General features: G+C 43.9%; 1 protein-coding gene and 2 non-coding genes across 3 annotated transcripts; all 3 read left to right on the top strand.

Annotated features, from left to right (window-relative positions):
* Window positions 1–28,205: 28,205 nt before the first annotated feature.
* LOC113461096 lies at window positions 28,206–28,310 on the top strand. The gene has a single exon (XR_003383125.2). It is a non-coding gene; the product is annotated as a U6 spliceosomal RNA (small nuclear RNA).
* A 20,731-nt stretch (window positions 28,311–49,041) lies between these two features.
* Window positions 49,042–49,142, top strand: LOC113461095. The gene has a single exon (XR_005508008.1). It is a non-coding gene; the product is annotated as a U6 spliceosomal RNA (small nuclear RNA).
* A 3,510-nt stretch (window positions 49,143–52,652) lies between these two features.
* LOC120105661 (ent-copalyl diphosphate synthase 1, chloroplastic-like) lies at window positions 52,653–57,955 on the top strand. The gene is made up of 13 exons (XM_039118343.1): window positions 52,653–52,709; window positions 53,156–53,444; window positions 53,540–53,723; window positions 53,827–54,041; window positions 54,131–54,251; window positions 54,334–54,446; window positions 54,569–54,798; window positions 55,050–55,165; window positions 55,251–55,349; window positions 55,440–55,688; window positions 56,440–56,578; window positions 56,714–56,923; window positions 57,582–57,955. The coding sequence occupies exons 2-13, from the start codon at window positions 53,159–53,161 to the stop codon at window positions 57,813–57,815; spliced, it is 2,196 nt and encodes a 731-aa protein (XP_038974271.1). The 5' UTR covers window positions 52,653–52,709; window positions 53,156–53,158; the 3' UTR covers window positions 57,816–57,955.
* Window positions 57,956–72,089: the final 14,134 nt, after the last annotated feature.

The raw sequence follows: 72,089 nt of genomic DNA on the forward strand, positions 1-72,089 counted from the left end.
AATCACTTACATCCAGATTATGTGTATAAATTGCATAAAGCATTGTATGGACTTAAGCAAGCTCCTAGGGCATGGTATGAAAGGTTAAGTAATTTCCTAATTGAAAACAAATTTAAGAGAGGAAATGTAGACAAAACCCTCTTTATCAAAAGAAAAGGAAATGACTTATTGCTTGTGCAAATTTATGTGGATGATATAATTTTTGGTGCTACTAATGATAATCTTTGTCAAGAGTTTGCCAAGCTTATGCAGGGAGAATTTGAAATGAGCATGATGGGTGAGCTCAACTTCTTCCTTGGGCTACAAATAAAACAATCAGAGGAAGGCATCTTCATCAGTCAATCCAAATACATCAAGGAAATGTTGGAAAAATTCAAGATGAAGGATGCAAAGGAAATCAGCACACCCATGGGCTCAAGTTGCAAGCTTGACAAAGATGAAAAAGGTAAAAGTATAGACTGCAAATTGTACAGAGGTATGATAGGCTCTTTACTTTACCTTACTGCTAGTAGACCAGATATATTATTCAGTGTTTGTATGTGTGCTAGATACCAAGCATGTCCTAAGGAATCACACTTGCAAGCTGTTAAGAGAATTTTTAGATATCTAGTAGGGACATCTAATGTAGGCTTATGGTATTCTAAACAATCTGACATAAATTTAATTGCTTATTCCGATGCTGATTTTGCCGGGTGCAAACTCGACAGAAAAAGCACAAGTGGCACATGTCAATTCTTGGGTGCTAATTTGGTTTCTTGGTTTAGCAAGAAACAAAATTCAGTTGCCTTGTCCACAGCTGAGGCTGAGTACATAGCAGCTGGAAGCTGTTGTGCCCAAGTTCTTTGGATTAAGCAACAACTTGAAGACTTCGGTATCAAAATGGATAATATACCAATTAAGTGTGATAATACAAGTGCAATTAATTTAACAAAAAATCCTGTTCAACACTCTAAGTCAAAGCATATAGAGATTAGGCATCATTTTATTAGGGATCATGTGCTGAAAAATAATGTGATGATTGAATATGTATGCACTGAAAATCAATTGGCCGATATCTTTACAAAGCCCCTTTGTAAAGATAGATTCAACTTCTTAAGGAATGCTTTGAGCTTGTATGATCCTAGTAAATGAATTGAACTTGTATTGCATTGCTTTGCTACTCAAACTAGTAATCCACCTCAAAGTAAACATAAGTGAAAACATGAATTCATCTAAGCTAAATGACGAACTGTTTGACTTTCCGGAGGATGGTTACCCTCCCTTGGACTCTTCATGGAGATATTTTCAGAGCCTATTTCATAGGTATTCGAAATTTGGTCAAACATTCCTCATTTCAATATTAATAATTCAAAAATCATTATCAAATTATTATAGGATGTATTATTAAGGGGGAGGATCACAAACAAATTCACTCTGAGTTTATCAAAAGAGATCATGTTGATTAGGGTGATTAAACAAAAATTGGGAAAAGATAGAGTTCAGTCTGAAATTTTTTCAGTGCCGGAGATGTCTCTGGCAAATCGCAGAGACGTCCCCCCAGGCGAGACGTCTCGCCTTAGTCGCGGAGACGTCTCGGGGACCGAACTAGGGTTTTGAAAATAAGTGAAACAGCTCGAGCCGACCCGAGCTATCTTCTCTCATTCCCGACCAAAACCAAAAACCCTAGCCTCCGCTTGTTCTCCATCACAAACCCTAGCCTCCTTCTCCACATTTCCTTAGGATTTCCACTCAATGGCACCCAAAAGAGCTAGGACGACCCGTGGAAGGCGACCTAGGGCAGCGGCCGACGGTGAGGAACGGAGGGAAGAACCTTCCGCGCCGTCTCCTCCGGTTGCTCCGCCAACCACAACCATCTCCTGTGCAAATCGCACAGTCACGACCGGTAGGTATATAGATTTTTCATTTTTAGATAATGAGGGGTTCTCTATTGGAGAGAGACTCCGAGCCCAAGGGTGGGAGCACCTTTGTACCCTTAATACCTCGACCTACCCTGGCCTAGTTAGAGAACTTTTTAGCAATATGGCCTTAGGGGACCTAGGGTACACTGCATATGTCCGGGGGACATTAGTAGAAGTCAATGAAGATGTCCTATCCACTGTCTTGCAAATCCCTAAGGACGGTGAGGCTCCAACCTCACATCCCCAAAGGGAGTCAGCCCTAAATTTACTTTTAGGACGAGAGGACTGCGGCCCTCTTGATGTTGTCAACTCCCAAGACCTAAATGCCGAAATGAGATTACTTTTAAGTATTGTCAACCGGGTCTTGTTTCCCAAAACCGGTCGCTTCGATTTTGTTTCGGAGCGAGATTTAGTTATAATGCACCATATCCTACTAGGGATTCCTCTAAACCTCCCTAGACTCATGCTAAACCACATTGCCCTATGTCATAGGTATTCTAGGTTTAGTTTACCCTATGGCATGATCTTTACTTTAGTTTTCAAACACTTTAATGTTCACATTCTCGAAAATGAACCTGCAAAGCCCTTGAGAAACACCGACTACTATAATGAGGGCACAATGAGAAGAATGGAGTTTCATAAGATAGATGGATCTTGGGTCAAGGTTCCAAAAAGAAAAGCACAAACCCTAGAGCCTGAGATCCCACATCACGAGTCTGACCATCACTCTCCTCCACCTAGCCACATGGATATCCCTGATATACCCTCCAGCTCAGCTGGACCTTCCACATCCATGCCACCACCTCCTCCAGTCAGTGGGCCTTCCTTCCTATCAGAGGATCAGATGCGCACCTTAGCATCTGTCATTTGCCAGCAGATGAGGGAGGAGATGAGATCCATGATCTCCACTGAGTTGGCCCCCATCAGAGCTTCACATGAAGGGCTTCTACAAGAGCTGAAGGAAGTTAGAGCTCAAATTGAAGCTACAACGCAAGAAATGATTGGTGTGGGTGCCACCCAAACCTGCAGGTCAATTGAGCTCAAGGACAGCTTGAAGACCATTTCCAAGAGTCTCAAAGAGTTGACAAGCTCAGGAGGCAATGTGGGCACTCTAGTTGCCCAACTTAGAGGGAGGATTGAAATGGCAACTGAAGAATTTGAAGCACTTGTGGCAGCCTTCCACAAGTCACAGGGAGATCAATTTAAGACCCTAATGGATTCAATCAATGCTTTTATAGATGCAGCTTGTAGGGTTTATGAGCAACGTCGCCAATAAGGGACGTTTTGTAAACATCTAGGGATCTTCTTTTTGTAAACCCTAGGCTATTTTGAAACACTTTTTGTATTAGAAATCAATACTTGTAATGATTTCTTCTTTTGACTATGTACTGACTTCAAAGGTTTACAATGACATATGAATGACATACAATTTCTTTTGAAACCCTGTGTACATTTCTAACTCTGTGTATGTGATTGTGTATGTGATTTTGTGATGTGCCATAAAAATCTTATCACATACCTTGAGTGTTCAAATTTGATACAAAAAAACAATGCATATAAAACAGAGGGAGCACATCTTGTGATAACTATACTAAACAAAAAGATGAGTCTGAAATGAATTCCAAAACAAAGGGGGAGTGATATGAATGACTGAATTCATTAATAGAAATGACTTGGACAGGAGGAGCACAACTTGAATATTCTTAAGTGGTTCATGGAAATATGCTGAATCTTACTAGGAAGTATGCTTTAAGCACCTACAGATAATTTGTCCCCTTCATTGTTGATGACAAAAAGGGGGAGTAGAACCCATAGAACCAATATGGATAAGGGGAGTAGAACCAATATGGATACATTGGAATGCAAAATACAAAATTCATGCTTAAAAGTTGAATTAGAAGAGATAAAATTGAAGAATATTGGCTTTAAGATAATTGCCCTTCTGGAAAAGAAAGGGAGAGTCAAAAAGAACTTAGCTTTCAATTATCTTTAGCATCAATATTTCATTTCACATTGTATCTAGTTCTAATCAAAACATTATACCTGTACATCTGAGCAAATACTGTGTATATGTTTAAATTTCGAATTTTGCATATACTCAGTGTTTTGTCATCATCAAAAAGGGGGAGATTGTTGACCCCCTAATGGATTTTGATGAATACAAAACACTAGAGTATAATTCCATTTATCTTAACAATTTAATTGAGAAATTCATGTGTTTTATTAAGAATATTGTTAAGAAATGTCTAGGCAAGTTTTCATAATTTTTATGAATTTATTGAAGAATTTTTTGAGATGAAAGAAAAAGTTCAGGGACAGCCGAGACGTCTCCTGATAGTCTCAGAGACGTCTCTGACACAAACAGGAAGAACTGGCATGTCTGGAGACGTCCCCGGCACCTGCCGAGTCGTCCCCGCGATAGCGGAGTCGACTCTCTCAGTAGCGGAGTCGACTCTCTCAGTGGCGGCAGAAAGGCAGTTTTCAAGAGACATGCGCGAGACGTCCCCACCATACGCGGAGTCGTCCCCGCAAGTAAAAAGCAGATCTCCGGAGTCGTCCCCTAGATAGCGGAGACGGCTCTCTCAGGGTTTTCCAGAGAATGATTTTTTCGGTGATAAGGCAGCGGAGACGTCCCCTGAAAGAGCGGAGTCGACTCTCTCAGGGAATTCCAGAAGACATGTTTTTCTGAGATAAAGAAGCGGAGTCGTCCCCGAGGGAGCGGAGTCGACTCTCTCAGGGAATTCCAGAAGACATGTTTTTCTGAGATAAAGAAGCGGAGTCGTCCCCGAGGGAGCGGAGTCGTCCCCATTCAAAAAGTGCAAACAAGCCGAGACATTCCCGTAAAGTGCAGAGACGACCCTCTCAGCAAATCAGAAAGGCAAGGATTCAAACGGTACAATTCCAGAGTCGTCCCCGTAAAGAGCCGAGTCGTCCCCAAACAACATAAAAAGTAAAATCTTGTAGCCGAGACGTCTCTCGTTGAAGCGGAGACGTCCCCGGAACGCCTGGGACGCGACTGACAACTTTTCAGGTTTGGTTTGAATTTCAAATCTCCTTCACTTTATCTCTAACGGCTATATTTGCTTTTTGGGCTATAAAAGGGACCTCTTAAGTGCTTCTAAACAACTCTTCACCAACCCAAAGCAAAATCATTCAAGAGAGAAGAAAGAAAAAGAGGTTCAAGGGAGTTAGTGCATTCAAGTGAAGAAATCAAGTGCTTTCAAGCTTCCCAAGTGATTTCAAGCTCAACTACTCTCTTCCGCTCGTGCATTCAAAGCTCACACTCAAACCTACGCGATCCACATCGGAAGAATCACCATTTCCCACGCTTCCAACGGCAAAAGGATTCTTCCGGGTTCTATTGTTTATCATTGTCATATTTGCTTATTTAGAGCTTTCCAATTGTTTGTAAAACTCTTTTAACATTGTGCTTGTTCCAGTCAAGGGACTTGGAACAAGGGAAAGGCGTCCCAAGCCTAGGTTAAATTGGGGGTTTTAGGGTTTGTTGTGAGCCCGGTGTAAAACAACGAGTTGGGTAGTGAACTCGCAAAACTACCGTACTGTAATCGTGGATTATAGTGGAAATTCCCAAAGGTGCTTTGGAGAGTGGATGTAGGAGCAGTGGAGGCTCCGAACCACTATAAAAGCCTGTGTTTGCGATTGGTTGTCTTCATTGCTTTATTCTTGCTTTAGCTCTTATATTTGTGTGTTTTACTTTTAGATAGTCAAAAAGTTTTTAAAACACCCAATTCACCCCCCTCTTGGGTGACCATCTCTGGGCAACAGTACCAGCTCGTCCCAGCTCAACTCGCTCCAAATTCATGGAGGAGCATCATCGGGTTCCTATCCCTTTGCCTTGCGCAAGGGATACCGACCTTGGTGAACGTTTTCCACCGGTGCTTCATGTTGAAGTCTAACCCGGCGGATGGAGAGTGGCTCTACCTCGCCTATCCAGACGGTATGCCGCTCTTCCGAGGTGCCCCTTCCTCTATTCATGAGTAGAAGGAAAAATTTTTCTTTTTTTCCTCCGAGCTCGCGTGGGGATTTGACCCGATGTGGGGGCATCTCCGGCTGAAGGCCCTTAATAAGCTCCCCCAACTTTCGGCGGACGAGCAGAGAGTTCTCGACGCTCTGCATGGCCTCGGGGGGGATATCCTTCTGGCCGACCTCCTGAGTGAGGAAGCCCGGGTGAACGTCGGCCTGAGCTCGGCGCGTCCCGAGGGTAAGAGCAGTCGCACTGCTCCTTCTTCATTTTGCTGCCTTTCTTATTTGTTTCTTTTCTTCTTTTCTTAGTGCTGATCTAACACTTAGAATTTTTTCTTCTTTTCAGACGTTCCCAACATAGTGACCAGCAACAACCATTTTTCGCTTGATTAAAAAAGGCGAGCAGCCGAGGCCGGTGGGCCTCATCCTGAGCCCAAGAAGAAGGCCAAATTGGCTTCGACTTCCGCTCCTACCGAGGCGAGGAGTTCTAGGGCCGGAACTTCCGGATCCGTCCGGGTAGAGGCCCCGGCTACCGAGCAGGCAAGCTCGGGTTCTAGGGGGTGACGGGTTCGGCGCCCCCGGCCTGCCTCGTCCCCATTTCTCAACCGCCAGGTCGGCCAGTCGTCCGTCTGCGGTGCTCGGGCCCCCAACCGAGCAAGGGACCTGAAGTTCCAAGCTCAGGCAGGCCGAGTTCGTCAGGGATTGGAGATCGCTCTAGGAGGGGGTCTGGCGATCTGAAGTTCCCGATCCATGAGGGCAGTTCGGCCCTCCGCGATAGCAATGTCGCGTGCGAAGTATTTCGCCGTGTGTTGCTCCCAGCCGACCGGGCCGAGTTCGAAGCTGTCGATCTCGGCGATCTCGTCGATCAGACTTATTGTAATGCTGCTCGGATAAGTCATCTCCTTGTTTTTGCTTTGGTTATCGGCATTTCTTTCATTTTTACTTATCGTTGCTTTTCCAACAGCATCTTCATGAGATCGATACACTGGTATTCATAGCCTCGGAATGCCAGAATGAGGCTCGGAGGGGCCAAAGGCAGCTGGAGGCGGCCGAGAAGAAACTCGCTGACTTGGAGGCCATGCGACTGGAGGCTGTCGTGCGGATGGAGGCTGCCGAGGCAGAGCGGCGATCGGCAGTTGACGAGCTCGAGGAGGAAAAAGCCGCGCACACTCTAGCGAGGTCGGAGTTGCGCGCCTCCGAGGCACGTCTAGCCGAGGCCTGCTCCGAGCGAGCGACGCAGGAGACTCCCTCTGGGAAAGTCGCCGGAGGGGCTCCCGAGGCCACTGGCGAAGCCCCGTCTAAGGCCGCCGCGGAAGGTCCCGAGCCAATTTCTGCCGAGGACCCCCAAGTAATTATTGTAGACGACCTCGAGGTCGGTGCTGGAGCGGCTGCTGCCCCTTAGGATTTAGCCTCCTCTTTTCTTTCTTTTCTTTGCATTCTTTTGTAAGTGAGGTCGGTCTTCGAAATCATTGTATGGCCGAATCTTAATTTTGTACTTAGCCTCCGAACCTTTATTAATGAGAAATGTTCTTTTTCTAAATTTGTGCTCGCTTAATAAATTTTCATTTTGGCTGCTCAAGTTGAATTCCTCTTTGGCGAATTTCTTCAAGTCTCCAAGCTCAGGTAGATTTTTAGACCTAGATTCCAGTAGAATTCGCTAAGTCATTAGGCTTAGCTTTAAGAGGGATCACGTTAAAGCTCTAGGCTTAGACTTTAGGAAAACTCGCTAAGTCTTCGAGTTCGGGCTCCGAAGAAGTCTCACTGGGCCTTTAGGTTTATCCTCTGAAAAAATTTTGTCAAGTCCTTGGGCTCGGCTTCCAGAATAAGCTTGTCAGAGCTTTAAGCTCGGACTCCAAGAGATCTCGCTAGGCGTTTAGGTTTATCCTCTAGAAAAATTTTGCCAATTCCTTGGGCTCGGCTTCCAGAATAAGCTTGTCGAAGCTTTAAGCTCGGACTCCGAAGAGATCCCGCTAGGCGTTTAGGTTTATCCTCTAGAAAAATTTTGTCAAGTCTTTGGGCTCGGCTTCCAGAATAAGCTTGACTATCAATTTTTGGCGCCGTTGCCGAGGAACGAACCCGGGTCACCCGCGTGACAGGCGGGAATACTCAACTTTAAAGACCACGCAATAACACGTATCTGGTAGAATAGTGATTACGAGTATCGATCCACAGGGATTGGGGTACAGTTGTTTTCTTAAAAATAAAAATATTTAAACAGAAGAGTTTGTGAAGAAAATTAAACTAAGAAATTTGATAAAAAAATGCAATTAAAATGATATCAGTTTGAGGGAACCTAGGGCAAGAAATTCACCACTAACATCGGAACAAGGGTTAATTGTATTTTACTTCATTCTTGGATTAACATGCAAATTGGCTACAAGCCTAATAAGCATACGAATAAAATTTCACAAAAGTAATTTAGGCATAATCCATCTTTAGTTAGCATGAAATGTCTACCCTAATCTAATGTGGCAGGACACTGATCTTCCCTAAGCATGGATTATCTTATATTTACTTAGTGATTATGAAGAACAGTTGTATAAACGTCATACTTAAAATCACAGAAATTAAATATGAGATGAAATAAAATATTCATTAAGAACAAAATAAAGTTTATACAACTCCAGGAATAGGAAATTAAAATATAAAACCCTTGGCCCTTTGTTAGGGCTGCATCCAGCCCTAGTGCAGAGATCAGCCCTGCATGGAGAATTGAACAGCCGCAGCAGTAGAGAAGGCTTTCATCGTGACCTGCTCTTCTTTCTTTCTTCCTCTGGCGACTTCCATTGAAGAAACTTCCTCTTAGCACTTCATTTTTTTATATAGGGGAAATCATTCTCGAAATGCCCCAAAGTCTTCTCTCTCTCTCCTTCTATTATTTTTTTCTTTTGTGTGGAACTCCCCTCCTCCGAAGAGATCCTGGAACTGTGTGGAGTATTGTACAGCATCTGGGCAGAAGATCAATTACCAAAAGTCATCCATTCACTTCAGTCCGAGCACGGAGCGGAGAGTCAGACACGAGATCAGGATTGTTGACCCCCTAATGGATTTTGATGAATACAAAACACTAGAGTATAATTCCCTGTGTATTAACAATTTATTTGAGGATTTCAGGTGTTTATCTAAAAATATTGGTAAGAAATGTCTAGGCATGTTTCCATATTTTTCAAGGATTTATTGAAGAATTTTTGAGATGAAGAAAACAGATCAGGGACAGCCGAGACGTCTCCGGTTTGTCCCAGAGACGTCTCTGGCATGAACAGGAAGAATTGGCATGTCTGGAGACGTCCCCGGCACCTGGCGAGGCGTCTCGCAGGGTCGGAGTCGACTCCTAACTCTGCGGAGTCGACTCTCTCAGAGGCGGCAGAAAGGCCGATTTCAAGGGATGCGCGCGAGTCGTCTCCGAAGGACGCGGAGTCGTCCCCACGAGTAAAAAGCGGACTTTCCGAGACGTCCCCAGAGAGCGCGGAGTCGACTCTCTCAGGGGATTCCAGAGGACGTATTTTTCGGTGATACAACTACGGAGTCGTCCCCGACGTCGCGGAGTCGTCCCCATGCAAAAAGCGCAAACATCCCGAGACGTCCCCGTAAAGTACCGAGCCGACTCTCTCAAAAAAACAGAAGAACAAGCATTCAAGTCGTTCTTCTTCAGAGTCGTCCCTATAAAAGTGCCGAGTCGACTCCAAACACCGTCAAGAGAAATTTTATACAGCCAAGACGTCTCGCGTCGAAGCGAAGACGTCTCCGGAGCGCCTGGAACGCGACTGACACACTTTTGCAGGTAAATTTGAATTTCAAACGGTCATATTTTTGTGTCTAACGGATCTATTGCTTTTTGGGCTATAAAAGGGAGCTTTTAAGTGCCTTCCAACAACTTCTCACCAACCCAACACAAGATCATTCAAGAGAGAAGAAAGAAAAAGAGGTTCAAGGGAGTTAGAGCTTTCAAGAGGAGAAATCAAGTGCATTCAAGCTTTCCCATCTGATTTCGTGCTTAACTACTCACTCCCACTCGGCATTCAAAGCTCACATTCAAGCCAACGCGATCCACATCGGAAGAACCACCATTATCCACGCTTCCAACGGCTAAAAGGGTTCTTCCGGATTTTATTATTTCTCATTGTTATATTCGCTTCATTAAGAGCTTTTAAATCTTTGTAAAACCTTTGTTTATTGTGCTTGTTCCAGTCAAGGGACTTGGAACAAGGGATAGGCATCCCAAGCCTAGGTTAAATTGGGGGATTGTAGGGTTCGTTGTTAGCTCGGGGTAAAACAACGAGTTGGGTAGTGAACTCGCAAAACTACCGTACTGTAATCGCTGATTATAGTGGAAATTTCCAAAGGTGTTTGGAGAGTGGATGTAGGAGCAGTGGAAGCTCCGAACCACTATAAATCTTTGTGTGTTTGCGTTTGACTGTGATTGCTACTTTAGTTTTACCTTTGCACATACACTTGTGTGTTTTGTTTTAATTAGTCAAAAAATTTTAAAACACCCAATTCACCCCCCTCTTGGGTGACCATCTCTGGGCAACAAGTGGTATCAGAGCGGGTGCTCTGTGTATTTCTTGAAGACCTAACCGTCTTAGCCAAAGATCTAGATGGCAACACCCTTCAACAATGTTCCTGCTGAGGGGCAGGCAACCAATAGACCTCCACTCTTCAATGGGATAAATTATTCCTATTGGAAGACTAGAATGAGGATTTTTATTCAAGCACAAGATTATGCCTTGTGGAGGGTTATAATCAAGGGACCACACGAACCATCTCACATGGTTAATGGCATTCAAGTTTCCAAACCTGAGGAGGATTGGGATGAGAATGATAATAGGATGGTTCAACTCAACGCTAGAGCCATGAACTCATTATTTTGTGCTCTAGATGTGAATGAGTTTAATAGAGTCTCCACATGTAGTTCCGCCAAGGAAATATGGGATAGGCTTGAAGTTACCCATGAGGGTACCAATCAAGTCAAAGAATCTAAAGTGAACATTCTGGTACACAAATATGAATTATTTAAGATGGAACCCAACGAAACCATTTCATGCATGTTCACACGTTTCACTGATATAATAAATGGTCTAAAGAATTTGGATAAATCTTACACTAACCCAGAACTTGTGAGTAAAATTCTCAGGTCCTTGCCAAAAACATGGGAAGCGAAGGTCACGGCGATCGTAGAAGCTAAAGACCTCAACACATTGGGACTTGAACAACTATTGGGCTCATTGATGACGCATGAGCTCACAATGAAGCAACATGAAGAAGATTTGCCAAAGAAGAAGACAATCGCACTCAAGGCTACTTCGAGTGTTTGTGAAGAAGAAAGTAGTGAGAGTGAAGAAGAAAGCGAAGATGAGGACTTGGGCTTAATAGTAAGGAAGTTCAAGAAATTCATGAGAAGAAAGAAACCCTTCCCAAGAAAGAAGTTTGGAGGGAGAAATGATTGGGAAAAGGAAAAAGAAAAAGAAAGAGACCCAATCATATGTTATGATTGCAAGAGACCGGGACACATCCGTTCCGAATGCCCTCAACAGAAGAAGCACTTTGGAAAGAAGAAGAAGAAGGCATTGAAAGCAACTTGGGATGATAGTGACACATCATCCTTCGAGGAAGAGAAGGAAGAGACCGCCAACTTGTGCTTCATGGCATTCGAAGACGATGAGGTATGTCAAAGCTCAACCACAAATTTTACTTTAGAAGAATTATATGAAGCTTTCCAAGAGCTCATGAGTGATTGTAGTATGTTAGGAGCAAAGAATAAAGAATTAAAGGCCTCCAATCAAAAACTAAAGGATGACATTAAAAACCTATTGATTGAGAAGGAGAGCGTTGAAAATGTTAACACCATTGACCTAGAAAATAAAAATTCAAAGCTTAGCATTGAAAACGAAACGGCAAAAACACTAATTAAGGAATTAAATCTAAAAGTTAAATCCCTACTCAATAGTAATACCTCACTTACGCAAAATGTCGAATCCCTTAAAAATGATAAGGAAGAATTGGCTAAAGAAAATTTGGTTCTTAAAAATGAGGTACATAAGTACAAACCAATTGTGAAGAAATTTACACTTAGTTCTGAAAAATTAAATCTTATTCTATCCAATCAAAGAGCTGTTTTTAATAAAGCCGGATTAGGATACAAAACTAGCAAACAACAAAAATATCTAAAGAACTTTTTTGTGAAAGCAAAAGATACCAAAACTGAAAAACCTACATGCTTTCATTGTGGAAAAAGTGGACATAAAGCCTATTCTTGCATTCAAAGAAAGATTCAATCTAACAAGAATACATTTGTAAAAGGTAAAAACACAACTAAAGTGTGGGTGCCTAAGGGGACCAACTACACTAACCAAGAAGGACCCAAGAAAACTTGGGTACCTAAGAGCTTCACATGATTATTTTGCAGGTATGCCTTGCAGCCGGGAGTAAAAAGAGAATGTGGTATCTTGATAGTGGTTGCTCAAGGCATATGACCGGTGACAAGAGCCTTTTCGTCACCTTGAAATCGAAAGAAGGAGGAGTAGTCACATTTGGAGACAATGCTAAAGGTCAAATCATTGGCGTTGGTAAAATCTCCATATCACCCTCCTCATTTATTGACAATGTATTGTTAGTTAATGGATTAAAACATAATTTATTAAGTATAAGTCAATTTTGTGACAAAGGCTTTAAAGTGTCTTTTGAATCTTCACTATGCATAATTAGTAGTCCAATTGACAATGAAATCATACATACGGGACATAGGCGTGGAAATATTTACATGGTAGATCTTGATGATCTCACCATGAAGGATGGCCAATGTCTTGTAGCCATGGATGCCAAAGTCAATGAGACTAGCTGGTTATGGCATCGTAGGTTAGGGCATGCTAGCATGGATTTAATTTCTAAATTGATTACAAAAGATCTAGTCAAAGGATTACCAAAAATAGACTTTGAAAAGAACAAAATCTGTGCTGCATGTCAACTAGAAAAACAAACAAGAAGTTCCTTTAAGTCTAAGAACATAGTCTCGACATTAAAACCCTTAGAACTAATTCACATGGATTTATTTGGACCTACTAGAACTGCTAGTCTAGGGGGTAAGAAATTTGGTCTTGTGATTGTTGATGATTTTTCACGTTTTACATGGGTTTCATTTCTTGCACATAAAGATGAGTCCTTTCCCGCTTTTATCAAGTTTCATAATAGAATTTCGAATGAACTTAATCTTAAACTAAAAGCAATTAGGAGTGATCATGGTACCGAGTTTGAAAATCAGCACTTTGAAAAATTTTGTGAAGAAAACGGTATAAATCACAATTTCTCGGCCCCTAGGACACCCCAACAAAATGGGGTGGTAGAAAGGAAGAATCGCACACTAGCAGATATGGCTCGTACCATGTTGTGCGAATCGGATCTACCAAAATATTTTTGGGCTGAAGCAATAAATACTGCATGTCATATTTTAAACCATGCATTAGTCAGATCTATGTTAAAGAAAACACCTTATGAGTTGCTGAAAAATAAGAAGCCAAATATATGTTATTATCATGTTTTCGGTTGTCGTTGCTTTATTTTAAACAATGGAAAGGACAATCTAAGTAAATTTAGTGCTAAATCAGATGAGGGGATCTTCTTAGGTTATTCCTCATCTAGTAGAGCATACAGGGTCTTCAACAAGAGAACTCTCATTGTTGAAGAATCCATTCATGTTGTTTTTGATGAAGCTAATGGAGATTCTTCTAGAAAAGTAGAAGATAGTGATGCAGGTATACTTGAAGACAGAATGAAGGAGTTCTCCATACAAGACAAACAACTTGAGGATGAAGTCAAGGAAGATACAATTCAGCAAGATGAAGAAGATCAACCCCAAGCAAGAAATCAAGATCTTCCGAGGGAATGGAGGTATGCACATGGTCATCCAAGGGATCTAATCCTTGGTGATCCTTCACAAGGGGTAAGGACAAGATCCTCTCTAAGAAATACTTGTAATTATCTTGCATTCGTTTCACAAATAGAGCCCAAATCACTAGAGAAAGCCGAAAAGGATGAAAATTGGATAAATACTATGCAAGAGGAATTAAATCAATTTGAAAGAAATCAAGTTTGGACTCTAATGATAAGACCCCCTAATGTTTCAATTATAGGCACCAAGTGGGTATATAGAAATAAACTAGATGAAGATGGAATAGTAATAAGAAACAAAGCTAGACTAGTTGCCAAAGGCTATAATCAGGTGGAAGGAATAGATTTTGATGAAACTTTTGCTCCTGTTGCTAGGTTAGAGGCTATTAGACTATTTTTGGCATACGCATGCTTCATGGATTTCAAACTCTATCAAATGGATGTAAAAAGTGCCTTTTTAAATGGTTATATAATGGAGGAAGTTTATGTAGGACAACCTCCAGGTTTTGAAAATCACTTACATTCAGATTATGTTTATAAATTGCATAAAGCATTGTATGGACTTAAGCAAGCCCCTAGGGCATGGTATGAAAGATTAAGTAATTTTCTAATTGAAAATAAATTTAAAAGAGGAAATGTAGACAAAACCCTCTTCATTAAAAGAAAAGGGAATGACTTATTGCTTGTGCAAATTTATGTGGATGATATAATTTTTGGTGCTACTAATGATAGTCTTTGTCAAGAGTTTGCCAAGCTTATGCAGGGAGAATTTGAAATGAGCATGATGGGTGAGCTCAACTTCTTCCTTGGGCTACAAATAAAACAATCAGAGGAAGGCATCTTCATCAGTCAGTCCAAATATATCAAGGAAATGTTGGAAAAATTCAAGATGAAGGATGCAAAGGAAATCAGCATACCCATGGGCTCAAGTTGCAAGCTTGACAAAGATGAAAAAGGTAAAAGTATAGACTGCAAATTGTACAGAGGTATGATAGGCTCTTTACTTTATCTTATTGCTAGTAGACCAGACATATTATTCAGTGTTTGCATGTGTGCTAGATACCAAGCATGTCCTAAGGAATCACACTTGCAAGCTGTTAAAAGAATTTTCAGATATCTAGTAGGGACATCTAATGTAGGCTTATGGTATTCTAAACAATCTGACATAAATTTAATTGCTTATTCCGATGCTGATTTTGCCGGGTGCAAACTCGACAGAAAAAGCACAAGTGGCACATGTCAATTCTTGGGTGCTAATTTGGTTTCTTGGTTTAGCAAGAAACAGAATTCAGTTGCCTTATCCACAGCTGAGGCTGAGTACATTGCAGCTGGAAGCTGTTGTGCCCAAGTTCTTTGGATTAAGCAACAACTTGAAGACTTCGGTATCAAAATGGACAACATACCAATTAGATGTGATAATACAAGTGCAATTAATTTAACAAAAAATCCTGTCCAACACTCTAAATCAAAACATATAGAGATTAGGCATCACTTTATAAGGAATCATGTGCTGAAAAATGATGTGATGATTGAGTATGTATGTACTGAAATTCAATTGGCCGATATCTTTACAAAGCCCCTTAATAAAGATAGGTTCAACTTTTTAAGGAATGCTTTGTGCTTGTATGATCCTAGCAAATAAATTGAACTTGTAATGCAATGCCTTGCTACTCAAACTAATAATCCACTTCAAGGTGACAAATAGCAAACCTAGTATCTAATAAGTGAAAACATGAATCTATCAAAGTTAGATGATGAATTGTTTGACTTTCCGGAGGATGGTTACCCTCCCTTGGACTCTTCATGGAGATATTTTCAGAGCCTATTTCATAGGCATTCGAAACTTGGTCAAACATTCCTCATTTCAATATTGATGAATTCAAAAATCATTATAAAAACTTTTGTAGGATGTATTATTGAAGGGAAGGATCACAAGCAAACTCACTCTATATTCACCAAAAGAAATCACGTTGATTATTGTGGTTGAATAAAATAAATTGGGAAAAGATAAAAATCAGTCTGAAATTTTTCAGTGCCGGAGACGTCTCTGGCAAATCACAGAGACGTCCCCCCGGCGAGACGTCTCGCATTAGTCGCGGAGACGTCTCGGGGACCGAATGAAAGTTTTTAAATTAGGTCGAAACAGCTCGAGCCGACCCGAGCTATCCTCTTTCGTCCCCAACAAAAACACAAAACCCTTGCCTCCATTTTCTCTCCACCACAAATCGAACCAAAATCTTCCCATTTCCCTAAGATTTCCAATCCATGGCACCTAAGAGAGCTAGGCGAACGGGTGGGAGGCATCCTAGAGTAGCAAACGACGACGAGGAACGGAGGGAAGAGCCCTCCGCGCCGTCTCCTCTGGTTGCTCCGCCAACCGTGACCCTTTCCTGTGCAAATCGCACAGTAACCACGGGTAGGTTCATAGATTTCCAGTTTCTAGCGAGTGAGGGGTTCTCTATTGGAGAGAGACTCCGTGCCCAAGGTTGGAAATACCTATGTACCCTAAACACATCAACCTATCCCGGCCTAGTGAGAGAAATGTTTAGCAATATGGCCTTAGGGGACTCGGGGTACACCGGACATGTCCGAGGAACATTGATAGAAATCAATGAGGATATTCTATCTAGCGTATTGCAAATCCCTAAATACGGTGAGGCTCCGACCTCACATCCCCAAAGGGAGATTGCCCTAAACCTACTTCTAGGTAGAGAGGACTGCGGCCCTCTTGACGTAGTTAACTCCCAAGACCTCAATGTCGAGATGAGATTGCTTTTGAGCATTGTTAACCGGGTCTTGTTTCCAAAAATCGGTCGCTTCGATTTCGTTTCGGAGCGAGATTTAGCCATCATGCACCACATCTTGCTAGGGATTCCCCTAAACCTCCCTAGACTTTTTGAATTTTTCGGTGTTTGGGAATGGATCCTTGTTTTCATCACCGGATTCTTTATTTGTTGTTCTTTCTTCCTCAAGTCGACTCGGGTTTACTTGGAGTCGACTCGACTGACTTGTGAACCGACTCGAGATCTTCGGAAGACGTCTCGTTCTCAGAGGCCTAAAAAATGATTCTCTGTCTTTTGAACTGATCTGCCTCGGAGTCGACTCGGGCCTTGTTGGAGTCGACTTGGTTAACTTAGGGGTCGACTCTGAAATACTTGGAGTCGACTCATTCACAGAATCTCCAAAACTGAGTCTCTGTCTTTTAGACTATTTTCCTCTAGGAGTCGACTCGGACAAATTGGGAGTCGACTCGGCTGATGTGGGAGATTCAACATCTTTTTCTGCAGTCTCACTATTAGTATGTAATTGAAGCACATGTGAGCTAATCTGAGATTTATCATAAATATTTTTAAAAGTATCCCAGATTTTTTTAGTAGATAAGCATGCAGAAATCTTATTAAATATAGTTTCATGGATAGCACAATATAGTATGTTCATAGCATTAGCATTCAATTGTGCTAAGTCTTTTTCATTAATAGTTTGAGAGAGTGTTTGAAGGTCATTTATTATGATATTCCATAAATCATAGTTTTGTGATTGAATAAAAATGCACATGCGTGCTTTCCAATATGTGTAGTTTATGCCATTAAATAGTGGAGGTCTATCAATTAATTATCCCTCTACTAGAAAACTATATATTTGAGTTATCATGATCTTTGGCTCTTGATCGTGAGATCAACAATTAACCTTAGAGCACCTGCTCTGATACCACTTGTTGCCCAAGGTGACAACCCAAGAGGGGGGGGATAAATTAGGTTTTCCAAAAATTATGTTTCCTTTTGAATTGAATGTAACGGAATGATAAGATGTTATTTTAAGCTCTAGGCAATTACAAGTAAAGCAGTGGAAACTTAAGCTAGAGCAATTATATTATGGCTTTAGGGTGCAATTGATCTAAAATCAACTTATAGTTGTATGATCAATTTTAATCTATGTGAATGGTAAGAATGGAGTGGAAGCTAAGCAAGTTCTTAAAAATTACTTATAAATCAATTGGAAATAAAGCTAGAGATATTACACAATCAAGTATGAATGTAAGGCATGGAACATAAGAGATAAGGCATTACAAACACAAAGATGTATAGTGGTTCGGTGCACCCCAGCACCTACATCCACTCCCCAAGACCTTTTAGAAATTTCACTATAATCCCTCAGATTACAGCCGGTTGTTTTACAAGCTCCCAACCTAACTTGTTGTTTTCACGAGATCACAACGAACTCGGTCAGTTTTCACAGGCTCACCGACTAGAACCAATTGATTGTTTTTCGGATTCACAATCAACCCAGTTGGTTTTTCCAAAGGCTCACCAACCACAACCTTATAACGATTGTTTTCCAGGTTCACAATCAACCCAGTTGGTTTTTTCAAAGGCTCACCAACCACAACCTTACAACGTTGGTTTTATACTTGGCTTACCAACAAACCTTAACCCCTTGATTCAATTCCTTGATTGAATCAAGTTATAAGATATTATTAGAACAAGAGTTTAAAAAAAATACAAGCTTCGTAAACAAGCAGATATAACAATGTAAACAAATAGAGTAAAGAGAAGAAGCCCTCAAACAAGTTTTGTAGATAAAGAAACTCGGCTTCTTCTTTACTTGACCCTCTTCTGATTTCACACAAGCTAGAGGATCACTGAGGCAGCACACAGTTGGAGAGGAAGCTTTGGAATTCACTCGGATGCTCTTCTTCTTTCACTTTTGCTTTGAATGGCCCTTTTGTGCTTTTGGAAGGTTTCTCTTGAAATCTTCTTGAAATCTCTTTCCTATGTGTTCTCTCCCACTTCCTTTTTTTTTCCCTAGCTCTTTCCTTAATTTTATAGCTTTGGATAGCGTGGGAACAAAAATCTAGCCGTTAGAGACAAAAATAGAGCCGTTGGAGTTGAGAAAAAATTAGCTGTTATGCCTCTCAGCATGCTCGAGTTGACTCAGCTGAAACAGGAGTCGACTCGTGAATAGTAGTCTGCCAGCACTGTAGCTGGGAGTCGACTCGAGCACTGTAGCGCTGAAGTAGGAGTCGACTCGAGCACTGTAGCGCTGAAAATCAACTCTATGTCTTTTTGTCTGTTCTCAGTCGGAGTCGACTCGCAGAGTCCCGAAGTCGACTCGAGCACTGTTCCTTGAAACTCCAGAGTGCCAAAGTCGACTCTGAACTTTCAGGAGTCGACTCGAGGACAGTTCTTTAGAGTTTTTCTTTAGAATTGTCCCTCTAACTTGAATCCTTTGAACTTGAACCTTGGGCCAATGAAGTGTAGCTTTCTTCCAACTTTTCTTGAGAGCTTTTGAGATCTTTTTGTATTTTTCCAACTTGCTATGTTCCTTACAAAACAAATTATCTTTCTTCTTCCAACACAAACATTAGTAATTATACTTCAAGATTTTGTGATCATCAAAATCAATCTTTAAATCAATCTTTGGGTCATCATAAGTATTAATGATACACCGAATCATTAGCGAGAAGGATACATCAAAGCAAGGTGAGGAAGAAAAGGAAGATGACTATAGTTCACCACAACATCAGGATCTACCTAAAGAATGGAGGTATGCACATGGTCACCCCAAAGACTTAATAATAGGTGATCCATCCCAAGGGGTAAGAACTCGATCCTATCTAAGGAATATTAATAACTACCTTGCTTTTGTATCTCAAATAGAGCCTAAAACTTATGAAAAAACCGAACATAATGTAAATTGGATCAATGCCATGCAAGATGAATTGAATCAATTTAAAAGAAATGATGTCTGGACATTAATTGAAAGACCTAGAAACAAATCAATTATTGGAACCAAATGGGTATTTAGAAACAAACTTGATGAAAATGGAATAATAACTAGGAACAAGGCTAGACTAGTAGCTAAGGACTATAATCAGGAAGAAAGGATTGATTTTGAGGAAACTTTTGCCCCAGTTGCTAGATTAGAAACCAATATTACAACTTGCATTTGCTTGTTATATGAATTTTAAATTATATCAAATGGATGTAAAGAGTGCCTTTCTAAATGGTTACATAACAGAAGAAGTATATGTAGAACAACCTTCTGGCTTTGAAGATCATGAATTTTTCGATTATGTATTTAAATTGCATAAGGCACTGTATGGTTTGAGACAACCTCCTAAAGCTTGGTATGATAAACTTAGTAATTTTTGCTAGATAATAAGTTCAGTAAAGAAAATATAGATAAAATACTATTCATTAAGAGAAAAAATAAAAATCTCCTTGTAGTGCAAATATATGTAGATGATATAATATTTGGTGCTACTAACAATTCTTTGTACAAAGAGTTTGCTGAGCTAATGTAGGATGAGTTCGAGATGAGCATGATGGGAGAACTCAATTTCTTCCTCAGACTCCAGATCAAGCAAACTAAGAAGGGGATCTTCATTCACCAAACAAAATACACAAAAAAATTCCTCAAGAAGTTTGGGAAAGAAGACCCCAAGAAAATGGGAACTCCGATGAACTCTACTAGTAAGTTGGATAAAGATGAAAAAGGTAAGAGTGTAGACACTAAACTTTATAGAGGTAGGATTGGTTCTTTGCTTTATCTTACTGCTAGTAGGCTTGATATTATATTTAGTGTTGGAATGTGTGCTAGATATCAGTCTGAACCTAAAGAATTGCATTTATCTGCTGTTAAAAGAATTCTTAGGTATTTAAGAAGTACATCTAGTATAGGACTATTTGTTCGGCTAAAGCCACTGTTACGGGCTAACTTCTCCTTCTGATCACGAGGTACTCTAGAGATTCTTGTTTTGAACTCAATGCATACTCAGATGCTGATTTTGCGTGGTGCAAATTAGATAAAAAAAAGTACTAGTAGGATATGTCAATTTTTAGGTGCCAACTTAATCTCATGGTTTAGCAAAAAGCAGAATTCAGTTGCACTATCTACGGTTGAGGTCGATTACATTGCAGTATAAAGCTGTTGTGCTCAAATATTATGGCTTAAGCAACAATTAGAGGACTACGGAATTAAGCTTGACAAGATTTCCATAAAATGGGATAACACTAGTGCAGTTAATTTGACTAAGAACCCAATTCAACACTCTAAGTCAAAAGCATATTGAAATTAGGTATCACTTCATTAGAGATCATGTGCAAAATAGAAATATAAATATTGAACACGTGTGCACAGAAAGGCAATTAGCTGATATATTTACAAAACCTCTTAGTAAAGATAGATTTTGCATGCTTAGAAGAGAATTAGGAATATGGGACCCTTTTGTTTAGAAAAGAAGATCAAATAATTAATTTAGAGCTTCCTCACATGTGTATCAGTGTCCCATAAAAGTTTGATAATGATCAGAGAACCAAAAAAATCAAAAAAAAAAATTCATGGAGGCCTGAATTGGGGCCAACCCGAGGCCAAAGCGGGGGCGACCCCCTTGAGTTGACCCAAGCAAAAGCTGGGGTCGACACGACGACGGGATCCCCAATTTTAAGGGGGAGCCGTGAGCTAGGTTAGGGCATTTTTCTCCCCTATATCCTCCAAGAAACCCTATTTTCTCCTCTCCACTCCCTTCCAATCACTTTCAAACAGTGGTAGATCCCTCTCCCAAGCCGTTAGATCAAGTTGTAAGGAAGGGTTAGGTCAAAATGAGACCCAAACGAGCCGTGGCCAAGAGATCTAGTAGAGTGACACGCCGTGGAAGAGCAAACAAGTGAACCATCTACAGTACCTCCACGAGCCGAGCCACAAGTAGAGCCTCCCCAACCTCCTTCCCCTTTGGTTTTGCTCGCTAGGTATGAAGGGAGACCGGTTACAAAGGGGAGGCGCCTAAACTTCGACTTTTGGGATCAAGAAGGATTTAGGCTAAGTGGATGGATCAAGCATCAAGGATGGGAGTACCTCTGCTCCCTAGATCTACCGACCTACCTGGGCTTGATCTGTGAGTTTTATGCTACCCTACGGGTCAGTAGTAGAGGGCTCGTGTTCGAGGTCCGAGGAGTTGAGATTCATGTCTTTGAGGACAGTTTAAGATAGTTGCTCCATCTTTCTTGTGAGGGTGCCATATCGGATAGGCCAGAGGATAGGATCTGAGCTCTACAGTTGATCATTGAGAAAGATGAGATCGACTATTCTGATGATCTAGTAGCCAGTGCCTTCTCTGTTGAGATGAGATTGCTTCATAACTTCATCGGTCGGATACTATTTCCGAAGAGTGGGAAATTCGACCATGTATCCGAGAAAAATTTGGCTATTATGGAGCATGTTATCAGGGCATTCCCCTGAATCTCCCAGCTATGATGATCAGATAGATGCGTGAGGCCATGAGTAGGGCGAGGGTCTCTCTACCCTATGGTATGGTACTCACTCTGATCTTCAAACAATATGAGATTTCTTTAGGAACTGAGATCTCCAGAGACCTACGGCACACCGACACCTACACAGCATAGATACTTATTTGTATGGGCTACGACAAGTTGAATGGCCACTAGGTGCGCATAGGTGTAGGGGCACAGGCACCAGAGCATGATGTACCGGAGCTCGGAGACTCGATTCCTGAGCCCGAGATTCCTACTAAGCATCCGACGTCACATGCAGAGGCAGGGTCGTCATCATCTGCACCTACTAGCCTCATGAAGGAGGACTGGAGTAGGTTGACTGATATCATGGTAGCTCAGGTGATGGGTCTCTCTGACCGGATGATGAGTAGATTGGATAACATTACAGCTGAGGTCAGAGGAGTATTTGCCCAAATGACGAGTCTCACAGACTGATTGACCACTTTAGAGAGAGATTATCATGGTCACCCTGGAACTCGAGCAGCTGAGTTAGAGGTCTCGGCATAGAACTAGCCAGTTCATAGGGCTCACAGACCATCACAATCATATCATACCAGACCTCCACTCACCACTTACACCAGAAGATCTAAAGCTAGATCATAGCCTTTGGATGCTACTAGGCCTGCAGATAGCACTATAGGAGCTCACTTAGAGTAGTGCCTTGAGTCATTCTAGATCTCTATGTGTTTTTGCCTTTTGTTGATTGTATCATTTATAGCATTTTGAACATATGGAAGTAATTTTGGCATCTATGAAATACAATGTCTTCCTTTGATTTATAATCTTTGTCATTGGCATGCAATTCACCTTGGTATTACATATTTTTTTTGATGATGACAAAAAGGGGAAGAAATATATAAGAAAAAGGGAAAACATATAAGAGAAAAATATAAGAAGAGAAATCAATATTTAAGGGGGAGAACATTGAATACATGCAAATCTGAATTTTCATTAATATACATCTTATTTTTATAATTTCGATCCATGAAACTGTATAATACATAAGCTTTTGGCACATAACTAAAGAAAGTTTCATAGCCTCGATACATAACTTGAAACTCTCAATTTGGCACAAATCCTTGAAAATTTTTACTCAATGAGACATAAGAGAAAACGAGAGTAAAGTTAAAAGAGATTTGACATCAATCTGATGATGATAGGGAGAGCTATTGGTTCCTTGATACATACTCCAAAAATAAGACTATCTTGAACCAAAAGCACCTTATGATGTTAAATTAAACTTTGCATATGAATGGCAAATCAACGATATGTAGTATTTTGTAATCATCAAAAAAAGGGAGATTAAGAATCAGAATGCTATTTTGATGTTTACAAAACCATGAAGGTCATAGGAAAGTACCAATGCAATTAACAAAATTAATCAAATAAATAGATAATCAAGTGAGAGAGTAGTGATATACTCTCGATACATCCAACAAACTTGATACACTCATGGTACACTTATCTACAATACTTAATATGATCCTCAAGAACTCATCCAAGGATAATTCTACTAAAAGAACTTGAGATAAAATCTAATTTCCAGTTTGATCAAACTAAGAGGGAAGTTTCTCTTGATAAGGGACATTTCTGTAATTCTGTTTATTAAAGAAGTGAAACTTGAATGTGCCATACTTCATCAATTTTATTGAAAAATTTTTTTATTACTTCATTGTGCTAAACTAATATTCAATGCAAAAAAACATGGTTAGAGTCGACCCCAAGTAGTTTGGAGTCGATCCTGATACATTTGGCACGACCTGGCACGATGTGGCACAACCTTGGAACACTTGGCACAGAGTTGGAGTCGATCCCAGAAGTAATAGAGTCGATCTTGGCACTTTTTGGTACACTCTGGCACAAGATGGCACAAATGGCACAGACCTTGGATCGACCCCAGGAAACCTTGAGCCGATCCCAAGTTGAGTCAACCCCAAGACATGATGAGCTGATCCCAATGAAAAGAGCCAGAAAAGCAACTCTCTGGAGTTTCTGAGAGGGTCGACCCCAGATAATCTTGAGTCAACTCCACTAAAGCTTGAGTCGACCCCAAGAGAACATGAGTCGACCCCAGCCTGAAGAATCAGAAAATTGGGTCTCTGCAATCCCTAAAAGGATCGACCCCAGGAAAGCTCGAGTCGACCCCACTGTAGCTCGAGTTGACCCCAAGAGAAGATGAGTCGACCCCAGCCCAGAATGATAGAAAGATAAGTCTCTAAAAATCCTGAGAGGGTCGACCCAAAAAAAGTTTGAGTCGACCCCACTGTAGCAGAAGCCGACCCCAAAAATACATGAGTCGACCCTAGTCTGTGGAACAGTAACTTGAGTCGACCCCAAATTTGCTTGGGTCAACCCCAGCACGACTGACAACATAACGGCTAGTTCTGCATAAGTACTTTTTGAGTCTCCAATGGCTAGAAATGGCTAATTTCTCCATTCCAACGGCAAGAGAGTTACTATTAGAATTGGGAAAGTATTTAAGGAGAACTATTCATCAGTGGAAAGAATCCTTTTTTAAGAAGAGCATTCAAATGAAAAACCAAGCTTTCAAGTGCTTCATCATTTGCTTCATTCCAAAATCCAAAAAGAAGGTGGTTGAGCACATTCAAAGAGAAATCAAGAGCTCCACCAACTCTTGAAGAGTGAAGCAATCTCAGTAAAGAAAAAAAAAAGCATCTTCAAAGAAAAAACATTTTTCTTTTCTTCTCCTTAGTGCATATTTAATTTATATGCTCATTTAGGAGCTTTGTTTCTTGTATTTTTAATCTTGTTGTAAGGTTTGTTGGTGAGACCATAAAACCAACGGAATAGGTTGTTGGTGGGCCCAAAAAACCAACATAGGTTTTTGGTGAGCTCGAAAAATCAATTGTAAAGATTTTTGGATTGTGAACCCGGAAAACAATCCAACTGTAATCCGATGGATTATAGTGAATTTCCAAAGGGATGCTTGGGGAGTGGACGTAGGTGTTGTGAGGTGCACCGAACCACTATAATTCTTGTATGTTCGTATTATCTTGTTTGTGTTTTCAATTTCACATATATAATTGACACTAACTAAATCACTCACACACACATCACTTAAGAAGAGTGAAGATCAAAATAATTTAGAAAACCCAATTCATCCCCCCCCCCCCCCTCTTGGGTTGTCACATTGGGCAACACCACCCCTCCAAAAAACAAAAAAATACAGACAGGTCAAGAAGAAAGGATTTGGGTTCACCTCATCACTCAATCACTAGTGGAGTCACTCTGCTTGTCTTCCTCCCTGGAGTACTAATCTAGCGCCTGTCGAGCCATAGATCACATATCCTAGATGTAGAAATATGAAGAGTATCTGATGGTCATGGTTATGGTCATTAAACCTTTATCTATAGTGAACCCCTGCAGTCTGTTGTCAAACATGATTATTCTGAACATGTATTGCTGCTGCTTTTGTATGCTGATTATGTCGATGGATTTTAGAGCACACACCGTCAAACTATTTTCATGCTTGGCCAGGTGGCACCCTGACCACCGGAGAAGGAGGAGGGAGAAGATGGAGGAGACATAGAAGGTTTGGTAGAGGATTGTTCAGAGGGTTGGAAATCTTATAGGGGCTTTCCGAACAACTCACCATCGTGATTCTCGTTGTAGTTGAGCATGATCGGCGGCCGCTCAAGCGGCCATGGTGCTACTAGACAATGGCCGCAGGACTGACACGAAACGGCCGCAGCGCCTTCGCTCCCATCTCACTCGAGAAAGCCGGAGCAAAAGATCTCGATCGTGATCTTCTGCTTCAGTTTCTTCCTGACTATGGACTGAAGCTGGTTGGGCTTGCCGACTTCAGCCCAAATGGCCCATTTTGGGCTGGATCTCACGTTCTCCCCCATTAAGAAAATTTCATCCTAAAAATTTAAAATATCTAGGCTTTGTAAATTTAGAGATGCTCGGCCCATTGAGTAACATAAATCCAAGATCTCATTCTCCTCAATCAAAATCAGTATGATAGATAATTTTGGATCAATTATCAAAAGTTTCATATAAACTAGCAAGATTAGCACTAGATAAGTGACTAAGATAAATCTAAGATTGAACTCATCATCTTGATGCAGGTTCACTCCTGATCAGATTGGGATCGATTCACCACAAAATTGATTAAAATTAATTGTATTTGGGATATGTTAACCCCATGGTTTCAACGGTTTACCATTTGATTTTAATGATAAGAAATAAATGAATTTAGTTCATTATTATGATTAATTATAGCAAACAAATAAAAATTAGAAATTGAGATTTCTTTTGAAGGCAAATGATGGAATTCTGAACAAGTATTAGTATTTTCAGCATAAATTTTTATTGAAATATAATATTAATACAATTTTTGACGATATGGAAAGAAGACTTATTTGTCTATAACTTTTATATTCAATATATTTTCAAATTTGAACTTTAGCTATGAGTATCTATCTGTAGCTATAATTCAGGTTGACATATGTTTACTCTTTTAGCTGTAACTTTTCAACCAAATATTTTAAAATAATTCTTGTCAGGTTGAAAAGTTAACTTAAAGGTATACAACTTCCATATGAAATATATTTTCAAATTTGGATGTTAGCTATGAGTATTAGGGTCTATACTCTATCTATCTGTGGCTGTAATTCAAGCTGACATATGTTTACTCTTTTAGCTGTAACGTTTCAACCAAATGTTCTTTTGAAATGATTCTTATTAGGTTGGAAAGATAACTTAAAGAGCTACAATTTTTATATTAAATATATTTTTGAATATTGACTATGAGTAATAGCGTTTGCAATCTATCTATCTATAGCTGTAATTCTGGCTGACATATGTTTACTCTTTTAGCTATAACCTTTCAACTAAATGTCCTTTTGAGATGATTCTTATCAAATTGGAAAGATAACTTAAAGAGCTACAACTTTGTCTCCACCACTAAGTCAAATTCAGCCTTTTTATTTATCAAAAAGGTGCTGCAAGACAGAAAACTAAATCCAATCCAAATCTGCCTATATTAAATGTGTTGGAAAAGAGTTTTCAAAGCTTCAAATTATTTTAAATGGGAAAATGGCTTCTCAAGCCTATAAAAGGAGATTCATATCTCATATTGCAGTAAAAGAAAAAAAAAGGAAGAGAGATCCATAGAGTTTGAAGAGAAATCAAGAGAGTTGTGCTTATAAGTGAAAATTCTTTCTTGTTGAAAAATTGAGTGTAGTACTTTTATTCTTATTATTTTTAATTAAGTATTGTAAGAGAGTTGTGGAGCTTTTGTTAGCTTGAGTGATAGAGAGTAATTACTTGAGAGGATTGTACTCTAAATAAACAAAAGAGTGTTTGAGGAAGTAGATCACCAAGGGTTAGCTCGGATATCGCCAAGTGTTTAGCTTGGTTGCACCTGGAAGACAAGCGATTTGTAAAGCTTTGGATAAGCATAGTGGATTAAATCTTAAAAAGAAGTTCCGAAGAGTGGATGTAGGCTCACAAGGAGACTGAACCACTATAAATCATTGTGTATTACTTTTCTTCCCTTCTCTCTTTATTTTTCTATACTTAGTTGCATATTTGTGATTATTACTTGTTATACTTGTTGCATCTAGTTTATTTCATTAGATTCAAAAATTTGAGGAGATTTGATTTTATTTCTGCAAAATTTTATAAAATCCAATTCACCCCCCACCCCCCTCTTGGGTTGCCTAGTTGGGCCAATAGCATAGAATTTGAAATGAAATAGATCTTATACACTTATTATGGTAGAGTGTTGATCCCTCAAAAGATAATGACCAACCTTAGCGTCAAATAATCAACTAACATTGTTCATGATATACTCAATTTTCTTAATTCTTACTTCCCAAGCATACTAGATCAAGATTAACCTTCGAGATAATTGTCATATTTGCACCATTATAGTAATCATATTCTAGATCCAATTTGAGCAAAGCCAACTCTAGATTTTCTTGACAATTCCATTCTACAATTTGACATTGATCTCTCTTTTGACGATATCAATTCTATGCTCCAATAATTTAAAAGATTCCAGATTAGGTTACTCATGAGCATATTCAACCACCTCAAATCTTTACTTTGAAACTTATTTAGGCATTTTAATGAAATCCCACTAGTAGTTCACCTGCGATGATACAAAATCCATGATCATATATACACACACACACACACATTCGATAAAATTGGAACGATATAGAGAAGATTAGCATGGGCCCTGCGCATATGATACATAAATCGAGAAATGGTCCAAATTTTTTTATGGAAGAACCCATGCAAGCATATGTTGAGTCCCACATCGGTTATTTACTAAGTAGATCTTGGGTACTTATACTAGATCAATAAACCCAAATAAAACCTTGTGGTTAGCTTTTTTGGGTGAGATCCTAAGTTGCTACAAATGGTATCAGAGCAAACTCGGCCCATAGCCAATATGGACTAGGGGATACTACAATACGAGTTAATGAAGGCAGATCATGGGCCGATCGTGGTGCTTATGATTAGATTTGAATGAATTTGAACGAGGGAGTATGTTAGGATCCGTGCAGACGTGTATTTAGTATCACATCAGTTATTCACCAAAGTGTTCTTGGGTACTTATAGAGGACTAAGAAACTCAAATAATATATTTCGGCTAGCCATTTTAGGTGAAATCCTGAGTTGTTACATCGGTAGCTAATTGAAATTTTTAATTTTTTTAGAATATAAATCTAATTGGTGCCAACTTGGAGGGTGCCTTGTTATAATTTTCAAATATGAAAATACATCAAGATCTTGGATTATCATTGTTGCTGGTGGTCCAAACCGAGAACGATTGACACAGCGGTGTGAACGGGGTTCCGTCTGAGTTGTCTTGGTTGGTGTTGGTTACGCTCCACCTTCCACCGGGAAACCTGCGAGCAAGCCTCGCACCACCACTGGGGTAGTGGGGGCCCTCCGACGATCAAGTCAGAGGAGATTGGAGGAGAATGAGAGATAATAATCGCAAGCAAGAGAGTGCTCTGGAAGATATTGCTTACCCCCCCCCTTCTCCCCCCAGCCGCATATATACCTGGCTGGGGGGTCTCTGAGGGGGGTTTGTCATCGTGGGCGCGGCGGAGTGGCCACTGACATGGCCGTTACAGGGCGTCGTGGAGCAGCGCTGGGTACGGCCATGACAGGGCGTAGTGGAGTTCCGCTTTGTACGGCTGATACAGGAGATCGTGGAACAGCATCGAATACAGCCGTTGCAGGGAGTAGTGGAGCAGGAGGCCTCGGCGTGCCTCTGGGAAGCAGCCTGTCGTTATCAAGAGATCTCCGACTCGGGGTCGGAGTGCTGGATCAGGGGGCAGCCGACCCGGGGTCGGGCTGCGGTGCTGAGGATATCCGACTTGGGGTCGGATTGCTAGATTAAGGGGCAGCCGACTCGAGGTCGGGCTGTGGAGCCGAAGATGTCCGACTCGGGGTCGGATTGCTGGATCAAAGGACAGCCGTAGTCTTCATGGGCGCGCGTGCCAGTCACGTGGAGCATGGCGGCTTAGTTCCCCCGTAACAGTAGCCCCCACTTCCGAGCCTGGAACCAGAAGGGGAACGGGTGAAGGGAGTGATGCTTCGAGATTGCCGCCATCCCTCGGAGAGGCGCGCGCGCTTCGAGCTCCCCGCCTTCTTTATGGCGTATGGCGGTTGTTGCTGACCTGGCAGTCTGAGGATTTCGGCGGACATCCTTCCTTAATGGTGTCGATTTGCCTTTGGGGCGCGAGCGACCCTTCGGCGGCCAGGCGTCCTCTGGCGTCATCGAGGCATCACCCGCCTTTCCGCCTATTTAACCGGGGGCCCTCCCCCGTCCGTCTTCCTCTTTACAGACATTTTCGAGTTTCCCCTTTGCGCTGCCGTTGTTGCCGTCGGACTGTTCGCTTGCTTCTCCTTTGACGCTCTCGGAGCCGTTCTTCCTTCTCTTCCGGTGAGTTACCCCATTCTTCTACTTAGGGCTCTTCGTACTTTCTCCTTTTGTACTAGTGTACCCCAGTCGTTCCGGTCTTTCCCCCCTTCTTGTCCCCGTCCTGACCGTAGGTTTATTGGCCATTAGGAATGGCGAAGTGAGAGCAGACCGCATTAAGTCGGAGCTGGTCGCCGAGGACTTAGACAAACTCATGGCTCGGTACCACCTTCCCGAGGCCTGCAACGTTACGCTCCCGGGGCCTGAGGAGAGGATGTCCCATCCTCCTCCAGGGAAGATCGCCATCAATGAGAGCATTCTCCAGGCCGGGTTCCGCTTTCCCCCTTCGGACTTAGTCGTGCAGGTACTCCGGGGTTTAAGAGTTGCGCCGACGCAACTGGTGCCGAACTCGTGGCGTGCCCTGACGGTCTTCCAGGTTCTCTGCCGCATGCACGAGATTCCCGCCACTCTGAATATTTTTTGGGAGTTCTACAGCCTGAGTGGCCACCCCCAGGACAAAGGATGGTGGTGCTTTGCGGCGCGGCGAGGGTGCGGCCTCGTCAAAGAGGCTCCTTCCTCCATTCACGGCTGGAAGGAGCGTTTCTTCTTCATCGATGTAGATCCCTCTTGGGAAATCAGGGCGACCTGGGAGATGCCGATGAAGTCCCCGATCGGCCTATCGAGACTGTCGAGGGAGGAATCCGATGGCTTGGCCGCCTTGAAGGGGTTGGTTGCCGAGGGCCAGCTCCCCCCGGTGGCCCGCCTTATTTCCGAGGATACCTTGGTGAATGTCGGTCTGAGCTCGGTCCCCACCGACCGTGAGCCCACCACCATTTCTTTTTTGACTCTTTTCTCCTCTTTCGTCTCGTTCTTTCCTTCGGTTTCTCAGCCCTCGACCATCTCGTTCTTGTTGCAGAGATTGACGACGTCATGCGGTCGGACAAGGGACCGGCTGTTGGTAGGTCGTCCCTACTGGAAGCGGTCCGGAGGAGGAATCGAGCTCCTCCGAGCGGGGCCCCGCCGGCGAAGAAGTCCCGCAAGGAGGTGCCTCCGACGCCGACCGACGAGTCCGGGCCCACCGATCAGGGAGACGCCGTGGGCACGGACCGGCAGCTGACGCTGTATCAGCCCTCCGGTGGTGAGACTGCCGCTATTTCCGGAGGTATCATCCGAGCCCGCTCGAGACAGACGGGTCGGGCGTGATCGGTCCCCGGTCCGGCCTTCGACTCAGCCGGCTCCTGATGATCCGAGGAGGGACGCGCCGAGGCCCCGGCCGAGTGGGGCCCTATCAATTCCTGGAGTGACCCCCGCCCCGAGCACAATCAGCAGGACTCTTTCCCAGGCGATGGATAAGGGTAAGGCTGCAGAACCACCATCCGGCTCCGGAGAGAAATCGGGGTCGGCCTTCACTACCGATGGCGCCCGAAACCTCATCGAAACAGTGCTGCTGGAGAAGGACCGTCGGCGGGTCCGGGAGTTGGGGGTCTCTGACGTCGGGGCTGCCAGCTGTGTCTGTCTCATGTCGGTGAGTGTTCTTCTGGCTGCTTTTCACCATTTATTAGCTCTGTTGTTCTCCGCCTGACGCCCTCACTTTTCCTATCTCTTAGCTCGCCCAGTACATGATCCGTCTAGAGGAGTGCTACAAGGAACAGGCGGGGCTTCTGGCGAAGGCCGAGCACCGACTGAAAGCAGTGGAAGAGGGAGGCCAGGCCGTGGCGGGCAGGACGACCGGGGACCTCGAGGCGAGGCTCCGGGAGGCCGAAGAGCGGGCACTCGGCTTCGCCGCCCTCGAGAAGCAACTGTTGGAAGCTCGGGAGCAACTCAAAGTCGCCTCGGGCCTCGAAAGCAGGGTTAAGAAGGCGGGGGAACGAGCTGAAAAGCAGTGCCGGAAGGTCGCGGACTATCGAGAGAGGTGGAAGAAGGCTCAGCGGTCTGCCGACAGCGCCCGCAACCGAACCCGGTCTCTTGAAGCCAAACTGGGCGAGTTGGAGTCAGCCTTGGAGAGGTCCCGCGCGAACGACCAAGAGCTCCGTTCGCGCCTGGAGGAAGCTGAGGCCGCTCGCACTGCTGCCGAGGCGGAGCGTAAGGAGGCTCAGGCTAATCTGCTGAGGGTCTCCTCCGAGGCTGAAGACCGGATTGTGGCGAAGGTCTTGGAGGCTAAGGCTCAGATTAAGGAGCGAGCAGAGGCGGCGCTGGCCGAGAAGAGTGCGGAGATCTGGCGCCAGGCGGTACAGGCTTATCGTCAGTCCGCCGAGTTCACCCGTGATATGTCGGAGGCGGTACGGGCCTATCGTCAGTCTGACGAGTTCGTCCGTGACGCGTCGGACGCGGGGTCCGAATCCTTCATCTTAGGCTTCGAGGAGGGCCTGGCAAGGGTGTCGGCTAAGTACCCCGAAGTTGACCTGAGTGGGATTTCCCTTCTCGACTCCTCTCCGGCGCCATCGCCTGCTGATTCTCCTACCGCCTCCCTACCCCCTGCGGACGAGCCCGACGCTCCCGACCCGGGGGTTTCTCCAAGCTGACCTCTTGTACCTTTCGTTGTCCTCTTTTTTTGTATGTCGGCATTTTGCCAAATTGTATGGGCCTTGGCCCTGAAACAATGAAAATTAATACAAGTCGAATGTTTCTTCATCTCGCTTTCGTCCTCCTCTTTTTTTCTTTTAACTCTTGGCGACGTCTTGCCGACTCCTGACTCTCGAAGTTCTTCCGGCCCTAAGCCAGGCATCCGAGGGTTAGGCCTCAGGAAATTCTTCCGGCGCTAGGCCAGGCATCCGAGGGTTAGGCCTCAGGAAATTCTTCCGGCACTAAGCCAGGCATCCGAGGGTTAGGCCTCAGGAAATTCTTCCGGCGCTAAGCCAGGCACCCGAGGGTTAGGCCTCAGGAAATTCTTCCGGCACTAAACCAGGCATCCGAGGGTTAGGCCTCAGGAAATTCTTCCGGCACTAAGCCAGGCATCCGAGGGTTAGGCCTCAGGAAATTCTTCCGGCACTAAGCCAGGCATCCGAGGGTTAGGCCTCAGGAAATTCTTCCAGCACTAAGCCAGGCATCCGAGGGTTAGGCCTCAGGAAATTCTTCCGGCACTAAGCCAGGCATCCGAGGGTTAGGCCTCAGGAAATTCTTCCGGCGCTAAGCCAGGCATCCGAGGGTTAGGCCTCAGAAAATTCTTCCGGCACTAAGCCAGGCATCCGAGGGTTAGGCCTCAGAAAATTCTTCCGGCGCTAAGCCAGGCATCCGAGGGTTAGGCCTCAGGAAATTCTTCCGGCACTAAGCCAGGCATCCGAGGGTTAGGCCTCAGGAAATTCTTCCGGCACTAAGCCAGGCATCCGAGGGTTAGGCCTCAGGAAATTCTTCCGGCACTAAGCCAGGCATCCGAGGGTTAGGCCTTAGGAAATTCTTCCGGCACTAAGCCAGGCATCCGAGGGTTAGGCCTCAGGAAATTCCGCTCGTTGGTCGGCCAAGGCTGGCGCAAGCCGAGGCGACCGGTCGGGGCTTCAGGCTAGTCTGGTCCTGGGATGGTCATCGGGTTAGCCTGGCATCCGAGGGCCGAGCCTCGGGAGATTCCGCTCGTTGGTCGGCCAAGGCTGGCGCAAGCCGAGGCGACCGGTCGGGACTTCAGGCTAGTCTGCTCCCGGGATGGTCATCGGGTTAGCCTGGCATCCGAGGGCCGAGCCTCGGGAGATTCCGCTCGTTGGTCGGCCAAGACTGGCGCAAGCCAAGGCGACCGGTCGGGGCTTCAGGCTAGTCTGCTCCCGGGATGATCATCGGGTTAGCCTGGCATCCAAGGGCCGAGCCTCGGGAGATTCCGCTCGTTGGTCGGCCAAGGCTGGCGCAAGCCAAGGCGACCGGTCGTGGCTTCAGGCTAGTCTGCTCCCGGGATGATCATCGGGTTAGCCTGGCATCCGAGGGCCGAGCCTCGGGAGATTCCGCTCGTTGGTCGGCCAAGGCTGGCGCAAGCCGAGGCGACCGGTCGGGGCTTCAGGCTAGTCTGGTCCCGGGATGGTCATCGGGTTAGCCTGGCATCCGAGGGCCGAGCCTCGGGAGATTCCGCTCGTTGGTCGGCCAAGGCTGGCGCAAGCCAAGGCGACCGGTCGGGGCTTCAGGCTAGTCTGCTCCCGGGATGATCATCGGGTTAGCCTGGCATCCGAGGGCCGTGCCTCGGGAAATTCCGCTCGTTGGCCATGCGCCTGTCGCTTGCAGCCCGACGGGGTTTCTCCGTGGCCAGCTGCGATCGTGTTTCTCCTCTTCTCCAAGCGTTGCCTGGGGAACACCAGAAGGGCATTAAACGCTAATTGATGCGTTACCTGGGAAATCGGATCGCCAGTTGCTGCTTGCGAGGAGTGTCAGTTAAGCGGCCGCGATGCGCGCGTTCTTCGAGGCGGATGCGGCCTGGGCGCGGGCGGAGATACGTAGACCTAGGGGTACAGGGCACCCGGAGTGTCCTGCACAAAAAATGCGATTAAGGAGAATGACGCTTAGGAAATCGCGGAAAGATACGCCTTGAGAGCCGGATCGGCTCCGGATTCAATGCGCCCGCATTTATTGGAGCCACCCGTATCGGAACGACCGGGGGGCCGCAGTTTGGCTATAAATATAGGTGCAGGTGCGATGGAGCCTGCCAAGCCGGAGCTGTTCAAGTTGCCATGGATCGTGGACCTTCTCTCTGGCGCATGGCTGAGAGACTCCTGCCGAAGGAACGGGAGGTGCGCCCCTCGCGACTTCAACCAACTAGCCGTTTCATCTGGGATCAGCAAGGAGGGTCTCCCCGGCGGAACTCCGCTCTAGGTGTTTCATCCGGGATCACATCTCCCCTCCTTGAAGTTCAGCCTCCCGATTGAGCTCTGCACCAGACGCCTGATCCGGGACCGCGCCTCCATATGCTCTTCCCCCTCGTATTCCTTCTCTCCCCTAACACTGGGGAGGACCGGAATATCCCTTGGAGGTGGCGTTCCTCTGGAGGCAGCGGGAGCTTCGTCGGCGGCGGCTCCTCATCCTCTTCGTGGGGCGTGGATGGCGCCTCCGGTTGGAGGCAGTGTGGACTTCTCCTTCGTCCACTTCTTCTTCATCCGCGCCGGCTCTTCGTCTCTTTCGTGAGACGCCGATGGCGCCTCCGGTTGGAAGCACCCACTTCCGACGGGATTGCAACCGCTTCAGATGGAGGTTTCGGGATCCTAGATCTTCAGCTCCTCGGAGTCTCCACCTCTTCTTTACTTTCTTTACACCCTAATTCTCCCTTGGGAATTCCTTGTAATCACACGAGCACGCCGTTGTAACCAGAAATTATTGAAATGCAAAGCGTTATACATTTTTGAACTATCTTTCTGGCATCGTCGTTCTACTGGTAATACATCCGCAGGTTAGCGAAATTCCAGCTCCTTAGAATTTCTCGACCATCTAGGGCCTCCAGCTGGTAGGAGCCAGGTCGGTTTACCCAGCGAACCTTATATGGGCCTTCCCAATTTGGCGCTAGCTTCCCACCTTCCGCAGGTCGAGATGCTTTAGCTCGCCTTAGCACCAGATCTCCGATTCTGAAAAGCTTCGGTCGGACCTTGGAGTTGTTATATCGGGCCACCCTCCGCTGATACATCGCCATCCGAACCTGCGCCATTTCCCTCGCTTCTTCCAAGAGATCCAGGTTCCCTCGGAGTTGTTCCGAATTGGCCTCGGGTCGGTGCACGGCCACCCGAGGTGAGGGGAGTCCGAGCTCCACGGGGACAACGGCTTCCGTGCCATAGGTTAGGCTGAAAGGCGTCTCCCCGGTAGGGGTCCGATGCGTGGTCCGATACGCCCAAAGGACATTCTCGAGTTCTTCGACCCAAGCTTGCCCCGTCCGACCGATTCGCGCTTTGATTCCTTGGAGGATTGTCCGATTTGTGACCTCGGCCTCGCCGTTGGTTTGGGGATGCGACACAGATGTGAACCGATGCTCGATCCCGAACTCCTCGCAGAAGTCACGGAAATGCTTGTTGTCGAACTGTCGCCCATTATCCGAGATGAGGACCCGAGGTACCCCAAATCGGACAATGATGTTCTTCTTCACGAACTTCCGGACTTGCACCTCCGCGATAGTGGCCAGCAGCTCTGCCTCCACCCACTTGGTGAAGTAGTCGATTGCAACAATCAAAAATTTCCGCTGAGCTGAAGCGACGGGGAATGGTCCGAGGATATCCATTCCCCACTGGGCAAAGGGCCAGGGTGCAGTGATTGGTGCCAGGGGGACAGAAGGGACTCTCTGGACGTTGGCGTGGCGCTGGCAGGCGTCACATTTCCGCACATGATCCTTTGAGTCCTCCAACAAGGTAGGCCAATAATAGCCTTGCCTCATGATCTTATGCGCCAAGGACCTAGCCCCCAGGTGCGATCCGCAGATGCCTTCGTGGACTTCGCTGAGGGTGTAGGCCGCTTCCGAGGGGCGGAGGCACCTTAAGAGGGGGGCGGTGAACGAGGTCCGATACAGCCTCCCTTCATAGAGTACGTAGTGGGCGGACTTCATGACGAGTCGCCGAGCTTGATCTTCGTCCTCTGGGAGGATTCCTTCGGCGAGGTAGGCGACGAGCGGGTCCATCCAAGATGGCTCCGGATCAATCGCCATCACCGCTCCGGCCTCGCCGATGCTCGGGGCATCCAGGGTCTCCAGGTAGATCGCCCTCGACAAGTTGTGCGCGTCTGCGCCCACCAAGCGGGACAGCCTGTCGGCCCTGGCATTTTCGCTTCTTGGGACCTGCTGAATGTCAACACTGCCGAGGTCGGGAATGAGTGCTTGCACCTTCCAGACATAGCTCTGCATGGTCGGGCTCCGAGCCTCGAACTCCCCTCGGACCTGCCCGACCACCAGCTGGGAGTCGGTGAAGACCTTCAAACGCCGGATGCCGAGCTCCTTGGTGAGTTTGAGTCCTGTGACTAGGGCCTCGTATTCCGCCTCGTTGTTGGTCACTGGAAATCCGAACCTCAAGGCATACTCGGCTATCACTCCATCGGGACTGGTAAGGACCAGCCCGGCCCCTCCACCTTCGGGGTTCGACGACCCATCAATGTGAAGCGTCCAGATTGGGAGGTCGAGGCTGGGTGTTTCCGGCGGCCTAGGTTCCGCCTCCTGCACAGTGCACTCAGCGAGGAAGTCCGCGAGCACCTGGGCCTTGATGGCGGGTCGGGGCTGGTAGCGGATGTCGAACTCACCAAGTTCTACTGCCCACTTCACCAGCCGTCCCGCATTCTCAGGATTGCTGAGGATCTGCCGCAGTGGTTGATCGGTCAAGAGGGTGACAGGATGAGCCTGAAAATAGGGGCGAAGCCTCCTGGCCGCAGTGAGCAGCGCGAAGGCGATCTTTTCCGCCTTCGCATACCGCGTCTCGGCATCCCGTAGGACCCGGCTGATGTAGTACACAGGCTTCTGGAGCTTTGCCTCTTCCCGAACCAGTACTGCGCTGACTGCGGTTGGGGAGACCGCCAGATAGAGGTAGAGCATCTCCCCCTCTTGCGGCTTGGACAGCAGGGAAGGAGACGCCAAGTACTCCTTGAGTTGGTCGAATGCCACTTGACATTCGGCCGTCCAAAGGAAGTCTTTCGGACGCTTCAACACCTTGAAGAACGGTTGGCAGCGTTCGGCCGATTTTGCCACAAATCGTCCGAGCGCGGCGACCCTTCCAGCGAGCTCCTGAACCTCCTTCACTTTGGTCGGAGGGGACATATCTTGGATGGCCTTGATTTTGTCCGGGTTGGCCTCGATCCCCCGCTGGTTGACAATGAAACCGAGGAACCTCCCGGCCGAAGCACCAAAGGCGCACTTCGCTGGGTTCAGCTTCACGCGAAACTTCCGCAAGGTGGCGAAAGTCTCCTCCAGATCCGCAATGTGCTGGTCTGCATGGCGATTCTTCACCAGCATATCGTCCACGTACACCTCCATGTTCCGGCCAATCTGCTCCTTGAAGATTTTATTGACGAGGCGCTGGTAAGTGGCGCCAGCATTCTTCAGACCAAAGGGCATTACCTTGTAACAGTACAGCCCCCGGTCTGTTATAAAGGCAGTTTTCTCCTCGTCCTGTGGAGCCATCATTATTTGGTTGTAGCCGGAGAAGGCGTCCATGAAAGACAGCAGCTGATAGCCGGAAGTCGCGTCGACCAGTTGGTCTATCCGTGGAAGCGGAAAGCTATCCTTGGGGCACGCCTTGTTCAGGTCGGTGTAGTCGACGCACATCCTCCACTTCCCGCTCGCCTTCCGGACAAGTACGACGTTTGCCAGCCACTCGGGGTAGCTCACCTCCCTTATGAAGCCTGCATCCAAGAGTTTGTCTACCTCCTGGTCGACCACCCGGATCCGATCCGGGGCACAGTGTCTCTTCTTCTGCTTTACTGGTCGGTGGGTCGGGTCGACGTTGAGGGCGTGAGAAATGACCTCTGGGTCGATCCCAGGTACATCGGCCGCCGACCAGGCAAATACATCAGCATTGGCTCGGAGGAATTCCACTAACCTGAGCCGAGCTTCCGAGTCGAGGTTTGCACCGACCCGGACCGTACGGTCCGGACGACCCTCCTCAAGGGGAACTTCGATCACACCCTCGGCCGGCTCCCCGTGCCGCAAAGCCACCTCGTCTCTGGCGTCAAGGGACTCGACGCTTAGGGCCTCCACGGGCTTCTTCCCTTTGAGAGTTGCTAGGAAACATTGCCGTGCGGTCGGTTGGTCACCTCGGACCTCTCCAATCCCGGCCGCCGTGGGGAACCGCATTAGCAAATGGTATGTAGAGACTACCGCGCGAAGGGCGTTCAGTCCGGGTCGTCCGAGGATAGCGTTGTAGGCCGAGGGAACACGGACGACCAAGAACCCGAGCCGCACCGTGGCTTCTGCGGGTGCAACGCCCGCAGTCACAGGCAGCTCAACGACACCTTCGGCCGAGATAGCGTCTCCAGTGAATCCTATGAGGGGGGTGGATGTTTTGTGCAACACTCGTCGGGACAAGCTCATCTTTTGGAAGGCCTCGTAAAACAAAATATCAGCTGAGCTTCCACTATCCACAAGAACACGCCTTACATCATAGTTCGCCATAGTGAGGGAGATCACCATGGCATCATCATGGGGGGTCTGAACCCCCTTTACATCCTCATCACAAAAAGTGATTACATTTCCGACCCGCTGCCTCTTCGCGACGGCCACCCCTGATGCTTCCACCGAGCCCCCTGCGTTCCTCACAGGCCGAGAGCAGCCCCCAGTGATGGTGTGGATCACGCCCGCGACGGGTCGATTCTGCTCCCGAGGCTCCTGAGGGGCCGGGTCGGCCGGGCGCGGGTCTGCGGGGGGACGTCGGTCGTTTACATATCGACCGAGACGCCCTCGGCGGATGAGAGCCTCGATCTCGTCCCGAAGCTGGAAGCAGTCTTCGGTGTCGTGGCCGTGGTCTCGGTGGTACTCACAGTACGCTCGAGAGGGCCTCCTCCCAGGGATTTTCTTCATCTGCCTCGGGACCGGAAGGTTCTCCCGCCCCTTGACCTCCATAAGGATCTGGGCCCGGGGGGCCAGGAGTGGGGTGTACCGGTTGAAGCGTCGGTGCGGAGAACGAGGGCGTGGGGCGCCGTGGTTCCTCGCCGGTGACGGGCTTCTGCGCTGATGTTGAGGCGTCGGGCTCCTCCTCTGGGGTGCCTCTTTTCGCCTTTTCTTCCCGAGCTTTAGAGGGGCCTCGGCGGCCTCCTTGTTCCGGTGGGCGGCTGCCTCCTCGGCGTCTGCATACTGGTTCGCCCGAGACAACAGCTCCGGAAAGCTCCGCGGCAGGCGTTTGTCCAGGGAGAAGGTGAGTCTGCCCTTCCGGAAGCCACGCTTCAGGGCTGAGAGAGCCACCTCCTGGCTCAGGTTCCGGACCTCCAATGTAGCCTTGTTGAAGCGGGTAAGGTAATCCCGCAGGCTTTCTCCCTCGTTTTGCCGGACATCAAAGAGGGAGTCGGAAACCAATCGCCGCCGGCTACTGACGGCGAAATGGCTGATGAAGAGGCGAGTGAACTGGTCAAAGGACTGGATAGAGTCAGCCTCCAGGCCGGCGAACCACGCCCTGGCTGGGCCACGGAGGGTCGCCGGGAAGGCCTTGCAGAGGAGGGGATCTGATGCTCCATGGAGGAGCATAAGAGTCCTGAAACTCTCCACGTGATCCCGCGGGTCCGCCGCCCCGTCATAGGGCTCGATCGCCGGCATTTTGAATCCCGGCGGATTTAGGGTCCGCAGGATCCTCGAGGCAAGCGCTGGTTGGGAGGAGATCTCCATGTCGGCGAAGAGATCTTTGGAGTGGCCCTTCAGGACCTGGAGTTGTCTGTGGAGATCGTCCACCCGCCGGTCCAGGGAGCGCGACCGGTGGGTGGGAGACAAGGAGCGGCGCGAGGGGGACCGACTGGAGTGCGGGCCCCTCGAGGACTGGGGGGTCGGAGAACGCGCCCGGGTCCGCCTCTCGTACCCCGCGCAGCTTCGATGAGAAGGTCCTGGCAGAATGGACCGTGCTCGAGAACCTTCCTCGCGCCGGCGCTCCTCCCCATGGGAGAGGAAGGAGCGCGGGTTGAGGAAGACAGGTGAGCGCTCGGGGGGCAGCGGCTCCTGGGCCCGCTGTGGCGCTCGAGACATCACACCCTGCAGGTTCTGCACTACCTCCGCGAGGGTGCGAACCTGCTGGGCTAACTGGTCGAACTGAGCGGCTTCGACCATCTGAATGGGGGGTGGAATGGTGGAGTGTTGCTGAGAATGTGTTGGAGACGCAGCGGCCTCCCGGCCGGAGGCGCGAGAGGCCCCGCGACCGGAGGCATTGGAAGCTCCACGACCACCTCGCCGTGCCATTACGATCGCTCTGAGATCAGGCCCTCCTTCTAGCGCCAACTGTTGCTGGTGGTCCAAACCGAGAACGATTGACACAGCGGTGTGAACGGGGTTCCGTCTGAGTTGTCTTGGTTGGTGTTGGTTACGCTCCACCTTCCACCGGGAAACCTGCGAGCAAGCCTCGCACCACCACTGGGGTAGTGGGGGCCCTCCGACGATCAAGTCAGAGGAGATTGGAGGAGAAGGAGAGATAATAATCGCAAGCAAGAGAGTGCTCTGGAAGATATTGCTTACCCCCCCCCTTCTCCCCCCAGCCGCATATATACCTGGCTGGGGGGTCTCTGAGGGGGGTTTGTCATCGTGGGCGCGGCGGAGTGGCCACTGACATGGCCGTTACAGGGCGTCGTGGAGCAGCGCTGGGTACGGCCATGACAGGGCGTAGTGGAGTTCCGCTTTGTACGGCTGATACAGGAGATCGTGGAACAGCATCGGATACAGCCGTTGCAGGGAGTAGTGGAGCAGGAGGCCTCGGCGTGCCTCTGGGAAGCAGCCTGTCGTTATCAAGAGATCTCCGACTCGGGGTCGGAGTGCTGGATCAGGGGGCAGCCGACCCGGGGTCGGGCTGCGGTGCTGAGGATATCCGACTTGGGGTCGGATTGCTAGATTAAGGGGCAGCCGACTCGGGGTCGGGCCGCGAAGCCGAAGATGTCCGACTCGGGGCCGGACTGCTGGATCGAAGGGCAGCCGACTCGAGGTCGGGCTGTGGAGCCGAAGATGTCCGACTCGGGGTCGGATTGCTGGATCAAAGGACAGCCGTAGTCTTCATGGGCGCGCGTGCCGGTCACGTGGAGCATGGCGGCTTAGTTCCCCCGTAACAATCATGTTAATCACAATCAACGCGGAATATAAAACTATAAAGACATACCTGTATCCATTAGGTAAAATCTGTCCTTGCTTTTAGAGAGAAGGATCACCCTAACAATGTTCCTCAAGAGTGTCTCACGATGGTTAGAGGCACAAATTATATTGTAGGTATGAACCCTAGAGTCTCTCATTTCTTTTATAGGTCTCCCACCATCAAGAAGACCAAAGGACTCTTTTAATAGGTTTTCTACCAGCAAGAAAACCAAAAGGCTCTTACGAGCAAGAAGACCAAAAGATTCTTTTAATAGGTTTTCTACCCATAAATACAATTGGACTAGTAATGACCCATAATCCTTTAATTGGGTATTATAGGGTGTGTGGGACACTTTAATAGAATATTAATTTATAATATTCTTACATTCTCCCACTTGACCCATACACCCATAAAACAAAATAAAACATTCTTCGTAATTTGAAAATACTTCAAATTTTTTTTTTATATAATAAACGACTATTATGGGTTATGACATTAAAATCATACACGTGCACGCTTTTCATTAGAAAACCTTCCTAGTCCAATATACTTCATATGAGTTCCATTATATCAATGTCAAATTGGCTACCAATGCGAGTCATGGCGGTCATTTGTTATTCAATCAACAAAATTCCTTCCATGTACCACAACACTAGCAACTTCATTCAACATGATCTTTTATAGGGGTTTAAGGCTACTATCATTATGCCTTGGGTTCATATTCATGCCTATTTCAGACATTTTTCTTGTCATCTTTCATCCACACAATTCAATGTACATATAAGTGGAAAACAAGAAAACAGAAACAATTATACTTGGATATCCATGTATGTCTTGAAGAAAACATTCAATACATTAATGAGCTCACTAACATGTTCAAAACATGGATAAATACATAGGACCCATACTGTCAACATGTTCTTTAAATTTCTTTCCTGTTAATCCTTTCGTCAAAGGATCAGCAACCATAAGTGAAGTCTCAATGTGTTCTATGGACACTGTTTGTTTCTGTACTTCCTCCTTGACACTAAGGTATTTGAGCTCCATATGCTTCGCACCATTAGAATACTTGTCATTCTTGGAGAAAAAGACTGCAGAGGAATTATCACAATAAATTCTCAGCGGCTTGGCTATAGAGTCGACAACTCCAAGTCCTGAGATAAAGTTCCTCAGCCATAAACCATGCACTGTGGCTTCAAAGCACGCCACAAACTCAGCCTCCATTGTAGACGAAGCAGTAATAGTTTGCTTCATACTCTTCCAGGAAATAGCTCCACCTGCTAGCAAAAACACATTACCAGAAGTGGATTTTCTGCTATCTGAGCAACCAGCAAAATCAGAGTCTGAGTATCCGATCACCTCTAGATTATCAGTTCTTCTAAAGGTGAGCAAATAATCCTTAGTTCCTTGCAAATAGCGCAGTACCCTCTTCGCAGCTTTCCAATGGGACATTCCTGGATTACTTTGGTAACGCCCAAGCATGCCAACTGCAAAACTGATATCTGGCCTCGTACAAGTTTGCGCATATATCAAGCTTCCCACAACAGATGCATACGGAATCTTTTCCATCTCCTTCCGCTCCCAATCAGTCTTTGGACATTGTGAGATGCTGAACTTATCACCTTTCGTTATCGGGGTATCTAAAGATGAACAATCTTTCATGCCAAATCTCTCAAGAATTCTTTCTATGTAACTTTTCTGAGACAATCCCAACAATCCTCGTTTTCGGTCTCGAAAGATTTCGATTCCAATCACGAAAGATGCCTCACCCATGTCTTTCATTTCAAAATTCTTTGAGAGAAAACTCTTAGTTTCATACAGTAAACCCATATCACTACTGCCCAACAATATGTCATCAACATACAGGACTAGAAAAATAAACTTGCTCCCACTGACCTTTAGATATATACATCGATCAACGACGTTTTTCTTAAATCCAAAGGTAATAATGGTATTATGAAACTTTAGATACCATTGTCGAGAAGCTTGTTTAAGTCCATAGATTGACTTATTGAGCTTACAAACCAAGTGACCTTTACCCTCTTCAGAGAAGCCTTCCGGCTGCTCCATGTAGACCTCTTCATCCAAACTTCCATTCAAAAAGGCCGTTTTCACATCCATTTGGTGCAACTCCAAATCGAAATGAGCCACCAATGCCATAATAATTCTGAAAGAGTCCTTTTTAGATACCGGAGAAAAAGTCTCTTTATAATCAATGCCCTGTTTCTGAGTAAAACCTTTCGCCACAAGTCTGGCTTTATATTATTGCACATTGCCTTTAGAGTCATGTTTTCTTTTGAAAACTCATTTACATCCGACTCTTTTGCATCCTTCAGGCAATTCAACAAGATCCCAGACTTTGTTTTGGGCCATGGATTTTAACTCTTCCTTTATGGCATCAATCCATTTATCAGAATCACTTCTTCCTTTAATTTGTGAAAACGTAACTGGATCATTACTTGTTCCAATGTCAAATTCATGTTCCTGGACATACATTACATAATCAAATGAAATAGCAGGTCTCCGTTCCCTCTGAGATCTGCGTAACATCATCTGTTCTGGTATCTCCATAGCTTGTTCATCAGTGGCATTCTCATTATGAGATGGATCATTATTTACTTGTTCCACAGTATCATTAGAATGATCATTAGGCGGAACAATAATGCTTTCTGAAAAAGTGGGTATTGGAACATCAACCTGTACTTCCTCAATGATTACATCTCTCAATTCTTTACTCCACTGACTTCACTAAGCTCAAGGAATTTGGCATTTCCAGTTTCTACTATTCTCGGACTATGGTTGGGACAATAAAACCTATACCCTTTGGATCTCTCTGGGTAACCAATAAAGTACCCGCTTATAGTTCTAGGATCCAATTTCTTTTCATGTGGACTGTAAAGCCTTGCTTCAGCTGGACAACCCCAGACATGCATATGTCTCAAACTTGGTACCCTTCCAGTCCATAACTCAAAAGGAGTTTTTGGAACTGACTTACTAGGGACACGGTTTAAGATATACACAGCAGTCTTAAGAGCTTCACTCCACAATGACTTAGGTAAGGTAGAATTGCTTATCATACTCCTAACCATATCCAGTAATGTCCGATTACGCCTCTCAGCAACACCATTCTGCTGAGGCGTACCAGGCATAGTGTATTGTGCCACAATGCCACGTTGTTCAAGAAGTTTGGCGAATGGGCCAGGGTTACGACCCGATTCATTATATCTACCATAGTACTCACCACCTCGATCTGATCTTATGATTTTCACCTTTCTATCTAATTGCCTTTCAACCTCAGTGAGAAATATCTCAAGGACCGTAGCGGCTTGAGATTTTTCATGTAGCAAATAAATATATCCATACCGTGAAAAATCATCTATAAAGGTGATAAAATACTTTTCTCCCCCAAAATATTCTGTGGAGAAAGGTCCACATATATCTGTATGAATTATTTCAAGAAGCTCCCTACTCCTTGTGGCACTTTTCTTTGTATGTTTGGTTTGCTTTCCTTTAATGCAATCCACACACATACCGAGATCAGTAAAATCCAAAATCGGAAGAATCCCTTCCTTTACTAATCTCTGTAACCTTTCTTTGGAGATATGCCCCAACCTTTTATGCCACAAGTCATAAGACTTTTCATTAATCATGTTCCTTTTCATTCCAATACAAACTTCATGGTGTTGGGTGTAAACATTTTTAATAAAGGTATTATCAAGGCAAAGCTGATAAAGGCCATTAGAAAGAAAACCAGAACCAATAGGAATAACATTCTTAAACAAACTAAAACAACCATTCTGAAAGGAAAAAGAGTAGCCGTCAATGTCAAGTCTTGACAAGGAAATCAAATTACGCCTTACAGAAGGCACAAAAATAGTATCATGAAGGTCTAAACAATGACCGGTACTTAAAATTAAACGAAAAGTTCCAATGGCCAAAACTTCTGCCTTATTCTCATTTCCCATGAAGATGAAACATTCAATTGGATTTGGTGTACGGCTTGCAAGGAATCCCTGCATTGTTAAGGAAACATGAACATTAGCACCCGAATCTAACCACCAAGTATTAGTAGGAACGCTTACAAGATTTGATTCGAAACATACACAAGCATAAAGCTTACCCTTCTTTTCGAACCAAGCCTTACGCTTTGGACACTCAGCTTTCATGCGTCCAGGCTTCCTACAGAAATGACATTTTGTATCCTTTCCTTGAACCTGATTGCCTTTAGCAGGTCCCTTTCCCTTTGGTGGTGCTTGTTTCTTTCCTTTCCCATAATGATGCTTTTTCTTTCCAGCTTCTTGAGTCACAAAATTAGCAGAAAAGTCCCTTGTTGTTTTAATCTTATCTCCTCCTGAACCACCATACTAGCCAACTCATTCACATTCCATTTATCCTTGATAGAATTGTAGTGCATCTGGAATGGACCATACTGAGGTGGCAATGAGTTCAGGATGAATTGAACAATAAAGGACTCCTCTACTTTCATTCCTAGAGTTTCAAGTTTGGCAGCTATATTTGTCATCTCAAGGATATGCTCTTGCATTCCCTTAGCCCCATTATATTTCATTGTGGTAAGTCTAGCCATTAAGGTCCCCGCTAAAGACTTATCTGCTGAGCGAAATCTCTCCTCAACACTTGTCAAAAAGGTTTTGGCATCCTCTGTACTAGGGAGTGAGTGTTTGATGTTTCCAGCTATGGTCATTCTTAAAAACATGAGGCTCAACCTATTTGATCTCTCCCAGGCTATGAAATTGTCTTTCTCATCTTTGCTACTATTTTCAGTAAGAGCAGCTGGTTTTGGGGTCAAAAGGGATAAATCTAGATCAAGAACTCCTAAGGTGAATCTGACCCTCTCCATCCATTCTGAAAAGTTACTCCCATTCAGCATAGGGACAGATGATGCTTGTGAATGTAAAGAGACCGGTACACTTACTGCAAAGAATTTCAATTTAATCACATTAATGCTTTGAATTAGACACTCATAAATATAATAATCAGAATTTAAATCATAATGGATGAACTAGGGTATCATTAAAATCCAACCTTTGGGAGGATCCTAACATACAAGTGTTCCTTCCGGCATTTAAATTCTGTGGATGAACTAGTAGTATCATCAAAATTCCTCCTTTGGGTAGGAAATTTTCACATACAAATTGTTCCTTCCAACATTAAAAATTAGTGGATGAACTAATCGTATCATTAAGATCCAACCTTTGGGAGGATCCTAACATACAAGTGTTCCCTCCAATATTATCCATTCATAATTATGATGTCAAATATTTGCCATCTAAAATCAGGTAAGATTTTGTACCTTTGGGCAAACGAATTCTCACATGATTTTAGTACAAATAGATTACCTCAAACAATTCATGTCCAATCAATAAATAAAATTCATCAAGTAATAATGGAATTTTACATATAATGGACTAAGATTTCTACATACAAATACATGCCCAACCATAATAAAATTCAATTAATAGTTAAGAATTTAACACATAATGGGCACAAGGTAATCTAGAGGTAATAAGAATAATTTTCAAATTTTTTTTTTTTATATGTCAGATGAAGTCAGATGCACTATTATTTAAATTACATAAACAGATATTATCATCTATCAAACCAGTTAGATGTCCTTATCATTGCTGATTAAACAAGAAACAAATTACTTTGAGGGCCTATAAACCAAGATCTAATTCTTTCATGTTTTGGGAGAAACACCATTACGTTCATGAATCAAGACATCACCTTGTTGAAAGATGGTATATTGCAATGAGTAATATACTTCCTTCTCATGAATAGATGCCTATAGTGTTTTTTCACATGAACAATATGTTCCAAGAATATAGACAGACCCATGTTTTACACAACAGGAAAGAAAAACATAATAGAAAAACTAACAACTTGGTTATTAGCAGACCTGCATAGGAAGCTAATAACAGCAAGCTCATAAATCAACATTCCCAGCTAAGTGTATCAAAATAGTGGGAGGAGTTACAAGGACGGCCACATACAGGTTTATCTTCATTTTCCTATTTACTCTCTAGAGGTGGGAGATGATAAAAAAATGGTGTTGATGTCCACAGGCTTTGCTCAGCCAGCACAAGCATTTGATGCATTCTAAGTGAGTGTTCATTTCTGTCAATATAACACTGTAGGCATAAGCAGTGGATTTGTCATTTATGCATAAAATACAATGTTCCAATTTCCAAGCCTGTTGGGTCAAATTTACGTCAGGTCATGTAAAGATTCAAATTTAGTATACGGAAACCCTGCTTTTATAAGCCCAAAAACAATTCAGACCAAGCCAAACTGTATTAATAATAACAGGCACAAAAACCATAGCAACTGTATCCACAAAGAAAATGTTGATGAGTCAATTTGACAAACATGTGGAAGGCATGCATATTTATATAGCTCTAGGACAAATTTTTGATAATAGGTTATAAAACTAAATAGACAGAAATGAAGTACATAAATCCATCATAATCTCCAAACCTTATTTGATGGCAGATTCTTAATATCAATGGAAAAACATAATAATCCACAACAATGGCTCTGATACCAAATGTTATAATTTTCAAATATGAAAATACATCAAGATCTTGGATTATCATGTTAATCACAATCAACGCGGAATATAAAACTATAAAGACATACCTGTATCCATTAGGTAAAATCTGTCCTTGCTTTTAGAGAGAAGGATCACCCTAACAATGTTCCTCAAGAGTGTCTCACGATGGTTGGAGGTACAAATTATATTGTAGGTATGAACCCTAGAGTCTCTCATTTCTTTTATAGGTCTCCCACCATCAAGAAGACCAAAGGACTCTTTTAATAGGTTTTCTACCAGCAAGAAAACCAAAAGGCTCTTACGAGCAAGAAGACCAAAAGATTCTTTTAATAGGTTTTCTACCCATAAATACAATTGGACTAGTAATGACCCATAATCCTTTAATTGGGTATTATAGGGTGTGTGGGACACTTTGATAGAATATTAATTTATAATATTCTTACATGCCTCTGTAATGTTTCTTTAATTTTTCGTTTTGTACCTAAACACAATAAGCGGATGCTGTCTTTACAATTTCACCACCCTTCAATAGAGCACACAAGCATTAAATTGGACAGTGATATTGGACCTGTGGCAGAAAATTATCATTAGCGATCTAGATGTAATCCAATTTGTCTTGCCCTGAGAGCTTTGTCCAACATCGTCGCCTAAACACGACTACCACACATTCCCTTTCACTTCTTTCCCAATGATTTAAAAGATTCCAGATTAGGTTACTCATGAGCATATTCAACCATCTCAAATCTTTACTTTTAAACTTATTTAGGCATTTTAATGAAATCCCACTAGTAGTTCACCTACGGTGATACAAAATCCATGATCAAATATGTATATATATATATACACGATAAAATTGAAACGATATAGAGAAGATTGGCATGGGCCCTGCGCATATAACACATAAATCGAGAAATGGTCCAAATTTTTTTATGGAAGAATTCATACAAGCGTGTGTTAAGTCTCACGTCGGTTATTTGCTAAGTATATCTTGAATATTTATACTAGATCAATGAATCCAAATAAAACCTTGTGGTTAGCCTTTTTGGGTAAGGTCCTAAGTTGCTACACATGGTATCAGAGCAAACTCGGTCCATAGCCTATATGGACTAGAGGATACTACAATACGAGATAATGAAGGCAGACCACGGGCCTATCGTGGTACTTATGATTAGATTTGAATGAATTTGAACGAGGAAGTATGTCAGGAGCTGTGCGGGCGTGTATATAGTGCGACATCAGTTATTCACCAAAGAAATCTTGGATACCTATAGAGGACTAAGGAACTCAAAAAATATATTTCGGTTAGTCATTTTAGGTGAAGTCCTGGGTTGTTACATTGGTAGCTAATTGAATTTTAAAAAATTTTAAAATATAAATCTAATTGGTCCAAACTTGGAGGGTGCCTCTGTAATGTTTCTTTAATCTTTCGTTTTTTACCTAAACACAATAAGCGCATGCTCTCTTTGCAATTTCACCACCCTTCAGCAGAGTACACAAGCATTAAATTGGACAGTGATATTGGACCTGTGGCAGAAAACTATCGTTAGCCATCTGGATGTAATCCAATTTGTCTTGCCCTGAGAGCTTTGTCCAACATCGTCGCCTAAACACAGCTACCACACATTCCCTTTCACTTCTTTCGTCTTCTCTGCATCCTCCTAAATCCCATCCATCTTATACCGAAAACATATCGATCCGATCACCCTCGTAAAGTTGTTGCTAACCGCGACTCCCCCAGCGCCACCTTTTCGTGGAATGAAAGAAACAGGCGTGACTTTGTTGCGCAACAGACACTGATAGGAAGACGGATTCTCTGCAAGGGACACCTCTTTATCCCTCTCCTTATTCCTCCCAGGCCCCCATCCCTCCCATTATTTTTCCCTCTTAACTTCTTTGGCCTTCCATCTATCCCTTTAAATCCCATCGATCCATCTTATACCGAGAAGCGTATCGAACCCCCGCCACTCCCCCAGCGCCACCTTTCTGCCCCCCACGTAGCCATGCTCCTCTCGGCCGCTGCCCGGATACCGCCCTCGTCGTCGACGCTGCTGCGGCCTCATGTACCCATATCTCTTCCCAGTACGCCCCCTTCCTTTCGTCCATCAATCTCTTGAAGTCTCGATTTCTTTGCTCTTGGTTTCTCGTTCTTTCTTCATCTCTTCATCGAGGCAGCAAACTAGAGTTTAGTTTTGTTTTGTCCGCTTTTTGTTCATTGTTTGGTGCTCGAAGTGTATCAAGAAAAAGGGCAAAGATCCATGGAGCAATGGTGCGTCATTTCATCCACATGAAAAAGGGTGCTTAAGGCTGTATATGAACCTGAATGCACCCCTCTTGGTCTATTATGTTGTCTTCTTTTTTTTCTTCTTTGCGGAAGTGTATCATGAAAATATTATAAATAATATTTATTTATACACATAACATTAAGAGCTTGTTTAGTTTGCAAGAGAATTTTTCTTTTTAGAAATATTATTCCTGAGAAGCAGATTCCAAAAAAAAGGATGCTTGGAAAAGTATTTTTGGCATGTTTGACTGACCATGGAAAAGTGATAGATTTTCAAAGTGCTTATATTCAGTTAACCATCCACTTTTTTGAAATAGTTATGTGTAATTCCTATTATACTCTTAACAAAAACTAAGTTTTTAATGCCTCTTTAATGTTGAAGGATCTTTTTGAAAAAAAATAAAAATGGAGTGATCTCCGGTTCATAAAAAAGTAACTTTTTCATATTTCTTATAGAAAAGTTTTTTTCATAAAATATAAAAATTATATTTACATGAGAATACAACTTTATTGCTTCTCTTTTTTGAAAATTCTAATTAAACAACTCATTATTTTTTTGTTGGCTATATTTTTTTTTTTCTTTTTCCACCAACCAAACGAGTCCTAAAGTTTAATCAAATGAGATTAAGGCCATCCATCCTCGTGTCATGTGGATCTCGTGTGACCAGCACTACATAGTTTGTCTTCATTGTTTTGTAATCCAGGCCTGATGCAGGAAACTAATAAATAAAATAATAAAACTTACTTTTATGAGCTGCCTGTTCAAGGTGGTCCGAAGTACGGGGATGGAATAAATGATTTCCTGCTTGTGTTCGTGTGCCAGGTTCGTGTAATATAGGTGCGCACGGAGGCTAGATGATATCTTGCGTCTTGCCCGTTGGAGATGCCATGCAATATCCGAACCAAGCACTCCAGGTACAGAATCTCTTAAAAGCTCTTCTGGTTCTCTTCTATTTTTTTTGAAAAAAAAAAACCTTCTTGTCCTTTATCTAAAAAAAATAATTTATTTCCTAGTTGCACCTAAAACAGAATTTACTGTTCCATTCGGTACAGCAAACAACAAAGCCATTCTTGATCAGTTGATTAGCATATTGATTAATTGTCACAACGACAACATCTATATAAAGTCAGGCACTTGAGATATGTAAAGGGTAACGCCCTATAAAAATTGCAATAACAGTTACAAACATATAACCTTTAAAAGATTGTAATATTAAAGAAATGCTAAAATAACAGTTATTATAGCTCTGTTAGGACAGAACAAAGCAGGCAATAAAGAAAAAAAATAGTAGTCTCATCTTTTCTTTCATTTTTCATTAGATAAATAATTTTTATTTTTGGAGCGTATAATCACTTTTTTAAAGAAAAAATTGATTTTCTGAAAAATTATTTTCATTCAGGAGATGGTAAAATGAAAATAATGACTGTTGGTTATAAGGGTCTATTGTAACAAGAGATAAAAAAATTAATAAATATTATTTTCTCATATTATTTATCCCAATAATTGGACAAGAGGTGGCCAAAACTATCACAGAAAAAGATGTATTGCCATAACATATTCTCCTAAAATTTTGAAAACGAGTTTTGTTATGAGTTCCTGAGGATAAAATGCAATATTTATCTAAAATGAAAAGCTACAATTTTTATTAATTATTTTTATTTTTTAGGGGAGAATGTGTAGGCGACAAGGCAATACTTATATGTAACGTCCATATAAGTATTAGAATGCCCGAAGAACTCATCAGCCATTGAGATCCTTTGTAAAAAAATTTTATTTCAAAATGTGTTGGATTCCAGATAAGAGAATGAGGAATCAAAAGGAGCTAATTGTAATTAATCCCATTTTTGAAAGATATTAAAAGCTATGATAGAGGTGATTTTCCGGTGTTCCTAGAAATCATGAATAAATTATAATCAGGAGGGTTTCCCCTTCTCTCCCAACTCTTTTTTTCATAAGTTGCAATGGAAAAACCGGCACCAGAAGGTCTTACAAGATGATCGAATCCTCCCACATCCAAAGAGCCATTTTGGTTCTAGCTAGCATAACGCCAAAGAAAAATTGATTATAACGCCAAAGAAAAATTGACAACTTATTCTTCATTTTGATGAACTCTATTTACAGAATATGGTGCAAATTTAGCCCACAACGGGTTTCCGTCAGCAGATGGCCAGAGAAAGTTGCTAAATTGAATGATGAGGACCAAGTGCCGGAGGTAATTGCCTATAAATCTACAGCTTAGGTATTAGTGAAAAATTAAGGGCCTGATTCAATGCCAGCGAGCTTATCCTTGCGATATAATATCCTATGCATATAGATTGGCTTGAACAGCGCGGGTCATTTTTGAGCAGTTGTACAGAGTGGATAACACTTCGAAGAAGAACCGAGTGCGAGGAATTGAGGGCACGATCTGTTGATTGCCACGAATCCAATATTTTCTACACATTATAAGCCATCCATCTTTAAAGGTGGATTTGCCATTGATTCCTCGCACTATTCTCTTCCCGTCCTCTCTCTGCTTAACAGCTCCCACCAGTGCTGGAGATATCAAACAGATAGCATATCCGAGTGTCAAACATGTTACAGGATTGAAATTATAAATGATCAGATGATGTTTGGTAACAAGATATACTTTGTTTGATGGTGGTCTCTTGCCTGTAGGACATGGTAGGGATGATTAATGGAGTGAAGTCGATGCTTAGCTCGACGGATGATGATGGAGAAATAAGCATTTCGGCATATGACACAGCATGGGTGGCCTTGGTGAAGCACCAAAATGGAAGTGGAGACCCTCAATTCCCATCTAGCCTGCAATGGATTATCGAAAACCAGCTGCCTGATGGCTCATGGGGGGACTCAATTTTCTTGGCTCACGATCGGATAATCAGCACTCTGGCTTGCGTCGTCGCGCTAAAATCATGGAATACTCACCCTGATATCTGTGACAGAGGTTTAGATACCCATATCCCTTTCTAGAACTAGTCCACTGCATTCTAGTCTGTCTTTGAATGAGTAAAGAGTTGCTGAAAGAAATTGTTTTGATAGGAATTTCTTTTCTTCGCGACAATATGTGGAGGTTGGCTCAGCAAGAAGGAGAGCTGGTGCTCACGGGCTTTGAGATCGCCTTCCCTGCTCTCCTAGAGAGAGCCAAGGCCTTGGGGTTGGAACTCCCTTATGATGATCCTGCCTTGCAGGATATATATGCCAGAAGAAACCTAAAGCTGAAGAGGTAGTGGAATAGAAAGTTCTCTCACTCCACTTGTATATCTTGTGCACTTGCCATTACTGCATTATATTCTCAAGAGAAAAAAAAAACCAACATTTTATTGCAGGATCCCAAGTGATGTGTTGCACAAATTACCAACAACACTGCTCTATTCCCTAGAAGGATTGCCTGGTCTGGACTGGGAGAAGCTTTTTGGGCCCCAATGTGTTGATGGGTCCTTCCAAACTTCTCCTGCTTCGACGGCCTATGCTCTCATGCAGACGAACGACGAGAAGTGCCTCAAATACCTTCAGAAGATCGTTGAAAGATTTGACCGAGGAGGTAAATCTATTTGATTCATAAATAATATATACAGTTTTTGTTTTTTTTTTTTTTGTCTAAATTAATTCTTGTGATATTATGCTCTGCAGTACCCAATTTATACCCTGTGGATCTTTTCGACCGTTTGTGGGCTGTCGATCGGTTGGAGCGCCTTGGGATCTCCCGGTACTTCGAACCCGAGACCAAACAATGCCTGGATTTTGTCTATAGGTAAAAGTTTTTTGTGCACGAGTTATGATCAGCATTAGAATTTACCGATCTTTCGAGTTTTAAACATTTGATTAAATGACAGATACTGGACCGAGGAAGGGATTGGTTGGACGAGGTATTCTACAGTAAATGATGTGGATGATACGTCCATGGGATTCCGTCTCCTCCGTTTACATGGATACCATGTGTCTCCTGGTGAGTAGCAGCAAATTAAAATTGTTGAGGCCACAACAAGAAGTTTAATTATAAGTAATGAGATATGAACTGTGATTATGGTTGTGGTCTGGGACTATTTTTTCCACTTGCCATCGTTGCAGATGTTTTCAGGCATTTTGAGAAGGAAGGTAGCTTCTTTTGCTTCGCTGGGCAGTCGAGCCAAGCAGCAGTCAGTGAGATGTACAACCTTAACAGGGCATCTCAGGTGGCCTTCCCTGGGGAGAAAATATTGGAGCAAGCCAAGGATTTCTCATGTAGATTTCTCCGAGAAAAGCAAGCTTCCAACCAGTTCCTGGACAGGTGGATCATAACGAAGGACTTGCCCGGTGAGGTAAGTAGCCTACAAATCTCACTTGCTGAATTTTTTGCTAGAAATTTCTTTTGCTTCTGTGTAGAATAGTATTTTATCCTTTTCTTAAAAGTATCTTAAAAGGTCGGGCAGTCCTGGAAATTCTTAGATTGGAACCGGATCGTTCAGGGGAATAGTTGACTAGTCCTCCATATTTGTGTCAATAATTTTCCTCGGAAAGAAAGAGGCGGGTGTGGTTGCTTACGGGTGTCAGAATCCATTAACTCGCGCAGGTGGAGTACGCACTGGATTTTCCCTGGTACGCCAGTCTCCCACGCATAGAGGCGAGGCTGTACATCGAGCATTACGGAGGTGCAGATGTCGTTTGGATTGGCAAGGCCCTCTACAGGTAAAGGAAAAAAAAGCGACTTATAGAATTGGCTCCTTATCACTGCTAGAAACCTGATGGCTCATACGTGTGATGGTGGTTGCAGGATGCCACGCGTGAACAACGATGTGTATCTGGAGCTTGCCAAGTCCGACTTCAACCGATGCCAGGCACACCATCAGGTGGAGTGGGAAGGCCTTCAGAAGTGAGTAAAATTTTATTTTCCTTTTAATTACAGGACGAGAATACTATTAGTCATGTCTCATGCGGGGGGATAATATATGAATGGGTTCAGGTGGTGCGAGGAGAGCGGCCTGGCGAAGCAAGGGGTGCGAGCGGGCGGCGCGCTCACGGCCTATTTTCTGGCAGCAGCGTGCATATTCGAACCGGACCGGGCGGCGGAGAGGCTGGCATGGGCTCGGACCGCCATCGTCGCCGACGCCATCTCTTCGTACTTCCGCAGCGAGTCGTGTTCAGATGAAATGAGTCAGGCCTTCATCCACGACTTCCTCGATGGAGGACGCAACGACCAAAGCCCTACCAGGTGCGTCACCACCACCCTAGTGACATGCCATGTGACGTGCAGCTTCCTGTTGCTCTATTATCTGATCAGTCGTGCAGCTGTGTTTTTTTTTTTGCTTAAATAAAAAGGATGAGGGAAGGAAGAAACAAACGTACCTCCGCATAGCAGCCCACTAGGGCCCCACCCCGCATAGCATGGGAGCCACGTTTTCACGTAATTACATTTTATTTGCTTTGAGAGAGAGAGAAAACAGAGACCCATTCGGTACAAATCGTCTGCAGTGAAGCCGTTTAGAAGTCACCAACCCGTCACAGTTCCATGTTTCAAGCGTGGTACCTCGTTTCAGTGGTAAAGGGGCATAGCACCCGAGCTATGACAGCAACAAGAGCACAGACATATCCTCAACTACCACAAAAAAGATTCCTCTCGCATGCTTGGCTTCTCTTAGGAGCTCTAATTATAATTTACATGCATCACTGGAGATAAAAAGAATACTTAATAGTCAATTCATGCATGGCCGACTTATGTGTGAAGTTCGGTTTCCCTTGGATTTCCCGCTTGAAGTGACTTTTTTTTTTGGATTTCTCTAGTGACAACCAAGATAAAAACAGGCTTGTTCTCACATTCCTCACTTGCACCATTTCACATTTTGTTTCTAACAAAATCAAGGAAAATAAACTGGGGAGTGAAACTATGCATATTATTTTCTCTTATTAGCTAGGTGCATGGCACCTGCCAAACACTAGTATAATTACAACTATAATGGATGCAGGTTGGGGTGGAAGAGGAGCGGACTAGGAGGCGGAGAAGAGGTGGTGGGCCCAGTACTCTTGCAGTTGCTCGATCGCATCGCGTCCGACGCACTGCCGACTAACCGAGGAAACCATGTCGGCCGCCACCTGAGAGAAGCTGTGAGCATTCCTTTTTCTTCCTTAAAATAAAAACCTTAGTATGTGCCATCAGAGCCAACAATCGAGGATCTGACTTCCAATAGCTTCTCCCCATTTTTTTTCTTTTTTCTTTTGTTGTCTGTTGTCTTCTGGCAGTGGGCTGAGTGGTTGCTGGCATGGAAGCACAAGGACGAGGGAGAACACGCGCGGGAGGAGACTGGGTTGCTGCTGGTCCGCACCATAGAGATATGCGCTGGCCGGTCCGGTTCGGTCGAGGCAGCGACGGCTCACTCGGAGTTCGACTGGCTGGCAAGGCTCACCTCCTCTGTCTGTCGCCGGCTCCAGCGCCGTTTGCTGCTTCAGCAGGTAGGATTTATCGTTATGCCTTCTGTAAGCTGCCCAACCTATACATTGTCTATTTTTCCCCCTTCTTTATCATCTCATGCTACAAATTAAAAGGTTTAGTTCAACTTAAATTGTTTATGCTTAATTGATGATAGATGACCAAATAAGGTGAGACATATTGCAATATAGGCCTTTATCTAGGTCGTGATGCAAACTAGAGAGGGTTTATAGTTCAAATGTCCATTTAATGAAGATGATCGAGCAAGATGATACATATAATGCAAGTGGGTGCACGTCTATTTAATCATCCACCGTAAATAGGCTCATACTCCTTACCTACGTAAGCTTTCAAAATAGAGATGTTTGAGGTGGGACCAATGTCAACAGGCCTTCACTTGAACTCCTTTGGTTTCCTTTTGGGATGATTGGACCTTCATTAGATTAACTTCAGCTGCTCAACATTCTTGGTTTCTCACATGGTGTGATTAGCCCACACAAATCCTTTTTACGAAGAAGATTAGCTCTGAATCTTTTGGTATCTGGTAATCAATGTTTGAATTTGGAATACTTACTAGGGCTTAAAGTTTGAGGTGTCATTTGGAAACAGTGTTGTTCATTGTCTTGCATAATTGTTTCAGTAAGTTGTAAGCTGACAGGGATTTCATACCCTTCTGACCAGGGCACCCCAAAGAACTTAGCCACATCCGAGGAGGACAAGGCAGTAGAAGCAGAAATGCAAGAGTTAGCACAGTGCGTGCTTCAAAGATCCCCTAGTCTCAGCAGCCAAACCAAGCAAACGTTCCTTACCATCGCAAAAAGTTTCTACTATGCTGCCCACTGCCCATCTGCTGCTCTCGACCATCACATATCCAAGGTTCTCTTCAAGCCAGTAGCTCAATCTGGCTGCAAATAAGATCAAAATCAGTTCATCAAGATGTAAAGAAGTTGCTGCTATCAATGTTCTGAATTCATAGAATTATTACACCTACAAGCAAATTTTAACCACCAACTACCTTAGCATACATGCTATGCGCAACACTACCTATCTAGTGGAATCCCTTGTAAAAACACTTTAATGAATAATATTCATGTTCATCGAGTGTGATTGGTTTTCTGTAGGATATTATTGGTTGATATCATTTATAACAACTTAGAACCTTACCCAAAATTGCGAGCCAAAAAGTATTATTTGAGTTTTTGGGTTCTGCATAAGTATTTAAGATCTACCCAGTGAATAACTGATGTGGGACTAAACACACACCTGCATAGATCCTCATGAAGCTGCTAAAAAAGTATGCATGCAATAGGCTTTCCATCATGCACCCACCCTAGTAGCATTAGTATCACTACTTGAACACTGCAAGAGATGAATGTGGGCTTTCCGATTCGAACCCACATGGCACAATCATGTGTATACACTGGTCTCAAAGTGGGCAATGCTTTTGTATGAAATATGAAGAGTATACAATGGTCATGGTTATGGTCATTAAACCTTTATTTATAGTGAACCCTACAGGCTGTTGTCAAACATGATTATTCTGAACATGTTTTGTATGCTGATTACTGTTGATGGATTTCAGAGCACACACTGTCGTACAATTTTCATGCTCATAGTGGGTAATGGTTCCACTCATCATAGTGATCCCAAGGCATATTCTCATAATGCCTACGCTGTCAGCTGATCACCTAAGGTTCTCATCATAAAAAGTGGACAAGTTGGTAAGATTTATGTGGTAAAGCTGGTAGAAGGCATACCTTTCGTTACGTTTATGTGGCCGGCATGTTGGATGCCCTCACAAAGAGATCCACAAAGTGAGCCTTATCTCTGCTCAGAGAAAAAAAAAGAAGAAGAAGCTGTTTTTAATGCATGAGGGCGGAAACCATCAAACAGACCCAGAACAAAGCGTCAGTACCTAGCATGAGCCCATTATAACATGGGCGTGGTCTGGAATCACGAGGTAAAATACTCGACATGGGTACCTTCAGCGGAAGGCTAGAAGACTGGGTGCTGTACTTGCTTTTTTATGGGCATACAAGTAACCAAGAGACCTCAACAAAAGCTTCGACAGTAACCCATCATCACCATGAAAGGGAATGGACTGAGAAAGAAAGTCATAGTGCCTTCAATCATACAACTAGTTGCCACATCCTTTGTTTATATTTAGATGTATGCAAACAAGTGTTTGTGAGTGCCTGTCTTTTAGCATGTGGAAATAGGCAAGACACCACATCCTACATGTTCAGTAGTCACTTTCAGATTCCAAAGAGAGAAAAAAAAACTCGGACTGTTTAATTATACTGACAAAATAATACTGCAAGCATAAACAATCACCATGTGAAGACTTGAATTGGGCCCGTTCTAGGGCCCAACGAACTAAAGTCGGCAAGGGGTGCCGACTTCAGCTGGGTCATCGTGGGGGTGACCACGATGACCACGCCGGCCGAACGGCCAGCGAAATCACCGCATCACCCCCCCTCTTCCCTCTTCCCCTCTCTCCCTCTCTCTCTCTCTCTCTCTCTTTCTCTTTTCTCTGAGAGCCCATCCCTTCCTCTTCTTTTTCCCCTCTTTTGAGAAGATCGCCGGAGCCCCATCGTCGCCGGAGCCGCCATCGCCACCGGGGAAACAATCGTCGACGACCGGAGGTGAGCAAGACAACATAGACCTATTTTTTTGGATTTAAGGGGAGAGAAATGATGGGAATCAGTGGGTTTTACTTCCCCTGTTAGGGGAAGTTCCTTTTTGGGAGATTCGGCCGGCCGACGACGGCCGGCCGGGGTCAATCCGGGCCGAAATAGGTTCAGCCGGAGGTGGATGAACGGGGGGCCGGGCCTTCCAGCCCCAGCCTCTCTCTTTCCTTCCCTTCTTCCTCCCTTTCTTCCTCTCCTTCTCCTCTTCTTCTTCTTCTCTTCCGCCGCTCATGATGGTGGGGTAGCCGACGGCAGCTAGCCGAGCGCCGCCGCCGAGGGCCACGGTCGACTGCCGAGGGCCGACCGGAACCACCAGCCACCCTCCTCCCTTCTTCTCCTTCTTCTTCTTCTTCTTCTTCTTCTTCTTCTTCTTCTCCTTCTTTATTCGGCCTGGGTTTTTCCTTTCTTTGAAATCCGTGCCTTAAGGGTGAACCAGACTTTGAACCGGGTTTAAATTGTGAACCGGTTCCACCTATTATATGAATGGGTTTTGTTATGGTCTGATCAGACCTGGTTTGGGTTGGGCTAGGGATCTGTGTTGGGCTGAGTTGGACCTAATTGGATCTGTGGGCTGGGTTGGTTTGGGCCCGAGATCTGATCTGGACCTGTAATCTGGTTTGGTTCAGTTGGGCCTAATCTGTGTTGGGCCACAATTGATTTTGGGTTTAAAGGATTCTGATTTTTGGAATTTAGTCTATTTATTCTTAGGGTCTATGCTTGATTTTGGGGACCCATTCTTGGATCTTTGAACTTAGGAGTTTAAGGGGTTGGAATTATTTTAAATTATGTTTCTAAATTAATTAAATAATTAATATTTATGTTTAATCAGGGGTTCGTGATATCTGTGGCAGGAATTTTAAGCGAACCCAGGTAGGTGACCTATTGCTCTAAAGTAGAATTTTAACATGTATATTGCATATGTTGATGTTATGGTTTATTATTGGCATTATGTGTTAGAATTAGAATTAAGTATGTAATTTCGCAAACTGTTAATTTATTATTAGCATTATGTGTTAGATTTAGAATTAAATATTTAATTTCATAAATTGTTATGTGCTTTACTGTTGGGAGTATGATTATGACTTTGATATAGAAAGTTGATTTATTGATTTTTAAAATCCGCGTGACTATAGTCTAGACCCCGCCAATTGGATGATACGTTGGCCCTGTCGACTTGTACTGAGGAACTAGTTCCGACACCGCGACCACCGGTGATAAAATAGTGGCGGCACAGGGGTGCGTTTTGCTCTTCGGAGCGGCTCGGTGGAGCGTGAGTTTGGCACCAGGGGGTGCGGCACAGTGGTGCGTTGGCTCAGTGGAGCGGCTCTTCGGAGAGTTGTATTGGCACTTCGGTGTAACCATGCCACTAGGTGATGTGGCCGTAGTCATGCGGTTGAGATATTTTGAGTCTCAGATCGGGTTTACGGATTATCGTGTGGATTTTGGATTCATGAGTTTAGTTGCTTTTTATATGCATCACGACATGTTATATGATGACTTTACTGCATTATGTTGCCTACTGAGCTGTTAGCTCACTCCTACTATTTACATTTTTTACAGGTAATGATATATGACTATGGGGATTATGGGATGGAGTGATCATGATGTATTTAGCTAGTGGATATTGACTTTCTCTTTTGACTTATGTATATATGGACATTTGATATGAAAACTGGAATTTATCTTTAATTAGTTATTGATGGTTGATCTGATTTATCTGCCTTGCGTGCCTGCGGGATCCGCCCTATAGGTGCGCGGCGTCTGCTCGCGCCCCGGGCCCCGGGTTCGGGGCGTGACAGATTTATTGGTATCAGTGTTGGGAACCCGCCCATGCCGCTGATATTTCAAAAAAAATTCAGATGGTAGCGGAATCGGCATAAGCGGGATCGACGTTCATCGCATGAACGTTGTTTCATGAACCGTTCGTAGTTAGATAAGAATTAAAACTTTTAAATGCATTTAGAAGATCAGATCTTCACCTTGTGCGGGTAGATGATCACCGCAAACTGAAGTTCGTAGTCTAGGATGAAGGTTCGCTTGAAGCCGTTCAAGTGCCCGGCCTCTACGGGTATCCACACGAAGCAGTGATCCGATCAAAGCTCTCTTGTCTTCCCGGGGTGCTAGCTCCCTTACAAAGACTTCTTTTTGATGGCTGATTTCCTCTCTTTCAATCAACCCTTGATTGTGCTTGAGAGGAGGAAGAAGAAGGATGAAGAAGAGGAAGAAGAACGAAGCCCCTTGCAGTCTTTCTTTTTCTCCCTGCATTGGAGCCAAGGAAGAAGACCAAGAGGAGGGAGACGCCTCCTCTTCTTTTTCCCTTTGCTGATGGCGGCTGAACCAAGGAAGGGAGAGGGGTGGCCACGACTTGGAAGAGGAGAGGGAGAGCTCATCTTGGGCGCCGGCCCCCTTTGCCCCTTTTTATAACCATCTAGGGCTCCTACAATCTAGGAGCCCTAGAGTAATTACCTTTCTCTTCTCCCTTCTCCACATGGAAAAGGGAGGGGCATATTCCCCTCCTCATGGTTAACCCTAATCCACATTAAGTAGGGTTTGAAATGCCCTAATGTGGTCAAGCCCTAATCCAATTAGGCTTAGCCCAAGGGTGAACCAATTAGGATCCAATCTAGGTAAGTCCTAATCCAATTAGAACTTAAATCAATTTTGACTCAATTGAACTCTTCAATCCTAATCCAATTAGGAGTCTTATTGATTCATTAGATTAATAATTAATTGTGACTTAAGAAACCCTAATCCAAATTAGGACATATTTAATTTTAGTCCTAATCCAATTAGGACTCTATTTGAATCCGAAGTCCTAATCCGATTAGGACTCTAGGAATCCTACTCCAAGTAGGAATCCAATTTTGATTCAAAACTCCTAATCTCATTAGGATTGCAGGAATCCTATTCCAAGTAGGAATCCCAGTCCTACTCCAACTAGGATTCCCAGTCCTAATCCAATTAGGACTCTAGGAATCCTACCCGAAGTAGGACTCTTGTTTTAAGTCCAATTAATTAATTTCCTTTGTTCCTTCTTCAACTTCTTATCAATCAAATTGATTACTTGTGATTCATAATCACTTTTCAACCATCGGATCGGTCAATACTTCTAGTGTGTGTGACCCCATAGGTTCTACTCTGACTGGTAGTGAGATATATTATGATCTCTATCACAATATCATTGAAAACTCCTTTCAATGGGTTGGAACGATTCCAACTCAACTCATTAGGGTTTATCGATCATCAAGATAATCCCTATGAGTCCCACCATCCACCAGTGACACCTAGCAGCATGTAGTGGCTACCCAGTAGAATAGAAAGATGAACCTCTAGGTGCAGTTAACGTGTGATACAGTCCTACTATCGTGGATCCCTACAGGACGGAGGTCATGGACAACTCGTCAAACCCCATCGTCTGTCATATGTCAAGATTTATTTGACTTGAGTTCGATAGTGGAAAACTCTTTTTCCACTTTATATTACTGCCCTGGCCAAGGTCTTAGAACTCAGTCTAACAAATCACATAGGATCACTCCTCTTCTATCAAGGTCGATAGATTCCTTATAGGTGCATACCCTACTCCTACAGTGAACTTACTGCAGCCAATCTACACTGCATGGACCCATATGGCTAGAGACCATGTATGTGTGCAGTCAAACTACAATAACCTCACTGTGAGTAGCCGAAGCACCGCAGGTCAAAGGACCAGTCACACTACTGCAACATCAAGCAAGTCACTGACGAGTGGATAGACATCCAAGTGACTTCTTGTCTTGGTCACGCTCAGTACCCTTGTTCTCTAACAAGCACCTGCACTATCACTTCAGTGTCCCTACACTGTGGACTCAAGTCTCGTCCATCCAGAAGGAAAGTGATCTGTGCACTGATCGGATCGATCACCGTCCTCATGATGATTCATTGATCAGGAGCATTTTAGAAATTAATCACCAATGATACATGGCTCAAATTCTCAACTCTTGAGAATATGTATCATCATCTTATTAATTTCTTGGACGATTCATAGACACATAAATAATATGAATGAAAAAGATGCCTTTTATTTATTCAATAATAAACAGTCAAGTACAAAATTATGTCCCTAGAATCAACAATGTGTCAGCCAAATTGGCTTCTAGGGCATACATCTAACAATCTCCCACTTGCACTAAAGCCAATTGGTCATATATCTTAGGCCCATCTTCTCAAGGTGGGCTTCAGTCTTTTGCTGACTCAGCTGCTTAGTGAACGGGTCCGCCACGTTATCCGCGGAGTCTACTCTCTGCACCTTTACATATTTCTTCTCAACATAGTCGCGTATGAGATGGAAGCGCCGCTCTATATGCTTAGACTTCTGATGAGACCTTGGCTCCTTAGCAAGGGCTATGGCGCCATTATTATCGCAGTAGAGTGTTATGGCATTTGATGTCATCACGTCTAACTCTGCAATGAATTTCTTGAACCAGAAGCCTTCCTTAGCAGCTTCAGAGACGGCGATGTATTCAGCTTCCATAGTAGAATCAGCAATGATCGGTTGTTTGGAACTCTTCCAATTTATCGTACCACCATTGCACAAGAACACATATCCAGATGTTGACTTCCTGTCATCGACATCAGTAATGAAGTCTGAATCTGTGTACCCTTCTACCTTTAACTCTGATGATCCTCCAAAAACCAAGAATAAATCTTTAGTTCTTCTCAAGTACTTAAGAATATTCTTCACAGCTGTCCAGTGTTCTTCACCTGGATTCGACTGATATCTGCTTGTGACACTCACAGCAAGAGCTATATCAGGTCGTGTACACAGCATGGCATACATGAGGCTTCCTATTGCCGATGCATAGGGAATCTTGCTCATGCGTTGAATCTCTTCAGATGTGTTGGGGCACATCTTCTTGGAGAGATGAATTCCATGCCTAAGGGGTAAGAGACCCCTCTTGGAGTTTTCCATGCTGAACCTCTTCAGCACCTCCTCTATGTACATTTTCTGTGAAAGGCCAAGCATCCTTTTAGATCTATCTCTATAGACCTTTATTCCCAAAATATAGGATGCTTCCCCAAGGTCTTTCATGGAGAATTCTTTTGACAACCAGACCCTAACCGAGGTTAGCATGGGAATATCATTCCCAATCAGGAGAATGTCATCTACGTACAGTACGAGAAAAACGACAGTAGTCCCACTAACCTTTTTGTAAACACACGGTTCCTCTTCGTTTTTGATGAAATCAAACATTTTGATTGCGTCATCGAAACGAGTGTTCCAACTCCGAGATGCTTGCTTTAGTCCATAGATGGACCTTTGCAGCTTGCAGACCTTGTGATCTCCATCACTGGAAGTGAAACCAAAAGGCTGTTCCATATAGATGTCTTCATTAAGATATCCATTCAGGAAAGCAGTGTTGGAATCCCTCGCACGCCGCAGAAAATTTCAGAAAAATTCTGCGCGCAGCGGAAGACATGCGCGAGATTCCGTTCATCGCATGAACATATTTTAAAACCGTCGTTCGTAGATAGATTAGGATTAAATACCTTTTATATGATTAAGAAAGATCAGATCTTCACCTTGTGCGGGTAGATGATCACCGCAAATCTGATGATCGTGGACTTGTTGAAGGTTCGCTTGAAGCCGCACACGCGTCCGGCCTCTACAGGTATCCACACGAGGCAGAGGACCAATCCAAACTCTCTAATCTCCCCGGGGTGCTAGCTCCCTTGCAGAGATATGTTTTGATGGTTGAAATCCTCTCTTTTGAATCAACTCTTGATTGCCTTAGAGAGGAGGAAGAAGGATAGATCAAAAGGAATAAGGCAAAACCCCTTTGCAGCCTTTTCCTTTTCCTTTTCTTTTGGAACCAAAAGAAGAGAGGGAGGAAGGGCTGCATGCCTCCTTCCTTTTCTTTGCTTGCTGGTGGCTGAAACCATCATGGGAGAGATGGGTTCACGGCACAAAAGGGAGGAGAAAAATCCCACGTCCTTCCAAAGGAGGGGATTGTCAAGCGGGCCCATGAGAGAAAAGATGGGTCACCTGCCACCTATCTTTCTTCTCCTCCTTTTTTTTTTTTTTTTGCAGCTCCAAGGAGGCTGAAGGGAGGGGGTTCACGGCTGGATCACCAAGATGGGAAGATGGTCCTTCACGGCTGAAAAGAGAGGGGGAGGAAAAATTAGGGTGCTGCCCCCTTTCTCTCTCTTATATATGGCATGTGGAGCTCCTAAAATTTAGGAGCTCCCATCCTTATCTCTAAGAAAAGAGGAGGGGCGTAGCCCCTCCCTCTTCTCCCTATTTCACGCACGCCCACTTAATCCAATTAAGTGGGGTGTGGGGCCATGTACAAGGTGGGTCTAATCCTCTTCCAAAGAGGATTGAGTGCGCCCATTTTCTTTTTCCTTCAAATCCTAATCTAATTAGGATTCAATTGAACTCTTCAATCCTAATCCAATTAGGAGTCTTTTAATTAATTAGATTAAAATTAATTAGGACTTAAGAAATCCTAATCTAATTAGGACTTATTAAATTTCAGTCCTAATTCAATTAGGACTTTAGAAATCCTACTCCAAGTAGGACTTTAATTTAATTTGAAATCCGAATCCAATTAGGACTCTAAGAATCCTACTCCAAGTAGAACTCGTAATTAAGTCCAATTAATTAAATCCAATTAATTAAATTAAATTGCAATCCAATTGCAATTATTCCTTCTTCAACTCACTAACTCTTAGCGGGTTAACCAATTATCAATCAAATTGATTATTTGTGATTCCTAATCACAATTCAACCATCGGATCGGTCAATACCTCTAATGTGTGTGACCCCATAGGTTCTATTTTGTCTGGTAGTGAGATATATTGCGATCTCTATCACAATATCATTGAAAACTCCTTTCAATGGGTTGGAGCAATTCCAACTCAACTCACCAGGGACCATCGATCATCAAGATAGTCCCTGTGAGTCTCACTATCCACCAGTGACACCTAGCAGCATGTAGTGGCAACCCAGCAGAATGGAATGATGAACCTCTAGGTGCAGTTATCATATGATACAGTCCTTCTATCATGGATCCCTACAGGACGGAGGTCATGGATAACTCGTCAAACCCCATCGTCTGTCATATGTCAAGATTTATTCGACTTAAGTTCGAGAATGGAAAACTCCTTTTCCACTGTACATACTACCCCGGCCGAGGATTTACGAACTCAGTCTCATAAATCACATAGGATCTCTCTTAACCTATCAAGATCGATAGATTCCATCTAGATGCACCCCTACTCCTACAATGAACCTACTGCAGCCAATCTGCACCACAAGAACCCAATTGGCTAGGGCTCATGTTTATGTGCTCGTCAAACTACAGCAACCTCACTGTGAATAGCCGAGGCATCGCAGGTCAAAGGACCAGTCATACAACTGCAGCATCAAGTAAGTCACTGACGAGTGGATAGACATCCAAGTGACTACTTGCTATGGTCACGCTCAGTACCCTTGTTCTCTAACAAGCACTTGCACTTGCTCCAGTGTCGCCACACTGTGGACTCAAGACTCGTCCATCAAAGAAAGCGATCTGTGCACTAATCTCAGCAGATCGATCACCGTCCTCGTGATGATCCATCGATCAGGAGCAATTCAGAAATTAATCACCAATGACACATGCCTCAAATTCTCAACTCTTGAGAATATGCGTCATCATCTTATTAATTTCTTGGACGATTCATGGACACATAAGAACATGAATGAAAAGAATGCCCATTCTAATAAATTCATTATTAGGTCAAGTACAAATTTATGTCCCAGAATAAAATAATGCGTCAGCCAAATTGGCTTGTAGGGCATACTTCTAACAATCTCCCACTTGCACTAAAGCCAATCAGCTATAAACCTGAGCCCCATCTTCTCAAGATGCGCTTCAGTTTTCTGCTGACTTATCTGCTTAGTGAATGGGTCCACCACATTTCCTGTGGAGTCTACTCTCTGATCCTTTACTTATTTCTTTTCAAGGTAGTCGCTTATTAGGTTAAACCACCGCTCTATGTGCTTCGGCTTCTGGTGAGACCTTGGCTCTTTAGCTAGTGCTATGGTGCCTTTGTTATCGCAGTAGCGTGTTATGGCATCTGATGACATTACACCTAACTCCGCAATGAACTTCTTAAACCAGAAGGTTTCCACTGCACCCTTAGATACGGCTTTAACATTCAGCTTCTAAGGTAGAATCTACAATAATCGGTTGTTTGGAACTCTTTCAATTTACTGAACCATCATTGCATATAATCTGATGTAGACTTTCTATCATCAATATGTGTGCATCCTTCTACCTTCAACTCTGATCTTCTTCCAAAGACCAAGAACATGTCTGTAGTTCTTCTCAAGTACTTAAGACTATTCTTCACAGCTATCCAGTGCTTCTTGCCTGGATTTGACTGATATATGCTCGTGACACTCACAGCATGTACTATATCAAGTCATGTACATAGCATGGTATACATGAGGCTCCCTATAGCCGAAGTATAAGGGATCTTGCTCATCCACTGAATCTCTTCAGATGTGTTGGGGCACATCTTCTTGAAGAGATTTACCCCATGCCTAAGGAGTAGTAATCCCCTTTTAGAGGTTTCCATGCCGAACCTCTTCAACACTCCCTCTATGTAATATTCTGTGACAGGACAAGCATCCTCTTAGATCTATCTCTATAGACCTTAATTCCCAAAATATAGGATGCTTTTCCAAAGTCTATCATGGAGAATTCCTTAGACAACCAAACCTTGACTTAGGATATCATCCACGTACAATACGAGGAATGCAATAGCCCTCCCACTAACCTTCTTATAAACACATGGTTCCTCCTCGTTCTTGAAGAAATCAAACGATTTGATTATATCGTTGAAACGAGTGTTCCAACTCCGAGATACTTGTTTTGTCCATAGATGGACCTTTGCAGCTTACAGACCTTGTGATCACCATCACAATATCATGATATGCTACAACAACAAGCAATATTCGAATGGACTTCAGCATGGCTACAGGTGAAAAAGTATCCTGATAATCAGTGCCTTCGCACTGACTATAACCTTTCGCCATTAGCCTTGCCTTATAGGTCTCTACGTAGCCATCCGAACTTAATTTTCTCTTGTAGATCCATTTACACCCAATAGGTACTATACCTTCCGGTGAATCTACTAAGGTCCAGACTTGGTTGGAATGCATGGAGTCTATCTCTAACTTCATGGCTTCCAGCCATCTCTCGGAATTGATGTCTAACATCGCCTCGTTGTAGGTATTGGGATCCTTACCTTGATCCCTATCTCCCATGAGGAACACTTCCTCTACATCCTCTGTAAGTATACCTAAGTACCTTTCAGGAGGATGGAAGATCCTACTAAATCTACGAGGTGGAGGAGGTACAACATGTACTGGCTCGATATGAATAGGTTCTATAGGCACAATGGCTCGTTGCTCTTTAGAGACTTTCTCTTCGAGCTCAATTTTTCTCCTACTGCCTCAATCAAGGATAAACTATTTTCCATGAAGATAGCATGTTGGCTCACAAACACTTTGTGATTCTCTGGGACGTAAAATTGTATCCAAATAACTCTTTAGGATATTCTATAAAACGAGCACTAATTGTCCTATCCTCTAACTTGTCCGCCTGTTGTCATTTGACTTGGGCCGGACATCCCCAAATCTTGAAATAACCAAGACTCAGCTTCTTACCATGTCATATCTCATATAGTGTGGTAGGAACAGACTTAGAGGAAACACTATTCAATATGTAAATAGCTGAAAATAGGGCATCTCTCTAAAGAAACAAGGGTTGATCAGTGAAGCTCATCATGGACCTGACAATATCCAATAGGATCTGATTCCTCCTCTCCGACACTCCGTTAAGCTGAGGTGTACCAGGAGGGATCCATTATGAAACTATACCATTCTCCTTGAGATAATCACGGAACTCTCCACTAAGGTATTCACCTCCTCGATCTGATCGAAGAATCTTAATGAGTTTTTCTGTTTGTTTTTCTACTTCATATCTGAACTCTTTGAACCTTTCAAAAATTTCAGATTTGTGTCTCATACACATATCCATACCGTGAGTAATCATCGGTAAATGAAGTAAAAATTACAACCCCTAGCCTGCACATCGAATGGGCCACACACATAAGTGTGTACTAGGGTAAGTATCGCAGTGGACCTCTCCCATGTCCTAAAAGGGATAATTTGGTCATCTTTTCTTGAAGGCAGAATTCACAAATCGGATATAACTCGAAAGTCAATGAGCTCAGAAGCCCATATTTCTTCAATTTGTTTATTCTGTCTTCTCCTATGACCAAGCCTGAAGTGCCACAAATACTTTAGATTTATCTCATCTCTAGATCCTTTTGGATCCTATGGTACTCACTGTTTGCTCAGATACATTCACAGGTACATCCAAATGTAAGTGATAGAGACGGTCAATCATAAAACCATATGCATCCAATTTATTTTTCAAACAAATTGAACAATAGTCTTATAAAAATCTTTCTGTGCTAAACAAGATACAGAAATCAAATTTCTGTTTGCAACAGGTAACAGTCCCTAAGTATCCTTTTAATAATGAGCATATCTGGCATACCTTCTGAAGGTCTGTCACCCTTCTTACTCTTTATGCTTTCCATGTATGTAGGACAGTTCCTCTTCCAATGGCCGTCTTATGATGCAATGGAAACACTTTTCCTTGCAATCGGCCTTTTTTCTTGGAACTTCCTTACTTGGCCTTTTCTCGGTCTTCTGCCTTTTCACAAGTTTCTTCTTCTTCCAAGTAGACTCTCTCTTGGAAGTAGAAACCAACTCGACAGCGAGAACGATGCCCCTTGAACTCTTCAAGGTCCCTAAGGTAGTTACCAATTTTATTTAACAATTCTATTTTGGTGCATACAATCTTGTTCATATGGTAATTTACTATAAACTGTTCATATGAAGCTAGAAGGGATTGCGGGATCAAATCCGTTTGCAATTCCTTGTGCATGGTCATGCCGAGCTTCTCAAGCTCCTCTAAGTCCTTTATCATGGTCAAACCATGATCATGGACAGACTGCCCATCACGCATCTTAGCCTTGAAGAGCCTCTTGGACACTTCAAAACATGCTACGTGACTCTGTTCACCATACAACTCTTGTAAGTGATATAATATGTCCCTGGCAATCTTCATGTTCTCATGCTGGCATTAAAATTCATTGGACATGGATGCCTTTGTGCAGCACCTAACTTTATTGTCATTGTTCGTCCACTTAGCATGCGTCTTATGCTGACCAGTAATCGGACGGATTGGTAACACAGGGATTCCATGGTCTAGCATATACCCTAATTTCTCACAATTCAAAACTATTTTGAAATTTGCTGAGCTAGTTTTTATAATTGGGTTTGGTCAAACAGTTGATCTATAGGATATGAGTTAAGAGTCTAGAAGCTGACTTTATAATCCTCAGAGAGTAAAGATTCTAGTTAGAATTTTGTACTTGAACTCTATTTGTTTTAGGGCCTTTTAAAACAAATATACCTCCCACTATTTTTTCGAATCTCTCACACTCCTCTAGTAGAGAAACGGAAACCTTGCGACTCTAGGTTTCAAGTGGGGTGCTACGGTCCCACCAATTTACATACCACCTCACCTAACAGTTATTGGTGACAAATAAACGATGAGTGTACAACTCTTGTACAATGCTTCTCAAGCAAGTTGTAGCGCTATCCGGTCTCTAAGTAATGAAGACCTCACCTAACAGTTATTGGCCCCATTCCTTAGTTAAGTCGGACCCACCGTATAACCGCAGAAGCAAAGCCGTCATTGGGTCCCTCACCTAACAGTTATTGGGCCCAACCCCATCTTTACCCCTACAACATCTCATGCCTAATAGAGAGGTCCAGTCCCCCGATGCAACTTGCCCACTGTATCCAGCCGAGACAAATCAACGCCGGAAAGACCTTAGCAGCTCTACTACGGTGGAAGACCGATGGACTTAATATTTTCGAGGAGATTTAATTTAGGTCTCTTTTATTTAATTATCTACATCTCATGCAAATAATTATCTAACCGCTATGTATAAACATAAACATAAACATAAACATCCAGGCATAATAACAAAAATTAAACTGGTGATGATCCTGGATCCAGGATGGGGTTATAGTACAAGCACATGCACGTCAATTGGTTAGATCGTCTTCAACTCTTGACTCGATCTTGAGCACCCTAGGTCCAATTGCGATCAACTCCTTGATCCATCTCCAATCAACCCTTGATCTCGATCTGCACAAATCGTGCTTGTAGAGGCATGCACCGATCAACCATTGACGTGCAAACACATCACAGATTACATCCCAGATAACTTTAAAAATAAATAAAATTAAATAATAGTTACAACCCTTTTTCATGAGACACGCAGGTCTCTAATACATCAATATAAGATGCACGCAGGCATCTGAAAATCTGATTTACATGCATCACATAACATCACAGAACATCTCAGACATTGCAGAACATTTCAG

The sequence above is a fragment of the Phoenix dactylifera genome, unplaced genomic scaffold (genome assembly GCF_009389715.1).
Source record: "Phoenix dactylifera cultivar Barhee BC4 unplaced genomic scaffold, palm_55x_up_171113_PBpolish2nd_filt_p 000339F, whole genome shotgun sequence".
In the NCBI taxonomy this organism is placed as follows: domain Eukaryota; kingdom Viridiplantae; phylum Streptophyta; class Magnoliopsida; order Arecales; family Arecaceae; genus Phoenix; species Phoenix dactylifera.

Excerpts from the sequence above, each read along its gene's own strand:
- LOC120105661 (XM_039118343.1), top strand. The coding sequence starts at position 53,159 with ATGGTAGGGATGATTAATGGAGTGAAGTCGATGCTTAGCTCGACGGAT. Across the intron at positions 54,042-54,130 it reads TGAAAGATTTGACCGAGGAG|TACCCAATTTATACCCTGTG; the intron begins GTAAATCTATTT and ends TATGCTCTGCAG. Across the intron at positions 55,689-56,439 it reads AACGACCAAAGCCCTACCAG|GTTGGGGTGGAAGAGGAGCG; the intron begins GTGCGTCACCAC and ends TAATGGATGCAG.